General features: G+C 36.7%; 3 protein-coding genes across 3 annotated transcripts; 1 reads left to right on the top strand and 2 right to left on the bottom strand.

Moving 5' to 3' along the window:
* Positions 1-6587: 6587 nt before the first annotated feature.
* LOC132621970 (GRAS family protein RAM1-like) lies at positions 6588-8225 on the bottom strand. Its single transcript, XM_060336475.1, has one exon. It carries the CDS (start codon positions 8048-8050, stop codon positions 6629-6631), a length of 1422 nt encoding a protein of 473 aa, XP_060192458.1. The 5' UTR covers positions 8051-8225; the 3' UTR covers positions 6588-6628.
* A 21789-nt stretch (positions 8226-30014) lies between these two features.
* Positions 30015-34931, top strand: LOC132627111 (FHA domain-containing protein PS1-like). The gene is made up of 6 exons (XM_060342235.1): positions 30015-30875; positions 31776-31984; positions 32103-33383; positions 33764-33896; positions 33997-34379; positions 34461-34931. Exons 1-6 carry the CDS (start codon positions 30599-30601, stop codon positions 34707-34709), a joined length of 2532 nt encoding a protein of 843 aa, XP_060198218.1. The 5' UTR covers positions 30015-30598; the 3' UTR covers positions 34710-34931.
* A 737-nt stretch (positions 34932-35668) lies between these two features.
* LOC132627113 (protein SENSITIVE TO PROTON RHIZOTOXICITY 1-like) lies at positions 35669-40007 on the bottom strand. Its single transcript, XM_060342236.1, has 2 exons — positions 39850-40007; positions 35669-37323 (listed from the first exon to the last, which is right to left on the bottom strand). The coding sequence occupies exon 2, from the start codon at positions 37306-37308 to the stop codon at positions 35767-35769; it is 1542 nt and encodes a 513-aa protein (XP_060198219.1). The 5' UTR covers positions 37309-37323; positions 39850-40007; the 3' UTR covers positions 35669-35766.
* Between the last annotated feature and the right edge of the window lie 32082 nt (positions 40008-72089).

The following is a 72089-nucleotide window of genomic DNA, read 5'->3' on the forward strand; positions in this document are numbered from 1 at the left end:
TTTAATGGAGTCCATGTTGATATCTATACAGACCATAAGGATCTCCAGTATATTTTCAAGCAGAAGGAATTGAATCTGCAGTAAAGGCGATGGATGGAGCTATTAAAATATTACGATGTTAGCATTTTATATCATCCTGGAAAAGCAAATGTGGTAGCTAATGCTCTTAGCCGCAAATCCATGGGTAGTTTATGTGATGTTCATCCAGACAAGAAGGAGTTAGCTCGTGAACTTCAACAGCTAGCCAATCTGGGAGTTCGCTTGATGGTTTCAGGCAATACAAGAGTCGTTATTCAAAATCCAGCTGCCTCATCTTTGGTAGTTGAGGTGAAAAAGCGCTAACATGAAGACCCCAAGTTAAGTTATTATAAAGATACAATTCCTCAGAAAGAAAAGTCGCCATTTGAGATTTCTGCAGATGGAGTTCTCAGGTATCGAAACAGGCTATATGTTCCAGATGTTGCAGGATTACGCCGTCAGATTTTGGAAGAAGCCCACCATTCCGGTTATTCTGTTCATCCAGGAGCGACAAAGATGTACTATGATCTCAAGTTCATATATTGGTGGGACGGAATGAAGAAAGATATAGCAGAGTTTGTAGCTTAGTGTCCTAATCGCCAGCAGGTGAAAATTGAGTATCAAAAGCCCTGAGGATTGTTGCCAGTTATGGAGATTCCACATTGGAAATGGGATGTGATTAATATGAATTTTATTGTAGGCTTGCCTCGTTCTCGGCGTAAGCATGACTCTATATGGGTAGTTGTTGACAGACTTACAAAGTCAGCTCATTTTTTACCAGTCAGGACTACGTACTCAGCAGAAGATTATGCAAAGCTGTATCTCAGAGAGATAGTGCGACTTTATGGTGTCCCAATATCCATTATCACTGATAGGAGAGCACAATTTACAGCTAATTTCTGGAAGTCCTTCCAGGAAGGTTTGGGAACTCAGGTGAGACTTAGCACAACATTTCATCCACAGACTGATGGGCAAGCTGAGCGCACCATTCAGACCCTCGAAGATATGTTGCGAGCATGTGTGTTACTTCGGAGGTAATTGGGATGATCATTTGACACTCATTGAATTTGCATATAACAATAGTTATCACTCTAGCATTCAAATGGCCCCATATGAGGCTTTAGATGGGAAGAAGTGTAGATCGCCAATTGGATGGTTCGAGGTAGGGAAGACAAAGTTAATAGGCCCAGAATTAATCCAGCAAGGGTAGAAAAGATCAAGCTTATTCGAGACCGGTTGTTGACAGCCCAGAGTCGTCAGAAATCTTATGCGGACAATCGTCGACGAGATTTGGAATTCCAAATTAACAATTGGGTATTCTTGAAAGTGTCGTCGATGAAGGGTGTAATAAGATTTGGCAAGACGGGGAAGCTTAGTCCCCGGTATATTGGGCCTTACAAGATTGTGCGCAAGGTGGGCCAAGTGGCTTATGAGTTAGATCTGCCTTTAGACCTGGAGTCAGTCCATCCAGTTTTTCATACGTCAATGTTTCGTAAATGTATTGGAGATCCCTCTAAAATTGTGCCTGTAGATGATATCCAAGTTACTGAGAAATTGTCCTATGAAGAGGTACCTATTGCCATTCTAGATAGGCAAGTTCGGAGACTCAGAACCAAAGATGTAGCCTCAGTTAAGGTTCTATGGAGAAACAATAGTAGAGAAGAGATGACTTGGGAAGCAGAAGAAGATATGAAATCCAGATATCCACATTTATTTCCACCCCAGAAGAAATTCAAGATGAGACGCCATTGTCCCCAGGTATGCAATGCTTCTTTTGATGACTTTGGTAGTGTGTGACCAATATTGTTATTCTTGTTGAGGCATTCTATAATTTGGGTTGTTGTGACAGGCTGGTGGTGGTATAGTTACAAGGGAAACTATGGCAAATTTTTTGTAAAATTCCTAAGAGTTTAACATTCGAGGACGAATGTTTCTAAGGGGGGAAAGATGTTACACCTTGTGAATTTTCGCGTCGTCGTAAGCAAACTAACGTGAGTTCAGAGAGGCCATGATACCCCTATAAGGTCAAGGAAGTCTTTTAATAAGTGTTAGACAAGTATTTAAAGGTTTCGGGATCAAGCGAATCGAAGAAAATAAGTTCGTTGAAAATTTGGAAAAAACTTGACAAAATTTTTGGCCCATATTGCCAGGGGCATATCTCCTAGAATATGAGGAGTTACGGAATCCATAACCTATGTAAATTGAAGTTCAGTGAGTCTTATTTCCAATAAAACTGACAGATTGCATTTCTGTGAAGTACGGAGGAAATTACGGCCCGTACAAACAAGTACGTCCCGTACTTTTTGGGCGTATTTTGCAAAACAATTTCCAGAACTTAAAATTTTTGCCCACCAAAGTACGTGATACTGTTCATCACGTACTTCAAAGTACGTGATGAATAATAACACATACTATTCTCGAGATTTCCAGAAATTAGGGCGGTGGAATTTTTTTCCCCAACTTTTATACACCCATTTCCACGACTTGGGCCTCATTTTTCACCTAAAATCTAACCCTAAATTCTCTATAAGGTCTCCTTAACGCCCATAAACACACCAAATCATTCCTAATCAAATCAAGAGAAGATCAACCTTGAAAACCTAGTTTAATTTATGGAAGTTAGGGTGTTCTTGCTTGCACTGGAGTTGTGGGGATTAAGTATTAGATCAAGTTGTGTGAGTTGAAATTCTTCAAACACAAGGTATGTTCTTCATCTCATCTCTTGTGTTAAGTGAATGTGAAGGTTTAGCAAGTCTTAAAAGTGGAAAGAGTTATGGGAAAAAGTTCAAATATGAATATTGATGATATTTTGAGTGTAGATTAACTTGAGCTATAATTGTTAGCATATTATGAGTATAATCTTGTTATGAGGGGTAGTAATGATGTTGAGAAAATGTTGTATACAAGAGTACAAGGGGATGTATTGAATTTGTTGTTATGGATTGTTTATGAAAAGAAATTTTGGGATGGAATTGAGTATAATTTGAATATAATCTTTTGATTATGGAATTGTTGCTATCGATATTTAGGAGTTGTTTATCATATGGAGGAAGTGGTTGGAACAAAGGAAATGCTGCCCAATTTTCGTTAGGTCTTAGTCATTTTAGTTTAGACTTAAGTATGCTTCCAATTATATAATTTTAGTACAAAATCTCTTGAATATAGAATCGTGAGCTTGGAGGGGGAAACGTTTAGTCGATAAAGTTAAAGAGACGTAAAGGTATGTAAGGCTAGCCCCTTTCTTTCAAAGGCATGGCTCCTATACTATGATTCCTTTATATTTCCGTGAATTCCTCATATCCCAAAGTTGAAGGCTAAAGATTTCTAAGAGCTTCCTATGAAAAAGGGATGAGATATGTTCTATGATAATGACGATGATCATGATGATTTTATCCATCGAGATTCTAAACTTATGAAATGATGCTATAATGAGAGTAATGATCATATTGCATGATTTTCTTGTTATTACTCGTTGTTGATAGTCTCACCTCATAATACTAGTTCCTTCAAGGTGAGACATGGCGATCATGATTATTCCATAATATAATCGGAGGTTACTGACCTTACGTCACTCCGATAGAATTATAGCTTTTAATTGGACTCTCATGCATGCTTATTTTTTTACACCAGGCCTAATTAGCCGGGCAGACACCACTTCGGTGGGCGGTTTATGGATGATGATAGTTACACCGGGCCTAGTTGGCCGGGCAGTCACCACTAGTGGGCGGCGTGAGATGATTACCCCGGACGTGGGCTAGTGATGATATTATGTTATGTATGTATGAAAAATGTTTTCTTAATAGGCTAATCATGCATGGTATTTGCCTTAAGGGGCAGTTTGATATACAGGTTATCTTTTTCCCTCATGTTTCTTATTGCTTTACTACATTATGGTTCATGCCTTACATACTTAGTACATTGTTCGTACTGATGTCCTTCCTTTTGTGGATGCTGCGTTCATGCCTGCAGGTAGACAGGGAGACGGATTGGATACCTAAGAGCTCTATCAGCAGTCGTATATGATCACTCCACTTCTCTGGAGTTGCCGCTTGTTGGTATATTTTTGTGTACATATTTGGGGCATGGCGGGGTCCTGTCCCGTCCTTATGATTCCAGTATTCTAGTAGAGGCTCGTAGATACATGTGTGTGGGTAGCAGATGGCTTATGATCTTATTAGTGCATATTCTGTGCATCATTTTGTAGCCTTGTGGGCCTATGTATATATGTATATATATGTGTGTTTGGGAAGTAAATGAAAGTTGTCTCGTAATGGGTTTTATGATGAGAATGGTGTATGTTCAGATTAAATGTGATGACAAGTGAGTTAGGTGGTGCTCGGTAAGGTAGCTCCGGGTACCCGTCATGGCCCTCTAGTTGGGTCGTGACAATTAAATTTCCATATTTTTGGGTTGGTTATTTATTCTTATGCTTAATTGTTTAATTACTTGATCACTAATTGAACACTATCTGTGGTGCGTGAATTGAACTTGAGAAAGGAAATTCACGTACTTAATAAGAATAAATAGAGTTTGTTCGATATTATCGTTTCGCTACTGAGGACAGAGATACACCCTTTAGCCCTACTTAATTGGTTACGGAGAAATAAATGCGTTCTAGTTACCTCTGGCGACCATAGAGTTATAGGCGTTATAGTAGCATCTACAGTCTTGTGAGTAGTTTGAGAGAATATCATAAAGTTATCATCAACCTATCAGCTAGTAACCCATAGGTAGAACGATTTGAAGACTCAGCTGGATTGTTAGTGGTCACAGCCCTAGATCTTTCTCTACTCCGATAAAAATCCGCTCTTTCTCGGTTGAAGTTCATTATTTGTTTTCTTTTATTTATAAATATAACTTTGGATTTTATTTCTTGTTTAGACAATTAGCATTAGTTTAATTTAGTAAATAGCTAATTATAAGTTCCCGTGGGTACGATATCTGGACTTTAAAATCTTATATTACTTGTACGACCGTGTATACTTACGTGTGCGTTTGGAAGCAATAGTAAGTTATAAAATTGAATACTTTGCTGCCATTCGAGCAGTGGCGGAGCCAGGATTTTCATTAAGGGGGTTCAAAATATAAAAAAAGTAAACATATGAAAAAGACAAAAGGGGTTCAACATATATTATATATACATAAAAAATTATTTTAATCATGTATAAACAGTATTTTTTTTCGTCGAAGGGGGTTCCCCTCGGCCCTATGTGGCTCCGCCCCTGCATACAAGTCTCTAAAGTTCAGGAGTTTGTAACTACTATTCAAGAATAATTGATGTGCAAATGGTTGCCAAAACAAAATATGTTGTGTATGTATATGCGAAGTTGAACTTCTTCTATGAGTTGGATAAATAACATAAAAACTCTAGGATAAGGCAAAATAACCAGTTTAACAACTTTTAAGTTTCAAAACTCATACTGTAATACATATGTGCATTACACATTCTAGTTAGTCTGGCCAATAAAAGTATGTCTGCTTCAACCAAAATCCATATTAGCTGGATTATAAGACAATGATACCACTTATATAGCTTAGAGAGAGTCGGTGATAATGCTGGGTCTTTTAGACTCACAGTTACTACGTATGCGCATGTCAACACGAGGATCCAACTGCAGTTTAGTGATTCCAGCTTCAGATCAGTCCCATCCCCAATAGATATGAGCCAAAGATGGTGGAGGCTGAGAACCTCTAACTCTCTTTGGGCTAATTTTGTCAAAAGTAAATATTGCATTAGAGCTCATGTGGTTGGTAAGAAATGGGCCTCAGGGGACTCTCGTGATTGGAAGCATCTGCTACAAATTAGAGAGGAAGCTGAAAAACCCATGGTTTGGCAGGTGAACTCTAGTTCTTGCTCCTTCTGGTGGGACAATTGAACTTGTAAGGGTCCTCTTGCACACCGACTCCCAGATTCAGCTAAAGAGCTCCAAGCTTTTAGTCAAAAATTTCATCAACCAAGGTAGGTGGGACAGGGAAAAACTTAGAAGGATTATGCCTAACCAAATTTGTGACAATATTCAGAAAATTGACATTGGCAATGCATATAACGAAGATCAAATCTTCTGGGACCTTATTGAGACTGGTAAATACTCTAACAAAATATGTCTGGCAACTGGTAAGGAATAACATTGACATTGAGCATTCCCTTACATGTGAGTGGGAGGCGTTGGAAATAGCTATTGAGTCAGTTTCAGCCATAAAGGGTGCTAATTAGCCCGTTAGTCCATTAGATTTTCTCCTTCTAAACCCTACCTATAAGTATAAATACACCAATATGAATGTAGGAAAATAAGGTATTTCCACAATATGACGGTTAGGATTAGCTATCCAAAAGAATTGCATGCATCTTCTAGGGATTTTTAAGTTGTGGACAAGGGGAATTCATACGCTTCGTGAGAATTTTGGATGACCGGTAACAGGAGTCGTGATTACTCCAGATCCACTTTCACTAAGAAAAACTTGTAATTAAGTCTTCTAAACTAATATTTTCGGTTAAATAATAAAATTTGAATGAAAAGAAAAAGAATCTCTCATTGAAACTTCCAATAACATGTATATATAATATTTCCACAGTGAAGGAAAGGAATTGGAGAATATGTTAGAATAGTTTTTACAATACACAATACCATGCAGATGCTGTGACAATTGACCTATCTTGCCATACTAGAGTAATGGCTCTTGGATCCTCAATTTCAAAAACCCTAAACCCTCCATTTCCTCCATCAAGCTGTATTGGAGAACAAGAATGACTTCTTATTTTCAGAAGCAACTTTGCTTGCATTATATTCTTACAACTCAATGGAATTCCTAAAAATCCATGGCTTTCCATTCTCCCTTTCCATGTCTCCATCTGTTCATATCTTGATGATGAGTAAATATTATTGTTGCCACCTTTATGATCATAGTTCAAAGCATTCTTGATCTCTTTCCCAAGATGGTTTTTTTCAATGCTCAATCTTTCTATACTATCAACAGGTAAACAATCATCCAATGAGTCAAACATGGCTGCAAAATAATGCAATGACTCCACGAATCTTGGCAAGAAGATTTGAGGGCTTTTGCATCCTTCTTGTTCCACTATAGTAACTATAGAAGGGCAAAGATCATGGACTTCTTTCAATGTCTCTGAAATCTTGGAATAAGTGCTTAATGAGTTCAAATGAAAAATCAAATTTACAACTAATGTTTCATTCTTCCTTTTTGTTAGGTTACTAAGTTTAGATCCACTTAAAACCCCGTGAAATTCAAAAGATAAATTTCGAAAACCCTTTGTAAAACTAACAAGCCTTGTCTCGGTTTCTCTCAATTCATCGATTGTTTTTCCATAGCCAGTGATCTTGAGGGAGATTCTATTACATGTGGTTGCATTTTCAGAGAGAGATTGAATAAGAGAAGGCCATTGGAATCCATAGGATATGTCAAAGTCAATAACATGCAAGAATCCATTGTTATATTCTAATTCTTTTTCGAAGGCTTCAAGAATGGCTTGGTTAGCTGTGAAATGAGCAAATTGATAAAAAGGAGAGACCTTGTAAAATTCAGTGAAAGCCAAGAACTCTTCTTCTTGTGTTGGAGGCTTCATTATCATGTCATAAAATGGTGATTTTCGCGTTAATAGCCTCGCTATTAATCCATCAGCAAAATAGGCAGCAACCCTTTGGACAGAATCTCCAACTAAGGAAACATTTTGGTATAGTTCATGAAGGTTTTCAACAGCTAAATCCATGCTATTTTCATCAATTGATGTGGCAGAAATAAGCAATGAGTGGATTAGGTGAAGGCCTTTTCCATCTTCAACCACACCCTTTTTGTTTACATCAATTTTTAGCATGGCTTCTCTCAACTCCAATAGACTAAATATTTTTCCTTCACAACTTTCATTCAAATCCCAAGTATTGATGAAAGCCAATTCCCTCCTCTTCCTCTTCTTGATTTTCTTATTAATATTCTTCCTCTCACAATATGATGAATTTGTGACTATAGCAAGTGTAAGACTCAAGAACTCTTCCTCATTATCAATAATATCTCCCATCTTGTGTTATATTGATGAAGAGATAAATTGAGGAAGATGGAAAATGTAGAGAGTGGTTTTGAGGGGGGAACAAAGGCAGCTTTATATAAGGGAAAAATGTAAGATGGGGATTTAATTATCTCGAAAAATTCTTTCTTGTCATTTTGTGACAAGCGTAGTAGGACAAAGGGGAAGGTATAAAGAGTTTGATTGTGGTATTTGATTAATACGAAGGATTGAGGGTATCTTTTTGTTAGAAAAAAGAAAGTGTTCAATGTCAAGATTGTTAGTTTTCTCTTTTCATTTTATTTTATTTTAGTATTTATTCTTTGTGAGTACTCTTTGAAGAATATGAGTTATATATGGTTCCTTTCTTTTAACTTTTTTCGTTTGGTTTAATTTAATCCCTATTCGAAATGAATTGTTGACTAATACAAGTTCGCATGATATGTAAAACTTATTAGAAAGGGAAACTATTTTTACCAAAAGTTCTTCATTTCCAGAATTCAAACTTGGATCTTTGATTAAGGCAAAATTATTCTATCTATTTCACCATATTTTTGGTGGAGGTGATGTTTTAATTTTTATTTAGTGCTTAATTCTGGTTTTCTTTCTCTTACTTTTGGTTGTTCGGAAAGCAAAAAAGATGCCAACCTGAAACAGACAAAAACAACTGAAAAAATTAGATATCTAACCTACCGTCCTCATAAGGACAAGTCTTTGGTATAACAAAAAAAGAAACATCCCCTCCTTCTAGATGCTTTTCTACCAAATGCCTTCAATTTATTTTCATTTTTATGGACAAAAACTGCTTTTTTGCCTTATCCCACATTAATCTTATCATAAGGCTACCATAGTAGTTGAACTTCACCTTAAAGCTGTCATTATCTGTGAATTTTATTCATATATATTCCTCCTCCTCATCCCACTCCTTTAAATAGATTCTATTTTTATTTGAAACTTTTCCTATTTTAGAATTCTTGAGAAATGCAAAAGGCGACTCTGTTACGCAAAACGATGAGAAATCTACGTATCATTTTTGTTTTTGATGTGTTCTATTCAAATTTTGTTTTTAAGTCAAATTGAAAGTTCATATATGACTAATGAAAGGGGAAAAAAAGCTTTGACAGATTAAATTCATTATGATCCAGTAATGACGTCTTGATGAGGGAGGTGTATTGGTCCATTAGACCATAGAGCTTGATGAGATGAAATATATATGTCCTAATCCACTTATAGATTCTTTGAATAAATATTTTAGCTAGTACGTCTTAATCTAATGTCCACCTCACAGATATCCTATCAACTATATCTACCTTAATTAATGATATTTGAAACATTATTTTTTTTAATATAAAAGGATGTACGCACGTATTTCATGTGAGATAGTGTAGGCAATAATTTATAAATAAGAAAATCATTTAATTTAACTTTTTGAGTAATATAATTTTGTTTGTTTAAACAACTAGCCACTCGAAATGCGAGCTAGAACTTTTGATCTTGGAAATTTTAGAGTTCAAACTCTTCAAAATGTGCGAATAGCATCCAGAGTATTCCCTAGAGTTCTATATATTTCACCATGCAAGGAGCATAGAAAATGATTTAATCAATGACTATATGAATAGCAACACCAAGTAGTAATATCAATACAAACATCAACAAAAACGGCACTAATAATACATGAGGTAGACTTTGCAGTAGCAATTCATATGTAAATTAGTTTTGTAGTTCTTTACAAATTTATTCTCAATTTTTTTTACCTCTTTTTATAAGAAATCTTTTTTTACATACGAGAGATCGTTATAGAGTCATTTTCTACTATTCAAATTGTAAAAGAATATGTTCACCTAAAAATATCGTCGGATTTAAATATCCGTACTCAAATAATTAAACACCTAGGATATATACCCAAATTGCAAGCTATTAATTTGATAGAAGTCGTAGGTTGAAATAGTTGCATAGGGTGGACCATTAATTGTTGTGATTCCTTTTTAAAGAGAAATTCTTGTCTTCTTCTAACAAGTAATAGTATACAGATTCGGTGTTGTTTGGAACTTATTATTTGAAGTTTTGTGTATGGATTCTTTTGGTTAATTTACGTTCATCTACACTTATCACCACACGTGCTTTTGTCCATGCATGCATATTTCAATTTACTTGCGTGCTCATTAAGTTCCTAATTAATTTTGCTAACTATGATCAATCTAATTACCTGCTAATTCGATTTTGAAAAATTCCTTATTTTAAATATGTTAAATATTCCTAAATAAGAGGATACATAAGAGCCTTTTAGACTGATGACCAAACAGATACATAAAATAGCTAGAGGAGAAATAGCTAATTGAGACCGATTACAATTTGAAATAGATGAAAATCATCCTATAAAATCTCCTGTATTATTAATATTTCACCGATCTCTTGTGAAAAGGGTCAGATAACTAAAGAAGTTTTGTAATGAGTCATAAAACCGATCTCTCCATATAAATAGGTGTCACTTCTCACATGTGAATTATCACATGTGAATTAGAAAGTTATGATAAAATTTTGTTATTTGAAAAATAGCATAAAACATTGAAAATATCAGACCATGAGATTGTGTTTTGTTTATACCACTTTACCGAATAAAAATCTTCTAACTTATCTGTGCTTTGCCAGTGAAAACATCAATGTTGATACTAAGAACTTAAACAAGTTTTTCGATACTCACAAGTACTGTTGACGTACGATTGAGTTTTCCTTATTTTTCCTTTTTATTCAATTAATTAAAGTTTGGTTGAAGGTTTTGGGGGGATTGTTCAATGGTTAAGAAGAATAAAAAACCTGATTTTTTTTGTTTTATTCTTTTTGGAAGTATTATGATTCATTTGCCGGAAGAATATAAAAACAGGATAAATTAGGAACGGAATAATTAGTTACAAGATATTCTTCTTAATTACATGCATTGAAATAGGTGTTTGAAAGAATCAATTTTGTTCGGGAAATCTGCAAGAAACATGGAAGCTCTGTTGTCATGGAGTTGAATTTCAAACTTTGGAGCATCTTTTTAATGGAGAACATGTATTGATGGCTAGCTGTATATTCATTCATTTATTTATTTTTATTTGTTTGTTTGTAATATTAATTTATTTACAAATATATTATCAATATGATCATATCTTGCCTTCTAAGAGAGTAGCATAGCTACTTAATTTATGCAAAGCATGTCCCTTCTTCTTTTAATAATCCATGCATTTGACAAATGGCAGAGATTAGTTCACAATTACTCAAACGCAAACTTAGTTAATATGAGTATGTTTTCCAAAGAGAGTTTTGTTGACTTTCAAACTAGAATCGTGCTTATGCCTATAGATATTGTTTTATAGTCAAACTATATATGCCAGTGATCTGTAATTTTAGTGTGAGCTGAAAATTCGGAATAAAATTGCCAAAAAGAACAGTGACAAAATTCGGAATATATATATATAGAGAGAGAGAGAGAGATGCATGGCAAACGGGATTAATGGTGACGAACCTACAAGATATGAGCTTGAAAGTTTTCGCGGTGAAGTTATTTTCTATATACTGCTACAATTGTATTTTGTTGTTGTCAAAAAGTATATATTTGCCCTAGTAACTTCTTGACATGCAATCAAGAGTTTAACTTATCGCATTTGTTTAGGAAACATGGACTCCTTTTCAGACCGCCAATTAGTATTTAGCCACAATTTTAAAACTATTCAAACTTTAGCCACTTTTAATAGGGAAATAAAATTCAGATAAAAATTAGCTAAAATACAAAATGATTTTTTTTATTGGAGTTTGAACTACCATGATTCACACTCTAAGAAAACTTACTGGAGTTTGAACCTTTATTAGTTATGCTTATTTTGTATCAATAAAATCACTCAAGTAAATAAAAATGTAAGAGTAATATTATAAATCACAAGGGGTGTTAGTGTTACGAAACCAAACCTGAAGGGAGGTTTATGAAATTATCCCTTTAATTTTCTAGCTATAATGACTTTGTGGATAACGTAATCTAAGTTGAGTGACTTTGCTGAAACAAAATAAGCGTAAGTAACTTCAGCAGGTAGTTTACTGTCCTCGGATGACTACATATAAAATTTGCTCAAGAAATAAGGTAATTTCATGGTGGTATTTGAGAAATTAATGTGATATATTTCGAACTTATAAAAATGAAACTTCAAGATATTGTTACTGAGTTCGAACTTGTAAAAGTGAAACCCCATGAGAATGTCCTCGAGGTCAAACTTATAAAAATGAAACTTCAGGACAGTCAAACTTATACAACTCATGCTCCATGCCAGTATAATGTACTGGAGTTTTTCTTGTAGAAGTTCGGACTCCAACACGGTAGAATCTTTTCCATTCTTTGGTTATGTCTGGAAAGATTGAAATAAAATAGCTACCAATTTAAGTATTCACTTCATTGCCTGAATCAGATTTTTTGAGGAATATGTCGAGAGAGAACTGAATTTGATTAGATAATGTGTGGTTGATAAATCAGGCTTTTCACATATATGAACGTGTCGAACTCTATTATACCATGCTGGAGTTTCATATTTAAAAGTTTTGAATTACATGACAGTGTCTTGATGTTTGCAAGAAAAGCAGTGGCGATGATGAAGTGTGTGTTTGTCGTTTTCAAATGAAGAAGGGCAAAAAGGTCTTTGTACCTAAAAATTGGCTATTTTTAATTACTCTTCAAATGGTGATTGAACATTAAGTGGTCCGCATACACATTTTATACAATTGTTTAACGATTCACTGTCTAGTATCTACTGACTCGACTAATTCGAATTTGTATTGCGTAAAATACACCAAAGTAGAATATACACTCCCTGTTCAAGAACCTTCATATCCGGTCTTGAATTTCACACCTCTAAATTAGGAATGGAAAGATTTCATCCATATAATAACATTCCTTACTTGTTTTTTTGTAACTATGAAGGCTTTGATTTATTATCCGTAGTGGTAGTAAAAAAACTAAAATAACAGTTCAAGTTTTAGGACGGAAATGCAGAAGCTTAAAATGAAACAAATCTAACATGGTAAGTCTTCAAGACTTTTTCGGCTTTTCCCAATATTTTAATTGGCTTAAAAATTGATCATGGAGAAAACTAATTTAAAATGTTTTCTAGATAAGGTCTAACTAGAATCTTATCAACTTTCAACATAAGAGAAAGATAAAGAGTTTCTATTTATAATTCTTGCTTCTACCTACTATAGGGAATCATTATCCATAATCGAGAAATCGCAATATGTAATGATTGAGCAGTCGCAAAATCTTGGAATAATTCGAAGTCGGAAAATTTAATCTTCAAAAGATTTGCTCATTTCTATTTCTTTGCCTTTCGTCGTTATTCTATTTCAAATCGAATAATGAGGGGAGATCAATTGTAGAGTTGTTATTCCTACTTAAGTTTTAAGCTCTAACATACGACACATGAAGTATCGTGCACAATATACCTATAAAATGTACTTTTCTATGAGTCTTATGTACGCCCGGCAACCGGTTTCATTTAACCGGTTTTAACCGGTAACCGAACCGGTTAACCGGTTCCGGTTAACCGTGTATTGGTTTACCGGTCCGGTTCCAATATTTTGGAAACCGGAACCGGTTAAACCGGAACCGGACCGGTTAAACCGGTGAAAAATTAAAAAAAAAAAAACGTTGGTATATATTATATATAAATATATAACATATATATATTAAGTATATATACTTATATAGTATATATGTATATATAGTATATATATTAAGTTATGCATATATATAAGTATATATAGTATATAAATATATATATATATAGTATATAGTACATATATATACATATATATAGTATATATATTAAGTTATACAAATATATAAGTATATGTAAGTATATATAAGTTATATATATATAAGTATATATAAGTTATATATATAAGTTATACATATATATGTATACGAAAAACACTATTCTGTATTGCTGACTTGCTGTTAGTCTGTTAGTCAGTAAATATTTAAACTTTAATTATAAACTTGTCTAACATATGTAAATATAGCTACAATATACTAATAAATACTATAATATATATATATATATAATACAAAAAAAAAAAAAATAGATTTTAACCACTCCAAACCGGACCGGTTCCGGTTTGGAGTGGAAAACCGGTAAACCGGAACCGGTTACCGGTTTTTTAACCGGAACCGGCCGGTTCCTTAACCGGTTCCATAACCGGTTCCGGTTGGAACCGGTTGCCAGCCTTAGTCTTATGACACAGGTTCCATTACTCGAGGATTTATCAACCTAATGCTCTGTACTTTTCTATGAGTCTTATGACACAGGTTCCATTACTCGAGGATTTATCAACCTAATGCTCCGATATTGAATTTGTCACGATCAAATCCTACAGCTAAGAGTAGGGGTGTACATAGACCGGGTTGGTTCAGATTTTTTAAACACTAAATCAAACCAATTGCGTCGGGTTTTTAAATTTATACACCAAACCAAACCAATAAAATTCGGGTTTTCCAATCACGGATTTTTTCGGATTATTCGGTTTTCTCGAGTTTTTCGGGTTTTAATTTTTTCCGGAATAGTCTTGATACGAAATATATAACTTTTACTTCAAATATGTCTTTAATCCCAGTAAGACACAACTATATAATTAAGGTGTTTCATAAGAAAATAACACAAAATGTGAGAAGAGTGATGACATTGTATTAAAATATTCAACAAAAGTTAATAAAATCAGTTAAAATAAATATTGCTAATTAATAAGCCATAAAGAAAATGACTATAATCTAAAAATACTAAGTCATGCTAAAATAAGTACGATTAATAAGTATTAATTACATGACAAGAAAAAAAAAGCTTAAGTTATGTATTTTCACTCTCTAAACCAATTATGTAAAACAAAGAATAGATATCCAACATTATTGTCATTCCTAGTGGTAAATTGAATTTCTTTTGTTAGTATTGGTGTTGAGTTGGTTTTGGTTTGGACTTTATATGAGTTACTAATATATCCATATGATATAAAACTTATTGACATTCAAAGTTTTAAGTTCAATCTTAAATAATATGATAATAGAAAAAAAAAACTACGAAAAAATTTAAGAAATATTTATAAATTACATTATAAATAAATATTTTTATGTATAAAATATTTTAAAAATTGAATACATGTAATGTCGGGTTGGTTTGGTTCGATTTGACTTTTTTTAGCTAAAACCAAACCAAACCAATTATGGTCGGGTTTTTTTTTTCAACACCAAACCAAGTCAAACCAAACTACTAATCTGGTTTTTTTCTCGGTTTGACTCGGTTTAACGGTTTGGTGCGGTTTATCGGTTTACTTTGTACACCCCTAGCTAAGAGACCGATACCAGATTTAAGAAAGTCTATTAAGCCCCAAAGTACTAAGTTAGACTATTACAATCTAAAATCATGACACCTAATGCGACAGGACTCGTTCCACATGCTAATAATGAGTCTGGAGCCTAAAGGGTATAAAAATACACGGTATAAACCAAAAGGGGATAGCCAAAAATTTACAGACCAAAACAGGTATAACGTGGAGCAGTCCACGTTATACCCCAATTTTTTTTTCCATTGTCAAAACAATCACGAAAAAATAAAATAAAAATAAAAATTAAAAGGTATAACGTGGATCAGTCCACGTTTTACAAATATATGTTGTAAAACGTGGACTAATCCATGTTATACAAAATTATTTGTATAACGTGGATCAGTCCCCATTTTACAATATATATTTGTAAAACGTGGTACCGTCCACGACTCACATTGTTGCCCTAAATTTTCAGCTCTTTCTCCTCCGCTTCTTCCTCCATTTTTGAAGTTACAGAACCTCTCCATCTCCTTCTCCTCCATTTATTTTCTTTTTAAACCCTGCATTACAGTCTAATTTTTGGAGCAACTTCTTCATCTTTATCTTTTAAGGCTATTTAAATTAAGGTATTTTTTCTAACTCATATAATATTATATATTTATAGTAGATGTAGATATCTGTTTGTCTTATATATCTTAATTGTTATTTTTTATTTGTGTTATTTTAATACGTATAAGATATATGTTTGTGTTATTTGTGTTATTTTAATTTGAACTTAAGATATGATTGTTAGAAGCATTATTATATAAAAGGTCCGATTTGTTTAGTAGCACTTTTGAAGAAATTTGTTGTTATGTTACTGTTATTTTTGTGGATTGTTATATAAAAGATCTGAATAACTAATTGTTTTTCATTGTACCTTTAATGTGATATTTATATAGCCAGAAAAGTGAAACTTAATTGATGCCTCAGTAGCCCCAAAAAAAAAGATACTTAAAATGTCATGATAATGCTTTATTATATGGGACCTAAGTCTAAGTGGGTGGACAATTATTTTGTCTATACCTTATAGGTATTAATGTGGTCCACTATCAGTGGTTTCTAAATAAGGCGTATGGAAGTTGGCTTTATCTAGCCAGTGCATATTTGTTCTGCTAAAAGTGGAATAATATATATTTTTTAATAGTAAGTTACTCCAAATAGCTTGATCTGGACTTCATTTTTTTTTTATATAAGGTATGGAGTTTTCACGGGTATGCGTACATTCAGGGCCAGAAGTGTACGATGTGTTAACACTCCAGGAGAAGCATCGATCACGGGCTGTGTGGGATGGTGCCTTGAGAGGACCGACCGGATGCCTGTTTCCTCGCCGCGCAGATACCGAATTTTGGAAGCACGTGAGGCGTCATCCTTTTCATCCTCGCATCCTTGACTACTTTGTCCTGTGTGGATTTAGGGGAGTAGTAGAGGTAGGATGTGTATCATATGATTGGGCAGTCATCACTGCACTTATAGAGAGATGGCGTCCTGAGACGCACACCTTTCATCGGCGTACAGGTGAGGCGACCATCACATTACAAGATATTGAGCTCATGTTTGGCTTGGTTGTTGATGGTAATCCCTTGAATGATCTTAATGCTAGAAATATAAGTATTGTTGGGTGGCAACAATTGATCCATGAGCTTATTGGTTGGGCACCCGGACTGGATTGTTTTAATAGTGTTAGTAGATTAGAAGTAAATAAATTAATTGAATATATTAGAGGCTTAGATGACATTACAGATCAGACCCCAGAAATTGATGTGCAACAGCGGGTTAGGTTGTACTTGCTATGGCTTTGTGGCAGCACGATATTTCCGGATAAGTCCGGTGACTTACTTAATTTAGACTATTTGCTTGACATGCGTGACCTTAGAGTAAGAGTTAATTTATATTGGGGTGGTAAAGTTGTGTACGAAGAAGGTTCAGTGAATTATAACCGTCGTCCGGGACCCGTACAAAGGTTTCCAATTTCCCTCAAATACGATAGTCTACAACGTGTTTTCATAAGCAAAATGGTCATATCTGATCCTAACCTTTCAGAGGTTATCACTGGACTATATCCAACATCAATTACGGCTAGGGTATTTCCCATTTACGAGGAAACTCTTATTTCGGACGATGACTCCTTATCGTTATTTCTTCGAAGTCCTGATATATTTAGCAATCATATCAGTATAGCGACACTTGACATGTATGCAACTGTTGAACGCTCTACTAATGTTGAAGCACCCACTGACGATGAGTTTGATATTCGGGGTACTACGTATCTTCCCGCTATGAATATTGGACTTCAAAGAGGTACACTTCGACAAGAAACAATGGTAGGAGTTGGTAGCCAGTCACTTGGACTATGCAGAGCTGTGATATTCCTGGACCGAGTAGTGCTCCAGATACAAGTGAATTAGGTGGCGGGAGTATAGTTCGATATCGCCCTACTCAAGTGGAGTCATTTACAGAAAGGTAAATATAACGATGTTTTTTTCGCTTAAACTAGGAGACTTCTAACTAATTGTTTCTGAGATTTGAACCCCTTGAATTTTCCTATGTTTGTAGGTGTAACGATTTTGAAGAAAACTCCGTATTAACTCAGCTCACACAAATTGTGAGCAATAATGATGTAGCTAATGATCACTCCGATGAGTCAAATAGTGATATCCCATTAGATCACACAGAAACAGACGATGATCACTCATTTGATGATGATGGTCATTCTTATGAAGACATTACTACTCGAAGTGATGGTAACATTAGTTACCATTCTAATGTGATTCCATATTTGGATAACACAGAAGAAGGCCCAGATGATTTTGCCTTCATGAGAGATGACGGTCCAGTTCGATCTACACTTTGGGATTGTAAAAAACCTGAATTTATCAGATCAGGTTAGTATGGTGGTAATGAATATTCTTTTTATTTGTTGGCCCATTTTTAAGGGGTTGATAATTTTCTTTATATTATGCAATTAGGTATGTTATTTCAGAACAAGCAAGAAATGAAAGGCGCAGTGAGACAATATTGTCTCAAAGAAAAGAAAGAATTCATTTGTGATCAGTCCAAAGGTAAATTTTGGAGGGTTAATTGCAAGCATCATATGTTGGGATGTGAGTGGATGATCCGTTTTAGAGAAATTTCAAGTGGTATGTGGAAGGCAGGCAAAGCGGTTCTCCACCACAGTTGTCTCACGGATGATTACAGAAAGGATCATTCCAATTTGAACAGTCACCTAATTGCTACTACGTTGATACCATATATTATGGTCGATCCATACGTCAGTATTAAGTCAGTTCAGCAAAAAATAAAAGGATTGCATACGTTTACTCCTAGTTATAGAAAAGCACAAAGGGGCGTAAGAAAGCTATTGAAATGGTATTTGGTGATTTTGAAACCTCTTTCAAGACATTGCCCCGATACATGGCTGCCTTAAAATATTTCAATCCGGGGACCGTTGTTGAGTGGGAGCACCAATCAACTACAATGCAAGGTGAACACATCTTCAAGTTTCTGTTCTGGGCTTATAAACCAAGCATCGATGGATTCAAAAGTTGCAGGCCTGTCATCTCAATAGACGGTACTCATCTGTACGGTAAGTATGAGATGAAACTGCTAATTGCTGTTTGAATTGATGCGAACAATAACATTTTTCCACTTGCATATGCTATTGTTGCACGTGAGAGCTTTGAGTCCTAGACGTGGTTTCTTGTGTTGTTGTGGAGACATATTGTTCGTGAGAGACAAGGAATTGAACTTATTTTTTACCGTCATCATGGCATCTTGCAATGTGTCCAAACACATGATTGGTTACAACCACCATCCACACACCATAGGTTTTGCGTTCGGCATTTGAAAAGCAACTTCAATAAAAAGTTCCTCAGCAGTGACCTACAGAGCACCAGAAGAAGAAGTATAAAATGAGGATGGAACAAATCAAAACCATGTCACCTCTAACGCATCTGTGGTTAAAAGCTCTTCCGGAGGAGAAATGGACATTGCATAAGGACAACGGTCATAGGTGGGGGGCTATGACAATGAATGTCTCCGAGTCTTACAACGGTTTATTGAAGAAAGCTCGTGGATTGCCCGTTATTGCCATGGTCCGTTATACGTTTAAAAATCTTGTTGATCGGTTTGTTGAGAGAAGCACCCTTGCTGATTTGTTGATTGCAGATAAAAAGTTTTGGCCGCGCGCTGTTGAAAAGAAGTTTGATGAATACTGGGAGAGGTCCCTAAAGCATACTGACATACAACAATACAATGCAACTGAAGGGGTCTTTGAGATTCTGACATTTGCACACGAAGGTAAGGGCGGAAATATCCATAAAGTCTCTGCCGAAGGGAAAAAGTGTTCGTGTGGGAAGTGGAGAAACTACCATATGCCATGTTCACATGCAATTAAATTTTGTGATATCCGCGGAATTCAACCAAAGACCTATGTTAGCAAGTACTACAGTTGCAGGTTTTACAAGCAAACGTACAGTGAAAATTTTTCACCGTTGGGTGATGAGGCATATTGGCCACCTTCTCCCTTCAGTTTAATTGCAAACACTGAATATGAGCGAACTTCAGGAGCGCGGAATACAACTAGAAGGAGGAATGAAATGGATATAGCTCCTGCTCGCATGGCTAGAAAGTGTAGTACGTGCAAGCAAACAGGTCATAACAAGAATCGCTGCCCCGACATAAATCAGTAGTTGTTGTTGCTTGTTGGTTTTTATGTTTTTTCTTAAGTTGTACGATTGTTGTTTCCTTATGTAATCTTCCAAGAATATATAACATGTCTTGTGCCGTTTAATAGTTAGTATGTAATTTAACATTTACTACTCAGTTAATGTGTGATGTTTATTTAACTTATATTTTATTTTTTATTTCTATTCGCGTATATAACACATATTTAATTGTTGCATGTGTTAAAATATTTATTTGAGTTAATCACTGAAATTAACTATATGCTTTAAAAATTAAAAAATTAATAATTTTTTTTATTAAAAACACAGCCGAATATGATTTAAATAGAGGCAACGTCTTACAAAGTATTTGTAAAATGCCGGGGGAAAAAATTAATGAAAGGTATAACGTGGATTGATCCACGTTATACAAATAATTTTGTATAACGTGGATCAGTCCACATTATACCTTTTTTTTTTTTTAATTTTTCCGTGATTGTTCTGACAATGGAAAAAAAAATTGGGGTATAACGTGGACTGATCCACGTTATACCCGTTTTGGTCTGTAAATTTTTGGTTACCCCTTTTGATTTATACTGTGTATTTTTATACCTTTTAGGCTAGCTGATTGAAATAACATAGAAAGCCACTATAGGAATAGTACAGCCGGCTCACCACTATAGAACTAGGCCAACCGTGTTGTCAGCAAGGCTAGCCTCATGATTAGTTGGTACTAGGATCTTCATTTAAGCAAAAAAGGAAGAAAGGAAAACGTGAGTACAATCGCGGTACTCAGTATGCTTTGCTGACCGTCCCTTAAATGGCGAGACAAGACTTACATACTGAATACAAAGTCGTGAACATAATATCTGAGTCATAATCATAAAACCAATAATAGAAGTTTTATGAATAATCTGGTATATCAGATCTAAAAAATATGCAAGTCTGGTAAGCAATTCAACATGGACACATAGCAATTAAATCAAATAAACTACTTTGGTTCTTGAGCATCTGGCATGCACTTATATTTGGAGTGAGGTGCGAATATGTGACTCATTAGGGATGATCAATCCATACCCAATATATGGGAGTCAAGACTCAAAGTATCCTTTTTATATGTTCTTTTCTACTCTGGAGTCATGAGACTCGAACATAAGTCTGAAATAATTGGTGAAATATGTGAAAGAGAATTCTACCGTGGGATGATTGAAGCGGGCGAAGAGATACCTTCGAATGACTGAGTCACCATACAGACAACCTTCGCTATCGCAAAACTAAGTTTTGGTCGTGTTGAACAAATTGGTTAGGTCCCTAGGCTTTCGCGATCTTGTGGGTATCGTGATCCAAGGCTTTGCCTGACTCCCTCCTCCGCGATTGCGAATTGGTGGGTACGATTGTGATGGATTAGCTGACAACTAAAAATTAGTAACCTAGTTTCTAAGTGATTTGAAACTCAACCTGAGCCCCTCCGGTCCCAACCCAAATCAGCCCAACAAGTCCTAAATGGTAAAAATAATTTGTTCAAAGTTTCAAAACATAAATTTAGGCATAGGTACTCAAAATGAGGGGTTGAATTTTACAATATTTTTTTACAAGAAAGACTTTTCTTATACATTGTTTATTAGTAAAATATCAAAAGGGAAAATAATTTCCTCAATTTCGATCCTAAATCATTTCCTTATAACATCAATATTTTATCCTCATATCACTTGCTTCAACCAACCCTTAATATTGCAATCACGTTTGATCTCAAGAAATTTGAGAAAAGGCCATAAATAGTCCTTTATCTATGGAAGTAGGTCTAAAATGGTTCCTTAACTATACACTTATCGGTTTTAGTCCTTTAACTATCCAAAAACTTATCAAATTTGATCTCTGTCTATTTTTTTATACAAACAATGTACAAACTCATAAACCTTCATTAGATTAATCGTTAAACCATTCCTGAGACCTATATTTCTCTCTCCCTGCTTCTTTTTCCTCAAGTTCCTCTTGTTAAAAAAAAAAAAAAAGAGCATTCTGGCACTGGTGTCCCACTCGAGTCTCTAAAATTTGAAAAGACAAACTCAGGCACAAAATTTCTGTAACCATTCTTCTCAAACACTACTAAAAAACCGGTAAAAACCGACGGAAAAAAATCGATGGAAAAAACTGACGGAAAGACCGACGGATTCCGTCGGTTTCCGTCGATTTTTTCAATAATTTTTTTTAAGAAAGCGTCGGTAATTTTTTGCACAAAAATGTGCGAAAAAATATAATTATTTTTTATATTATTTTCTAAAATAAACCGATGGAGTCCGTCGGTTTTTATTTTTATTTTTTTATAAAAAAAACAGACAGAGACGGACTCCGTTAGTTTTTAGAGCGAAAAAACAGTATAAATTAAATCAATGTAAGTATATGAACAAAAAATATCAGTGGTCTAGTGGTAAAGCCCTTTAATGCCAAGGAACATACCCGGGTTCAATTCCAAGTTCCTACATTTCATTCTTTAATTTTCAAAAAAAAAAAAAAAACCGACGTGAGACCGTCGGTTTTTTTAATTTTTTTTTTAACAAAACCGAAGGAATGGGTCGGTTTTCCGTCGGTTTTAACTGACGCAGTCCGTCGGTTACGAAACGCTAGAGAGAACTTGAGGAAAAAAGTGGAGGTTAAAGAATGAACTTGAGGAAAAAGAAGCATAGAGAGAGAAATATAGGTCTGAGGAATGATTTAACGATTAATCTCACGAAGGTTTATGAGTTTGTACTCTGTTTGTATAAAAAAAATAGATGGAGATTAAATTTGATAAGTTTTTGGATAGTTAAAGGACTAAAACCGATAAGTGTATAGTTGAGGGACCATTTTAGACCTACTCCCATAGATAAGGGACTATTTATGACCTTTTCTCCAAGAAATTTCCTATTCTCACGTTTTAGGTCAATAACTTTTTTCAACATTTATATAACTTTTTATTTCTTATTGGTGTTCTATCATAAAAGTTATTGTAGAAATAATTACACTAAGTATATGAAAATCTCATAAGGTTCAAAAGAGAAAGTACGAAAATTGATTTTAACTACAACCATCCTGCCTCAATTTCAAATAAGTTGGGGTCGGCTATTTAAATTATCATTGTCATGTGGCTTAATATAAGCTCATCTTAATACGATATTAATTTTAAAATAACGTTATACATATATAATAAAATTCAAGTGACCAAATATTTCGCTTAAAACAATAGATTATGATGTCTCAGAAAATCAGTTCCTATCCTTAGATGTACCTATCTCAGCTCCTGTACGGTTAACTTTTAATTTGTTATAATATAATAATACTCCTACGTTTCTTCTGGACCAAAAAAAAAAAAAGGACTATAGCCAAAAAAAAAAAAAAAAAAAGTATTGGGCTTACAGGATGGAATTTCCAATGTGTATAAGCAGAAAGCATATATGGATGAATTTGAAGCGTCGTTTGCTACTTTGCAACTACACTATAGAGCAAATAATTTTTTTAATCTCAAATTAACGTTTTTGTATATGTCAATCAAAGATGATTACAAGTCAACTTATGACACTGGAATAGAAAAAAAACGGATGAACTTCATAATTAATTTTCTCTCAATGATAAAGCTATTAATACTTAAACTCGTGATTAAGCTTCATTTCATTCAATTCTTTGACTGATTATTTTAAAGAATAAAAATAACAAAGTAGCAAATTCTTTTACGAATTTCGGCAGAAATTCTAAGTTTAGTGCTAGCCTCTTTTTTTTTTTTTTTTTTTTTAAAATGGCTCCATTACCAAAGTTAAAAAAGGTATAACATTTCAAGCGAATAACAACATAGCATAAGAAATATTACAAGAGCTGAATAGAGGAAAGTTATTAGAAAAGAATATTTACAATACGTTGCTTTTTCCGTCAAGTAGCCTTTGGCCAAGAAAATAGGTGAGGCATATATACTTTTTTGTATATTTCAAGAAAAATATTGGTCAATGAAATCTAACTGAGAACTATGAAATTGGAGAATCTTGTTGTAAGAAATAATTATACTGTTGCAACAAAGATCTATGATTATTTAATTACAAGCAGCCTTCCCCTATGCCATTTCTACCCACCAAAAGAGTCCATCTTCCAAATAACCTAAGAAAACTTGATCGATAGTCCTTTCATTTGGCTTTGTATATCCACTAATTGCTCTTAACTGCTATTTCTGTGTTATTTTATGTGTTTAATCATGAAATATTAAAAACGTAAAGAAGAATTCTGAATTTGTGATTGTAATGTCTCGTAAAATGTCTTGATTAATATAAGTTATAATTGAACTTAAGAGAGTAATCTAATTGGTCTCGAAGTACGTTGGATCTCATATGAGGGATATAGATTTTAAAAAATCACAAGTCAAGATTAACGAACCAAAAATTTTCAACACCGTACTATAAACCTAATTCCGAGACATAGTGAGAAAACTTAGGTCAGAGGCATCTAATTTAATCTTTTTTATTAAAAGACAAACTGAATTGTGTGATAATTTCCAAAAGAGTATCTATATACATCAACCACTAACTGACAACAAACTCACTAAAAGAATATAAGTCACGGTGTTGGAATTCATTAACTTCATCGTATGCTTAGGTTACCATAGTAGAGACTAAGAAAGTGAATATGCAAGCTGAAATTACAAAGCATTAGGAATTTTGGCGTATACTTTGTCTTTTTCATGCTTTGTATAATTATTATTTCATGACATATTCTCCTTTCTACAGCAAGAGTGAAGGGTCCAATGAACCAAGGGTACTCTTTGAGAAGATAGAGATGCTGAGTTTGACAAAAATAAACAATAATTAATTCATTATAATAAAAACATGCAATCATAGAAATCATGAGAATTGAGAAGCTTCTATGTTTGTTCCTGATTTTTGGTTTGATGTAGACATTAATTTTTGTCTCCAAGTGAAATTTACTTGTAGTGTAGTGACAGTAGTTAAACTTTGATTCCTTAGCCCGCCTGAAAAATCATTACTTTACATAATTATATTTTATTGTTTTAGTCAGCTTTCCTTTAGTCAGCCAGCAAATTCATGAACCAGGGATACTTATTAAAAGATTCCTAACACAACAAATTCTTGAATCGGGAAAGTTAGATGTTACGGGCTATCAAGTGACATCTACCATTGAAGAGGTCGAAAGAAGAATGAGCGACCGATATTGTGTAACAGATGAAATTCCTTCACTTTAAATTAAAACTCTTGAGTACGAGCTAGATCTAAATATGAAGAAACTCTTACTGATAGGAGCGTTTTTTACCCTAATTGATCCTTATGGCACAAATTTAAATTAATCAGATCAATAAATTCATTCACTGAACGATTAATAAAAATCCCAAAGATATCAAATGACACGTCATAGATTGTCTTTAGATTAGACCTTCTTTGCAGCCTTATGCAATATATATTATTTATTTACTTTTAAAAGTCAAATCTTGTGGAAAAAAAGTCCATAGGTAGTTCGGAAGTTTATAAATTTTGCAAATTTAGCTATTTTGAGAATAATTTTCGACATCCGTGCTCGAAGTTGCAAATAATTATGCTGAAGTATTGTTGAAATTTGGGATATTGGTTGTGCAAACTAACTTTGATAATCGCGCATGAAGTTCAGCTTGCAATCGTGCTTGAAATTTGGCTTGTCAAGGCCAAACTTCAAACATGTATATCTGAAGTTTCAGACATATGTGTTCGAAATTATTTTTCTCTAGTCGAACTGTCAATCTTCATCCTATTTCCAAGCTTTTTCAATAACAGACGCTTGATTTAATCTCAACTTTCATATTCAAATTTGAAGAAGAGGCCAAAGGTGGAGGAGGATGAGAAGGAGAATGAAGGAACGGTTTTACTGAAATTTTGCTTATACTGACTATCAGTTAAATATTTTTTAAGAACTAATTATAAATTAAATCGGAGCTTCCGAATATATAGGACGAACCATAAAACTTTTTATGTAAAACTATTCTCTCTCTATATATATATTTAACGGTCGGTGAATATTCATAGTTTCTTTTCTTAAACCTTGTTTTACCCCTTCTTTCCTCCTCCTAACTCAAAAAAAAAAAAAAAAAAAATCTAATTAAAAGTAATATTTTAGGATGAAGCATGGAGGATACTTTTTATTCTTTGACCTTATCCAAAAATCCACCCTTAGCACAAGAAGGATCTCCAAGATCGGGACATTGATTTTTATGTTGCTCTTCTTTTTGATTGTCTTATGTATTTATGTTTATTCTCATTCTCCTGGGGGTGAAAAGCTTAAAGAAATTCCGAGAACAATTCTGATGTTTAAGCTAAGAATATGCTTGTTAGCTTAGTAGAAATTGATTGTAATTATACAAATAATAAAGTGAGGTAGAATTTAGTTAATTACTTTGACGCCAAGTCCAAATTTGAAAGCCAACTAACTAATTAACTAACTTCCAACTCAACTAATTCTAAATTATTTCCAAATTTCCTCATCTATAATTATCTATAATATGATACACCTTACTTTAGCTAATTACACTCGAGAAATTGCATCAACACTATCTCCGTCATATGACCCTCGTCATCCAGGATTTAAAAAATGAGATCTAGACTATAAAGATTTCAAAATGAATACCATGAAAACAGAGTTATTCGAAAAATTTCAAAAATTGAAGGTCATGATAGAGCCTTGGTGTCATTTCCCATCAAGAGAAGTACACCAAATATAGCTTTGTAGAATCTCCACTCATGGACATCATTGTTCTAGTTGAGATTAGCTAAAAAGCATATGTCCTTTTGTTTGCTTGAAAAGTATATATTCCCACACATAAAGCTACACAATGGAATGACATGACAACACAAAGCAAACAAAAGGAACTGTAGGAATTATGCATTTGCAAAGGGTTTCAATCCAAGTAAGTTGGACTAGCCCTTCAGTGTTACATTAACCTTTCTATCAATTTACTGGATCCTTCACGGAGTTAAATAATATTTGTGTGCAACAATTATCAAGTACAAATAGGAAATTGGAGAAGGAGTCCACCACCTATACCAATTATATCAAGGTGCAAGCAGTGTTTTCCGAGGCAATTTAGGGGTGAGTCCCGAGACGCACCCCGGGGCGGGGCGTACCAAAAACGTTTCGGGGCGTAAATGAAACTCGTAGATCCATAGGGCGTATGCCTTAGAATTTGGGAGCGTAACTCCTGGGGGCAAAAGCTGTCACGCCTCGAACCATAGCCTAGGCGTAACACGACACTCGGTGCCTAACTGCATGTGACTGAGCGAACCAGTAGCTGGATGGATCAACATGTGATATCAAAACATGCTATCATTAACACATGCTGATCTACTAAAAAGTCTGTCTGCTATAGATTAAATGCGGAATTATCTTTTGAGTTTAAAACATCTTAAATGAGTGCCAACAAGGCTACATATCAAAAATGTCTGACTGACTGCACTATGTCTATGAAACCTCTAAAGAAATACTGAAAAAGTAATTGTCCAATAAGCTGTAATGACTGGAAAAGCTGACGACGCCCGGAAGGAAACTGGGGCTCACCAATAGCTGATACCAACAAGTCCTAGCTAGCTGAATCCCCCAAGCAAATAAAAGGGACATCAACACATTTGAATTGTATTGGTATGTAAAGCAACTGAAAGAAAGAAATATAAATACTTAAACTGAACTAAGCAGGAAAGCAAGAGTCTGAAATACTCACTGTTCTGAATAAAGAATCACCTGTAAAACTGTAAATATAAACTGTGGCCTAGGGCCCAAATAGTGTGCACAAAAACTGTGGCTTCAGTCTCAAGCAATGTGTATGCATAAACTGTGACCTAGGGTCTAAAAATACAGATACAAGTGTTCAACATTAAACAATTTACAAGATTGAGACTGGTTATAGCTGATAGCATGATAACTGTTTCTGGTTATGAAACTTAAACAAATAACTGATTATATACTGATTGAGACTCGTGTGATGTCAATACACAAGTCTATAATGATTACGTACTGAGTTCATGATATTCAAAGTGATCACCATGAATGAATTATGAAACTATAACCCTAGAAGATAGCAATGAGAATCATAAACATTCCCTAAAGTAGATAGTTAGCCTCACATACCTTAACTGCTTCATAATCCACAATAAAAGTCCGAACTTTGAGGAGAATCCCAAAAGCTTATGTCTCAAACGTTGAATATGGGTTTTCTTGAAAACCCTAGGTTAAGAACAATGATTTCTCATTTAATATTCATGAATATATGTTGGAATTCACTTGGAATAATTAGAATAGACTTACCTTGGTGTATTCTAATGGTAGGGAAAGAAGAACTTCGTATTAGGGCTTGAAGAATGTGAAAAACTGATTTTTAGAAGCTAAGTGTTGTATTTATACAAGTCCTGCCTCGTCCCCAGGCCTTGCTTGGCGAGAATTTAGATGCGCCAGGCCATCTGGGGGTGTCATAAACCAGTAAAGTGAGGCCAAAGGCGAGGATTTTGGCAAGCCTGACTTTCTCGCCTCGTTTGCCTTCCTCGCCTAGCTAGGATTTTGGCGAGCCCGGACTGCTCTCAGTAAAACAGCCATAACTTTTTGTAGAGATATTCAATTGACCTCCATAATATACCGTTGGAAAGGTATTTCAAAAGGCTACAATTTCATGTCTTACGTTTTCTCAAATTATAAACAAATTTTCACTAAATCGGGATGGAAGACAAACCTACCGAAAACTTAGCTGATTCTATCGAATCTGAGCATCCCTCTATTAGCCATTTTGAGATGACCATATCTCCTTGATCTAGACTCCGATTGGTATGATCCTTATATGCTTGAAAATGTATTTCTATGTATTACAACTTTCATTAGGAACCTTTTCCAAATTCCCAACGAATCAAGGTGTTATGGTTGCCCGAAGTAGGGCCCTCAGCCACTTTCGCAGAACGTTCAAACCTTCAAATTTCCTCTGAAACTCTAACGATACGAGTCTAACCTTTAATTTGAGATATGGCGTGTTACAAAAGCGTAAGCCCCGGGTGTAAAGGCGTACGTTCGGGGCGTTAATTTATTTTTTATTTTTTTAAAAGAAGTTTTGATATTGATTATGAATTTTGTTATTGTTGTAATAATATTTATACTTTATGTTATCATGTTTTCATATTGTAGCGATTTTTCTTAAAATATATAAATAAATAAAGCAACTCTCATAGAAAATAACCATAAATAATATTTTTTAGATGATTATGTCTGAAATTGATATGATAGAGATTTCATAGCACTATGTTCCTGAAGCAACTTCATCCATTTTTTGGCATTGCTCTTACACTTTTTGCCCTTCCCCTTCTTTGAATATATAAATAAAAGTCACTGCAAATATTAGTCGAGGGTGGGAAGAACTAATAGAGTTGGAGATCAATGACGAAGTAAATGAAGATTTCATTTTAAAGACTATCTAGGCTATTATCATTTTTTGTGTTGTGACTTTTGTCAAATAATAATTATAATAATTCTTTTATATTATTGATAATTTATTTGAATTTATTTGCATAATTTTAATGAAAAGTTTACATTTGCTTATTTTTCAGTAATAAAATTATAAAATTGAAGATACACAAGACATATGCCCCGTAGATCCATGAGACTTGTGCCTTGTCCCGTGCTGCGTAAAACGCCTCGCCTCGCGCTCCCGCATTTTAAAACACTGGGTGCAAGTTTAATTTTCATATATTTTAATGTTTAAAAGATACTTATAAATACATAATATTATTTTCTAGCCAAAGAAAAGCTCGCAAAAATCTCTTTCCTAGTTATTATGGGGACAACTCATCAAGGTATCCCTGCTGTCATTTACAAATCAACTCCCTCTATCCCACATTAATTTTTCTAAGTCATCTTGAAGATTCTTTTAAGTTTTACTGTAAAATCTTCAAATACTCAGGTATGTGAATGTAAACTTTATTTATGTGTTGATACTTTTATCCTAATTTGAAAATAGAAAATAACTGCCTAAATTTAAAATACTTTTAGATGAAATGCCACTCTTAAAAATGGTCAAGTTTCATTTACCACTAATGGTAAAACGTGAGATTATGTGTGTTCAATTTTGTCAAGCACTAAAAAATAAATAAGAAATTAACTTATTTCCTAAAAAATATTTTCATGAAAAAAAAAAAAATCTTCGTACCAAACTAACCCTATAAGCATTGAAGGAATTATGAATTTTAGCTCCCCCTTATCCTCATTTAGAAAATTTTAAAAAGTGAATCTCAAGTTTTTAAAAGTTAAAATCCTATTTGGTTTACCATAGGGTAATTTTCTCAAAAGAAACGGAATAGGAGGATTAGAGCCAAAACACTCAACAAAAACATCGTAATAACACTGCTAATAAATGAGATAATTAGCCGTTTCACACAAATTATACTCCCTCCTTCCCTAACGGTCACCTTTTTTCAAGATTTCATTCTTCATAAACCTCTTCTCATTTCCACCCAAAACACACACACACAGAGAGTCACTCTCATTCTTGATTTCAATGGAGAACAAGTCTCCAAGAAAAGCCATTGAAGAAGAGAAGAAGAAGAAGATTCCAGTGTTTACAGTGTTAAAGAATGGGGCAATCTTGAAGAACATATTCTTGCTTGACAATCCACCAAGTCAAGAAACAACAGAAAATGAAGAAGAGATATTGGTGGTTGGTAGACATCCAGATTGTAACATAACGTTGGAACATCCAAGCATTAGTAGATTTCACCTCCGTATTCACTCTAAACCATCTGATCACTCCCTCTCTGTTACTGATCTCTCTTCAGGTATGTACTCTGCCTTTTTGAGAATTAATTGTGGGTTTTTTAGTAATGATGGAATACTTTGAGTGTGTTGAAAGGGGTACTATAAGTCATCATATATGGTTCTTGAACATCACGTATGGGTATGGTCTGCTATTTAAAGAAACTAATCTTTTGATCTGTGAGGGTAATTTGAATTACACCATCTTATAATTCTTATATATGATTCTTGAATTCGATGAAACTTATCACAATATATGAGGTCTAAATTCTTGAATTATTTAGGGGTTTCACAGTTTCTCCATTGTGTGATTGATTGTCAATAATGGTGCAACTGTGCTTTTATCAATGCGTCAGTTAAGCTGCTGCTGCATTTTTATTGATCAAGACAATATATGTGATTCAGAGCCTCTTCGTCGTAAAGATTTTTCAATTTTTTTTATCTCTATCTTAATTGTTATGAGCCTGATTTTCAGACTCTTTGCACAGATGGAATTTATTGAGGTTAAATGTTTCTGGTACAATGTGTCCGTTTGTATTTCCTGTAGATTCTTTGTAAAAGTCTTTATATGGTTCTTGGACGGGTGCATGCCTTTGGGGTTGAGCAATTCTGAATGCATATGAGGTTTAAATTCTTGAAAATTTTAGGGGGTGGTGAAGTTCTGTGATTGCATATGAGCTTTTAAACTCTTGAATTCTTTGCTGGGGCTAATTTCTTTTTTTGTGCATCCGATTTCATAATGGTGTAGTTGGTGATGTTATCTTCAACCATTTTTCCTAAAATTGATTAAGACAAGACTTCTGATGTCAATGTCAATTCATTTCTTGTTTGGACTTTTCATCTTGCTTCTTTTATTTTGTGGTTTCTTGCTTCTTTTGGTTAATCAGAAACGTCATTTCCTGTGGGTATATTGTCCTTTGCAGTCCATGGTACATGGATTTCTGGTAAGAAACTTGAATCAGGAGTTAGGGTGGAGTTGAAAGAAGGCGATAGGATGCAACTTGGAGGTTCCAGCAGAGTTTACAGGCTTCACTGGGTTCCAATCAGCCATGCATACGATTTGGAGAATCCGTTTGTACCTCCTCTTGGTGAATCAGAACCAGATGAAAGCACACAAGAGGAAAAACATCAGGTGAGATGAATCAGTATCTAAAAGATAAATAGGTTCTGAATTATGGTTCAGTAACTCAATTTTCTTATTATTTTGTCGTTTGCTCTAACTTTTATCCTGTGACTTATTCATTCTCTAGGATGAGAGTGGCTTTTCTCTCCAGAATGACCAAATTCAGAAGGATGATGATGATGATATGGTGCAAGGTCTAGACTCATCATTTTCTGGTATGAGTTCGTTTCCGCTTGTGAGAAGTTTGACTCCACCAGCTCCTCCAATGCTTAAGCAAATGAGTTCTCCATTTCCTGATAAATATGAGGCAGCAAACCAAAATCTACCTGGTAATATCCATGAAGAAGGTGAAATCAGTTTGCTGCAGTCTGCTTACCAACCTGACAAGGAAAATAGTGCACCAGCAACAGAAACTGCAGATGGTACCCCAGAAAGATCTCAGCAAAGATGTTCAAGTATTTGGTCTAGAAGAGGAAAACATTCCAGTGTTCAGATTCAAACTGGTAGAGATAGGGCAATGAATGAAAAAGTTGACATGGAAACTGAAGTTGAGTCGCTTAATCGTGAAATTGCAGGATTTGAATCAGTTTCTAAAGATCTTTTTGCTAGTGGAAACAAGGATAACGAGGAATATGTCTTTACTCCTGAAAAAGAGAACCATACTCCAAGTTCTCTCTTCCTTGGATCCGTGAAGAAATCGTGTCTTTCTGAGATGACAAATAGATCGGATAGAAAGTCTATTCTTTCTAATATGGATGAGAATGATGAAGAGATTTTCACTCCGGACAAAGAGAATATGACACCAGAGACTCGTCGGCTGAGGTCAATGAAGAAGATGGGAAGCCAGCATCAAATTAAGCATCCAAAACCGTTTAAATCTTCATCTCTGAAACTTGTGGTTGAGCCCAAATTTAATCAAGCTGCAGGTTGTGTATCCCACAAAAAGGAAAAGCTAGGGTCAACTACTAAATCAACAGTGTCAAATATGGAAGAAAATGATGAAGAAATTTTCACTCCGGATAAAGAGAATATGACACCTGGTACTCGTTTGATGAGATCAATGAAGAAAATAGGGAAGTTGGAAGATCTTAAGCATCTAGAAGCATTTAAGTTCTCTCTGGATAATGTAGTTGATCCGATATTTCATCAAACTGGAACTCCGTTCTCCTCTGAGAAAGAAAATCTGACTGACAAACTTCTTGAAGAACAGAAATCAACAAACCTTGCCTCCAGAAATCTAGCAAGATCGGAGGTAAACACGGTGAAGAACAGAATGGATCGGCTGCCTTTTCAGTCACTTCTTGTGAACAGCTCCGAAAAGACCATCTCAATATCTCCACTAGAGGACAATAAGTCGAGTGACAATCCAATCAAGCATCCACAGACTAGTGAAGCATGCCCCTTCTCTGTAAGTTAAATATCAATATTTTATGCTGAAAACTTCTTTTTCCAAATTTAGCATAGGCAGAGTCATGCTTCTAAGCCGTGACCTGTCATTAGCTTGAAAGGTCATAGATTTGGAGAAGTATTCTTGAAATGATTTTTCCTAGGACACAATTCTTCTGCTTGCATAGTTTTACATTCTTTTCCACTCTACTCTTTGAGATAGGTTCTTTCACATAACAAATTAGTTGTTTAAAGGACAACTAGTTTGAATTGTGAATCAACTTGTCTCAAAGAACAAGTTCACCAGAGATTAGCTATATAATACTATTTTTTCCAAATTTGTTGTTCAAATATGAAATAAATGTAGTGAGCTCTAATTTGCGTCTTAAACCTTATTCGCAGAAAAACAGTGTCATGGAACAGAAGAGATGGACCATTGTAGTAGATACTGGTTCATTGTTGAATAAGGAATCAAGGAAAAGTTTGCAACTGCTGCAAGGTCTCAAGGGAACTTACCTGATAATTCCTCGAACTGGTATGAATTTACCCTGAAACTTTTATCGTTTCGAATATGTCCATTTTTGTTATATAAAATACCTGTTTTCCCTTATGATTTACCTGCTCCTTGTTAACAGTCATAAGAGAATTGGATTGCATGAAGAGGCGTACTATTCTGTTTAGAAGGACAACTGAGGAGTGTGCAGCATTAGAATGGATAGAAGACTGCATGGTAAATGCAAAGTCATGGATTCATGTACAGAGTTGTTCGGAGGAAACAAGAGCAGTGGCACCAACTCCTCCTGCTATTGCTCCAATGTCTGTGTTCAGTGAGGAGAATGGCAAGTTTCCTGTTGGCTCACTTCAATTTTCTCCAAATAGTGGTCTAATGGAATTTGCCTCACCCACAGCAGACGATCATATCCTTGAATATGCCCTCTTCTTGAAAAGAACCAACAGAAACGTACAACTTGTCCTCCTTAGCAATGATCTTACCATGAAAATAAAGGCCATGGCAGAAGTAAGACCATAACAAATCCACCCTACCTTAAAAAGTTGTACTTTGATGAATTTTCATTCTAACATTTATTGACACACGCAGGGTTTGAACTGTGAGACAGCAGAAGAGTTTCGCGAGAGCTTAGTGAATCCATTCTCTGAGAGGTTTGTTTGGAAGGACAGCTCTCCCAGGGGAAGGACTTGGTCATGTGTGGATGACTTTGTTCTTAGGGAAACATACTACCACGGCCCTACAACGAAGCCATCAAAGTCAGGAGACGCTGCAAAAGGGTTGAAGCTCATATTGCTCCACAATTCTCATTATAGGCGCCACATCTGTTCAGCCAGCTGAACCACTTAGTCTGCGTACAGCCTTTTCTCTTCATTTGCAACAATCTTGTTCAATTTCTTTCGACAGTGTTAGATTCTGGCACTTTGTAATCAAGGGCAAGAAGGCCCTTTAGAGATTGGGGCGCAAGAAAATGTAAAGATGCGGGAAGCTTTCATGCCATGCTCTGAAATGGAAGTGGCACTCTTTTTGAACCTTTATTGCAATGAAATCGGTTGATCTTTATTTTTTTGTGAAGTACAATATAAAATTTGCTTCGAACTAGGATACTACATGCAATGTGGTTTTGGTAAAGAGAATTGCATCCCCGGTTCTAGTCTTACCACCCCATACCCACCCCACAAAAAAAGATAAAGGAAAAAGGGAAAAAGAAGAAGCATTGTACAAATTGGTGGAAAATTATTTTCATCTTATGCTCAAGGGGATTGTAACTGGCCAAGTGATTATGGACGGATCTGTTGGTGAACGTTATATCTAATTGAGATTCTTGGAAAGATGCATAGAATGTCGCTTGCTGCTGCTGTTGACCATATCTGGAAGGAACGCAATATGAGACATTTCCAACGCAAGGAGCAAACAGCTGATCGAGTGGTGAGGAAGATTATCCAGGAGTTCCATTTCAGGGGAAACTTGAAACTGTGTTGCACAGTGGTTAACAAAGCTGGACTTCTACCCGATATAGAGACTTTGAGATAGGTTTGGTTGATAAATGGTGCTGTTTTGTTAAATAGAAGATAGGTCAGTAGAGGAGAAGTTTGGCTGAAGTTCTGGGGCATATGTCCATTAATCAGTCGTTTTTTTGCTTTGTTTGCTTATCCAGTTTTGGTTATAAAATCTGTTATATACCCAAAAAAAGATATTCTTGGAAAGGTTGAATGAGTTTAATCTCTCTTGTTCTACTTTGTAAAACTGCTTTAGCCAGTTGATGCATTTTCCTTCATAGCAACAATGATACTAAACAATTTAAGGAAAACACAGTTATTCTGAGAAAAATAATGACATAATAATGATAGAATAGACAGCTACAAGGAACCAAAGACAAATTGAATACTGGTTGATGTTACTCCATTTCAGTAGAACTCATATATTTTGCAACCTTTTGAGGAGGAGGGTATTCACATGATCCAGATAGCAGAAACGATAATGAGCTATCGGAATCATCAAATGGTGGTCGAGGGAACTCTTGAAATCCATTAAGATTGCTAGTATCAAAGTTCAAAGGTGAGAAATAACTGTTTGGATTGTATGCACCCTCTTTTACATCCCCGGGATTTTGAAACTCATTGCCATGTGAAGCATTTACCTTAAAGTTTTCTTGTCGAGCTTTCATGGTGACTTCACTGGTTTGGCCCCGATCAGATGTCCCAGCAGATCCTTTAGTTTCATCCGGAGAAACTGCAGGAGTATGACCTTGAAAAAGGGAAATGTGTCCAAAAAGCTTGTCTTTCCTAGAAAATGTTGTTCCGCAGGAACAAAGCCACTTATCCTTACCACAATGCTTTTCATGTGTTTTAAGATCAGCAATTACTGAAAATTTCTTAACATTACATCTACTGCAAGTATAGGCTTTCTCACAGTGGGTTCTCTTGTAATGGTTTTTCACACATAAGATGGTCTTGAGAGGTTGAAACTTTTTATGCTCCTTATTGCGCTTGCATCCAACATAAGGACAGGAATACCTTTTGATGAGTGTTGGCTCAGAGCTGGGTTCTTTATGAGGCTTTGCAAGAGCTGCTGGAGTCTTGTACTCATCACCATGACCTCTCATGTGCATCCGCAAATTGGCATCCCTCTTAAATCCCTTGCCACAAATTGTGCAGAAGTGAGTGTGTGGTGCAAGGATTTCCTCCTTCTCCAACTGCAGAATCTCATAGGAACCAGGAGGAAGGTTCTCTTCTTCCTCAGCTTCATCTTCATCTTTCGATTCATGTTCATCAGCAGCATGATTTTGTTCAATCCCACAATCTCTTAACTGGTCAACGTGATTGGACTGGTCTTCCACCTTCGCAACACCGTCATTATATGTCATCCCACCAGCATTAGTACCTGTTGTAGAAGGAACCGTGACACCACCAGCCTGCCCAAGCTGGCTAGCAGCAGGGATCGCAGAGGAAAGTGTGTGTTTCATAGTTGGAAGAAGACTTCCGGCAGTTGATATCAATTGGACTATAACAGAAGTAAGATCAGCTATGATTAACTGCTGTTGCTGGACTATAAGATCATTTCCCTGAACCCCGTCTTGACCGCTCCGTCCAACTATCAAGTGAACCAGCTCCTGGAGCTGACGAATCTTTTGTTCGAGAAACGAAAGGTTGTTCAGCAGAGCTCTTGGATCCCAGTCATGTATTCTGGTCGAGTCATGATTTTCATTCCCCTGTTGATCCATCTCAGATGTGTGCTGTTTTGGTTTAGTAAATCCAGAAAACTGTTGCTCAATCCTGATCTGTTGATCCAAATAAGAGGAACCTTCCCATTTCTGTGCATACAGATTGAAATTAGTAAATGAATGGTTATTATCTGAGGGCACAATTTTCAGCAATTCATTGCCAGGTGAAGAACATTTTATCCAAGGGTCTTCACATAGACTGTCGTCAGGATCCATATCTGAATCTGCTTCCTGAGATAACAAGAGTGCACAAAGAAAAGATGGAAAGCAAAGAAAATTAAGAGCACTTCAACAAAATCAATCGAACCCATATGAAACAAGCATGAAAACAGTATTCATTCAGTTAACATGCGAATTAATTGATCATACTTTTACAAAATAAAATTATCAGGAGTGTACTTAGACCGCAACTTTAAAAGCATCAAAAAGAAAGGCGGAATACATAGGCGGCCCCCTGAACTTGTCACCATTTTCCATCTAGACACTTCAACTAAGGGTATGACCTATTAAACACCTTATGTATGTGCAAAATGTGATTATTGAGCACCTTACGCCGACCTGGCAAAAGAATGTGTTTCTAACTCTTCTTAGGCGCGTGAAATGGTGCCAACTGCCAAATAATATAATTTTTTCTATCAAATAAATCATTTTTTCCAAAAATCACCATCTCCATTAGACCTTTACCCCTTCACCACCATGTCTCCACCATCATTTCTCTTTTATCTTTTCAATACCAAACATCAGATGCAAATCTAATCAAAAGAAAGAACTCAGTTTCAAAGTATTAATAACATGTGTTTGTTAGTTGGGAGATCGATTTTAATGCAGATAATTTGAGATATTCAGAGGCCCTAGCTTTCATGCTTTGCTAGCACTCTAGCAGCTATGAGCTTTTCACTCATTTTTTAAAAGTTGCTCTTAATTCAATAAATACCACTCGATGTCGATATTGGAACCATGGACGCTCGATCATACTAATAAAGAAGGAAAATTATGTGTTGTGACTTGTGAGTGAAAGTTACAGAAATTGTAGGATTGGGTGGGGAAAATAGAGGAGGTGGATCTCAGAAGCAATCCGTGTCTTTGAAGAAGTAAATAAGTTAAACATCAATTAATGGGGTTGGGAATTAAGAAACTAAGAAGAAGAAAGAGGTACAGGTGTTGTTTCCTTGAAGATGAAGAGGCGGCAGTATTACTTAATGTGGTTTGTGGTGGAACTCCGATAAGTTTGATGGGAAAAATGAAGATAGGAATCGTGGAAATTAAATGTGAAGAAGAAAGAGTAAAAAAGAAGAAAAATAAAATAGCCACGTGCTGCCCGTTCAATGTTTATTTGTTTGTTTGTGACATCAGCAGCATGTTAACTTCGCACGCTTCATTTTTTCTGGACTGCAATAAGGTGCTCAATTGGCGCATTCTAAATATACTATAAGTGTCTAATAGGTCATATTATTAGTTAAAGTGTTCCAATGAAAAATGGTGACAACTTCAAGGGGATGTCTATGTGTTAGCCCAGAAAGAAAAGAAGATCAACGGAAGAGTGTTTATGATATCAGCAGCATGTTAATTTTTTCTGGACTGCAATAAGGTGCTCAATTGGCGCATTCTAAATATACTATAAGTGTCTAATAGGTCATATTATTAGTTAAAGTGTTCCAATGAAAAATGGTGACAACTTCAAGGGGATGTCTATGTGTTAGCCCAGAAAAAAAAGAAGATCAACGGAAGAGTGTTTATGATATGCTATATGATACACAGAGAGTGATGGCACAGGAAGTAGCATATAGGTACAGGTTTCTACTTCACTTTTAATAAGCTCTTTGAATGATATGTTCTAAATACCTATACCACGCCATACCTGTTCGACAGAGCTACATCAAGGCAAACAATAAGTCTACGCGATAGAATACAATTGGACCAAATTCATTCTTTCAAACAAGAAAGTGTTCACACTGTTAAAACTGGTGTATAAATCGTTAAATCTGGTGTACTGATTACATATTTCTACTCATAGTATGTCCTTTATTATCTTGGCCTCTAATTCAATTGCCGTGTAATCCAGCTACTGAGCGTCCACAGAACTAAATTTTCCGCGCTAAAATATTGCCCCTTTTTTTCTTCCTAAAAGTGAATATCCCATAGTAAACTTCCACAAAACACAAGCATCAAACTATTATAGGAAGAAAACATAGCTCTTGAGACAGCTATGCAACAGAAAAGGCAGCAACACATAAACTCTACATGAACGTTTTGATAACTAAAAAACCAATAAAAACCACCAAAAAGAAAAACCCAAATTCCAGTAATTTTCATGTTTGAGGATTAGTAAGTACTTTGGTTCAACTCCCCCCCCCCCCCCCCCCCTCTTCCTTTACCATATACAAGTCAGTCCATCCCCACAAAAAATAAAGAAAATAAACCAAAATTTCATTTTGAGAGTCTTTTTTGACCAACCACACCCTTCACCATCCACCCAAAAAGAAGCTTAACCACAAAAAAAATAAAAAAAAATAAAAAAAATAAATAATAATATTGAAATCTCATCAAAATCAAGAATCATTTCTAACAAAACACCAATACAACTTATTCAGGTGGACATAAAAAAAATTCAATCTTTCAGGCATCAACTCATCAAAGACTTCAAAAAAAAAAAAAAAAAAAAAAAAGGACTAAACTTTTCATCAAGAAATCATAACAGGATCCACCAAATACTGAAAAAGTGGGTTAAAACCCCTTTTGGAAATAATGAAAACTCACCAGATTGAAAGGTTAGCCAATAGTTGTTCTTTGTGTTGGGAACTGTAGGAAAAGGAAAGAGAGAAGTTGTTGAGCCCAGTTCATATATATAATACTACTAACTAGTAAGCAATATTTTGATTCTCCTTTGTGATGTTACACCCAAACACAGTCAAATTGTCTAAAGATGGGACCCACTGCTCTCTAAACATATCCTCACCCCACTCTTGAAAAAAAAAAAAGGGGTCCCAATGTTTAATAAATGTGATTCTCACCGGGAAGTTTCACGTTAAAAATAAAATGTTTCTAATAATGACAATTTCAGACTTGCTATTTTACCTCAACCCTTGTTGGTCTAGAAAAAATTGACTTACACTTGGCGCTTAATAGAATACCTACATGTTTATATGCGCACTTAACGTAGAGCAACTTAGAATCAGATATTTATTGAGTTAGGCTCCTTAAAATCATTATTAGTGCAAATACTACGGAGCAGTCTTGATTTTTTCCCTGTGGGGTGTAACTATGCTTTCAGTGATAACATGATTTTTAAAATAATGAAAGGCTGTTGCATTTTCCGGGCAAGCGATATATGAAATTTATTTAAGCTTAACCCCAATATGAGGTCATTAATAATGCATGAGCTTCGAAAGAGAAAGTTTTACTTTTTACCATGTTTAATCCACGCGAATTGGATTTATGCACATTAATTTTAATATAACATTCAATTATTATATCCAATCTAATTCTAATGAAATTGTACCTTAGTTACCTTTGTTAATAAAATTTGTGGACTTAAAATAAACATTTAGGGGTCGTTTGGTGCATGGTATAAGCTTGGATATCCCAACACTAATTTTTTGTATCACGTTTGGTAGAAGGTATAAATGTAGTCGGGGATAAATTTATACCTTCTACCCAACAGAGTTTAAAATGAAGCACAATCTTAAGCATGAGATATCTCACCTTATCCCACTAACCTTGGGATTATTTTATCCCATCTCTCAAATGGGATAAATTAGTCTCGGAATTGTAATCCTGAGATTATAATCCCGAAATAATTTAGTCCGCGTACCAAACGATCGCTTATTTTGATATAAAATGAAATGTCTAGAAGTGAATATTTTTGTTGGAGCCCACTAAAAGTCACCAACCAAGATGATTCTCCCACTTTTCATTCCAGTCCACTTGCACACATTGACCATACTTCGAAAAATTAATGCATGTATTCTGACACGTTAAAGTTACTTATCAGATCATATTGGAAGTTGAAACTTTCCAAAGAAAATGTTTAGACTTTTCCATTAGGACCACTAATCCATTCAGTGAAAATCTGGCATTATATACGCGAGTTGGACGGCACTAGTGATTCAATAACAAATCTCTATGTGTATATGTGTACAATAAAAATAAAAATTTAATTCAGAACAACTTTTAAAATCTCAATTCGTCACTGATTACGTAAGAAATTAGTGAGAATCAAATTCATAATTTCATCACAACTAATGTAGTGAGAGATTTTCAAGAATATCGCAAGCTATGAACTTCGGTGGTTTATGAGAAATAATTTCAATCAAATAAACAAGAAAGTACATAATTTTTTAGTGAAGAAGGTTATTTGAGGGTAGGTAAAAAGGAAAAAAAAAGAGGTTAATTAGGCACATGGTGACAAACTGGCAGAAGTGAGAAATACTTTCAATCAAATAAACAAGAAAGTACATCATTTTTTAATGAAGAAGGTTATTTGAGGGTGGGTAAAAAAAATGAGGTTAATTAGGCACATGGTGACAAACTGGCGGAAGTGATGGTGATTTTGAAGGAGGAGACAAAATTAAATTATGCACGTATTATATGAGCACAATTGAATCATACGAATAATGTAAGCCTACATTTGACTCATTTTGGTTTAATTAAAAACATGTAGTATATAATTTGGGCTTAAAAATAATAAATAGAAATAGAAAATACAGAAAATGAGATCTATTGTTTAAAAGGGCTATTTGAGCCATTGGTAATCACAGGGAAGGACTCGGGACCAATTTTTAATGGAGGCTAAAATTGTTTCATTTCACATAGTTCAGAGACAATTTTGTTCCTTTTCGTAAGTGAAATAATACTTATTTCTCTTTTGTTGTCTAATGAAAAAGCTAATTTACATTACGGAAAAGGGTCAAATATACCCCTGAACTATTAGAAAAGGGTTAAATATCCCCTCGTTATACTTTGGGTCTAAATATACCCTTCTCATTATACTTTGGGTTCAAATATACCCCTCCGTTATACTTTGGGTCCAAATATACCCCTCTTCCGTTAAAATTGTCCATGGTGAGCATGAGATATGATGTGGCATTAACAACTCGGTGAGGTGGACACCACATGGCATGCCACCTCACCACCCCAACTCATTTACCCCTCTCTTCCCTTTCTTCTTCCACCACTACCATCTCCTCCCCTCCACAACCCTTGCCACCATTGTTTACCCCGAATTTAGGTAACCAATTGAATTTATAAGTGAGGTATAAGATATGTAGATAAACTTTAATCTATTTTGGGTTGATGTGGAATAGGTATGGATTCGTATGCAATAATGGGAATATGTAAATATATGTGTTAATGCCTTGACTAAATACGTAGATATTGATATTAAGTTAATTGTATTGAATGAACAAACAAAGCCAAACACCGCTGATTCGGACCAAAAAAGTAAAAGAGAGAGAGAGCGCTTCAATATATGTTTTCTATTACAATGTTTTAGATCTCAAAAAGCCAACCCCTAGAAGTAGGGAAATGTCCTCTATTTATAGTTTTGCCTCATGGGCCTTACATATAACACAAAGCCTTTTTAGAATAAAGAAACCCTAAAAGGATAAGATAGGACCGTACGATCTGACACCCGTACGGTTGTCAGTACAAAATGATAGAACGGTCTTGACGCGTGGTGATTCCGCTACTGGTTAACCGGACCAACGGCCACGATCAATTCGGACATGGAGAAAACGGACTAACGGCCATGAGAACTTGACTTGGAGAAAACGGACTAACTGCAATGCCGAGTTTGGTCCGGAGACACCGGAGCAACAGATTTACTTATCTTTTCTCGGATCATAAACATCTAGTGCAATCCCCCGGTCTGAAGAAAAGACTGATCATACTCATGCTCATTTGATCTTACCCTCGGCTCTAGTGTCACCGGTCTTGCATATATCCGATTTTTACAGTATACAGATAGTCCCCACACTTTCCGGACCGTAGTTTTACCGGAGTAACGGGAAGTGGATAAGTCACAAAACCGGCGGTTTCATAAGCTCGTCCTTATCTTTTAGTTTTGGCGGGAACAGTTATGTCACGTCCCTCTGACATCGGCCACGTGTCTCGCCCTGAATGCCCGACCTCGGGAACCGCCGTATCGCACGCCGCTTCATATCACGTCTCATTAAAGGTGGGACACATGGCGCCCCCCGGTTGGCTGACCTCTGTAACCGCTACAGTTACCATGCCTATATAAGACCCTTAACCCCTTCATTTCACCATTTTCACTTCTTTACTTCTGATCGTGTTCATCTCATATTTTCTTGCTTGTCTCGATCGTTTTCATCGCTTAACTTCTTGCTTGTATTGATCGTAAGAAAATCAACTTTGCTAACTTCTTCATTTGGCATTCTTTGATTGAAAGTGCTCATTTGCTTCTTCTTTCACTTCGTCGTTTTGAAATTTTCAACTGCCTTTTCAATCTTTTCTTATATATCCTCCAACTGTTTCGTCTCCTACTTCGAATTCACCAATCTTCTTTTTCACATTTTCTAAATGTCTGCCAACACCGAAACTACCTCCCAGGACATTCCTTCTGTTTCTTCTCAGGGAGCCGAGCCAACCTCACAACCCAAGGGAAAAACCTTCGTTGAACCTACCGTTTTGGACATAGTGCCGTCCAAACCCAACTACAACAAAGAATTTGAAGTCGAGAAGCCTTCTCCGATAGCGGATAGAGGTTTCGATATAAGGCAATATCCTTCGTCTATTACTGAGGATAAACTTAACCAGGTCCGGGCCGACTGCAGATGGGATAACCGTCAGGTGCAAGTGTTCGCCCCCGGGCCCAATGAATCTATCACCGATCACAGAGAAGGCTTCTTGTATGTTTATACCTATCCATTTACGCTCAAGCTCGTCCCTGCAATTGATCCGGTTATTTTGGAGATATGTCGGACGTATAATGTGACCCTGGCCCAAATTGGTCCGATTATCTGAAGGACCGTGGCCTGCCTCCAGTTATTAGCCAACAAAGTCAATGAGGAATTCAAGATGACGCATTTCATCCGGTTATATTCCCTGAGGCTATTCCGAGGGGGTGTGATAAAGCTCACCAAGCGAGGTCGGAACCCGATCTTTTCCAAGATGGACGAAGACAGAGATCGAGGTTGGTTAGAATGCTATGTTCGGGTGAAGACTGCAGACATTATTCCGGCTGATTACATGCCTTTTCCGGAGAGGTGGAACGATAGACGTAAGTTTCTCAGTTCTCCCTTCAGTAATTATTCTTCCATGCTTTGTCAACACTTGCTCCCCTTGTATTCACACAATTTCTCCCCTTCTCTCTTTTTACCAGCTGTGGCATGGATACCTTCGGCCGTCCGGAACATGACTGAATGGGTTGGAGCAATCATTGGTCAACACACCCATGAAAAACGGACATGGGGGGGGGGGGGGGGGCAAATTCTGAGTCGGTGGAAACCGGCTCTAGAACCTTATAAAAAGGGATTTACCCCTCATTTTTCATCCAACCCACCCCTAATACTCTCCCTAATCCTTTGGAAAGTTCCCCCACCTTCCGTCCACTAACGTTATCGCGAATCAAGTGAAATCTCGGGATTTAGGTCCAGATAGCGTATAGTTACGATTATAGTATCGTTTTGTAGTGGATTTTGGCTTGGATTCAAAGTAGATTATGAAGATATTGCGGTTCTAGCCAGAATAAGGTATGGATATCTCTTTATTGATATTGATTTCGATTTATTTACGGAAATAGAGTTATTAAATCATTGTATAATGGATTAGTTGGTTGAGAAATGGAATAAATATCGTGTGGGATGCTTTATGGAGTATTTTGGTGTTGATGATGATGTTGTTGATGTTAGTAATGTTGTTGTTGTTATGGTTGTTGGTATTGCGATTTCGGGCTAGGGATATAAACAGGGGAGATGCTGCCTGATGTGCCATGAATTTCGGCACATTTGATGCCTTTTCACTTGAAGTTTTACTTGTTTTTAAGTGTTTTTATATTTTTTCTTATGTTATTTTGATGTTTTGTAGGGTTGGTTGACTAAGGAACGAAAATGATGAGAATTGCTGAAAAATGGACAACTTAGAGCTAAAGGACGGTCCGTAACTCGAGTTACGGACCATAACGTGATCCGTAACCTAAGAGGAAATCTAGATACATGCTGGCTCAAAAGGACGGTCCGTAACTCATGTTACGGGCCGTAACGTGTATCGTAATCTGAAGGGAAATTCCAGTAAAATGCCTAAGTATTGTCAATGTTACGACCAGAAGGACGGTCCGTAACACAAGTTACGGGGCGTAACATGAGGGCGTAATGCATTGTCCACTGAAGACTGAAGTCGTGATCCGCTGGAAGATACGGACCGTAACTTGTGTTACGGTCCGTCGAAAGAAGCTGTAACATTAGGAAGTCTCTAGCCCGAAACATACCATTAGAAGTATATCACATTGAAACCTGAAGCATAATATCTAATCAAAGCGGGGAACACAACCTTAGTCTCTCTCTCGCATTAATTACAACTCAAGTCAAAGTATTAGTTTATGTTACAAAACAAATATTCCAAACTATTCGGAATAGGATTAAAGCCTTTAAAGACCAGTATCACATACAATTAGTACCCTTTTCTATCCATATTCCCTGTGGGATTCGACCCCAACATTGTTTGGGTTACTATATTTGACAACGTCCGCTTTACGCCACTAATATGTGTAATTTGAGCGTATCACTGCCCGAATTTCGACAGATTCTAAAAGGATTTAATTTGAAGGCCTGAGATAAGCATATAATGATGGGTCTAACAATAGTATGAATCCTCTTGAATGTAGATTTACGAGCTTGAGAGGATAGGCGTTAAGTAGTTGGAGACCAAAAAGGTAGAAGTTCTTCCTAAAGGCATGATTCGTTTCTTATGAACCCTATATGATTTCCATGATTTCCTTATTCCCAAAAAGCTAGAAGTTCATGATTCTCAAAGTTCTTATGATAATTGTTCCTTCTTTTCTTGACATGATTCCATATAAGGTAAGAGCATAATAACCATGTGACCAGAAATTGTCCAAGTAGAGCTTGACATATTGTTGCATGATTTCTGAGTGTTCTATTATTCTTTCTGAGGGGCCATATCTGCTTCCTATGTCCTGGAGTTCATAGATAGACAGAAGAGACATGTTATAGAGTCGATATTTTTCAGCACATGCATGATATACATATATTTACATTTTATTTAGCCTGGTCACTTGGTCAGTGAGATAGAATGCTTCGCCTACGGGTTATGGAGTTGTTGCCTGGCCTACGGGTCATGGAGTTGTTGCCTGGCCAACGGGTCACGGAGTTGCACATACTTGACCTACGGGTCATGAAGTTGATTATACCTGGCCTATGAGCCATGGAGTTATCTATACCTGACCTACGGGTCATGGAGTTGATTATACCTGGCCTATGAGCCATGGAGTTATCTATGCCTGACCCTCGGGTCACGAAGTTATATCTATAGAGTTATGTTATCTTGTCTCAGGTGAAAGGCAACCCAGGTAGATTACCTCCAGATGCTTTCTTGAAATATCCAGAGTATAGCTCGTTATTTCATTTCAGTTGTTATCTTGCATTACATATTCAGTACATTATTCGTACTGACGTCCCTTTGTCTGGGGGCGCTGCGTTCATGCCCGTAGGTTCAGGTAGTCGGACAGCCGATCCAGCTCAGTAGGCCTTCCATTCATCCGCAGTCAGTGCGCTCCACTTGATCCAGAGCTGCAGTCCCTGTGTGGTATGCTATTTTGACATGTATGGGTATGACGGGGCCATGTCCTGTCCTTTCTACAGCTCGTGTTTCCTAGAGGTTTGTGGACAGTTGTACGTTGTTGGGGATGTTATGTAGCCTTGTCGGCTCTCATTTTGTTGTACAACATACATGGCAGCCTCATCGGCTTGCTCAGTTGTGTATTTATATTTTGGGTGTGTGTGCTCAGTTCAGACGAGATGGTCATATACATATATCCTCGCTGGCTTGTTGGTATTGTTTGTGTGCACGTTGGCCTTATTGGTTTAAGTTGGGGGCTACTCCCTGAGTTTCAGATTTAGAGTGGTTCGCTCGGGCCTAGGTTGGCATCGAGTGCTGGTCACGCCACTCCAGATTTGGGGCGTGACAAAATGTCTCTCTCGTTGGACGTGGTCAAGCTCTAAAGCTTTTTGACGTGTTGTATATATAAGAGTTGTCACCACCTTCTTCTTGTCCAAATTCATCCACGTCTTAGTTTTACAATATGTCCGAAAACCAATCCTTATTTGATAGGGATTTCTTTCTTTCCTTGTTTGCATGTATAGTTTTCTTCTCTGCAACATCCCATAAATTTGAGGTAGGTGTGAATGTGTAAAAACTAGCATTAAGATGATATTTTAGCTATATGAATCCATTCGGGATGAATTCGGGTGATAAACAGTCGTTTTGAAGTTAAACCAAAAAGTGCAGTTCTTAAGGGCTTCTAAATTCGTCTAAGTCTGGCGAACTTCTTACTATTTCCCATTTTTCGGATAGTTTCTTTGAGAAACAAAGAAAACTCAAAACATGAAAGTTTTAGGTCTTTAACATACGTTTCCAACGGTAGTTCGCCCAGCTCAAACAGAGATATGTAAGAAAATTTATGACCGTTTTACGGAGCAAAGGTTGCAGTCGCGTCGCAAAGGTGCCGTTTTTGCCTTGTACGGCACCACTGCATCTTAGGGGTGCTGCAGGTGGTCTCATCCGTGATGGGTCCATAATGCAAGGGTGCCGCGGCCCATTATTTTTCTGGTTTCGAATTTTATAAGTATCCCACTTTGTTTTGGCCGACTTTTTGAGAGGAAACAACCCTAAAACTTTCCTAAAGAATCTAAGGTAAGTTCTTGATCAATTCCTATCATTACTACATCAATATCACATCAAATTGACCCTAGCTTATCTCTCTAAACCTTTGATTCTTGAAAACTGAAGAAAGAGAAGATGAAGGAGACTTTGGGAAACTTCTTGAAGGTATGTTCTTTGAACTTTACGGAGATTATTTAGATGATTTAGATTACTTTAGGGTATAATAAACAATAATAGTCAATGTGTGATTCATGGGGGATTCAAGAACACGTGTTGGGCACGAAAAAACCGCAGTTTTTTTATAAGGATAGGAACTCTTAGAATTTGATTAAAGTTCTAAACTTTATCATTAATAATCATTGTAGAATGATTGTTGAACTTGGAGGAATACGTTTGCTAGCTTTTAGCGGGATTTGAGGTATGTCTACTTTTCAAAAACCTTCTTTTTGAAGTATGTTATCTTGTTTGAAACGTGTAGATGATTGTTCGTGACTTGAAATCTTTCTTTGGAATATGAACATGATTGAAACTCTTGTTTGGTGGAAGTTCCTTCGGAATTAAAGATGATTTCTTTTAGAAAAAGTCATGCGTGTGTAGGGTCAAGCCCGCATCGAACCTTATATGAACTATACTACTTTGTGAAACTCATTTTTTCCATTATTGGATGATTGAACTCAATTTTTTTCTAAAGGTTGGACCTTAAACTTGTTTTGCTGATTGAATGGATTTCTCTTGAACTTGAAATTGAATAAGAGATTTGAATTAGATTTCTAAATCGGTTATTACTTGAGATGCCTCTATTTTGAGATGATGACTTAAGAAGTGAGATTCGAATCTACGCTGATAACGTCCAAATCCACCCTATTAATTAGAATGGGCACGGTCGTATGCAAATATAATTTACCCAACTATGAGTCGGGGTCGAATCCCACAGAGAACAATATGTAGGTGATTTAAGCAGATTAGGAATTATCACTAACAATAGCTATGCCCGAACGCATCAATGGTGGTTTTTTATAAGGTTTTAATAAAATACGGAAATATAAATTCTAATCTAGAAAGCAAGTAAATTGATCAATGGCAACAAGAATGGAAGGAGGGAAACTACTTCTCAAGTAACGATCCAATCTATTTCACGAATTGTAAATAATAGCAAGTTTATGTTATTTAGCCTCGGATAATGACTCTAAATTAACTTCTTCCGAAGATTAACTAGACTACCCAATTGAAGATCCCTCAAGCAATTAGGAGCATTAAGAACACCCGAATATGGCTACAAGTGGTATTGTCTATTCCTAGGTCAACTTCCATTAGATGAGGGTTAACGCCCCAAATTCATGTTAATTATCCTATCCCAACTCCGTTTTTCCTCTTCCGAGTTTCAAACAAAGTAAATGGGCGAGTTCAAAGGTTAGCTAATCCCTTGAAAACATTCATGAACAAGAATAATTAAAATAGCAAAAACTTACTTGATTAAGAACAATGCAAATGAATAAATAAGCACAACAAGAGTATCAATCTTAATTGTCACCAAGAGATTTCCATCAACAAGGATTAAAAAGAAGAGAGAACATTTTTGTAGGAACCCTAGCCTCCAACTTGTGGGAGCTGCCAAAGATGATCTGATATTTTGCCTTAGTTTTCTATTTATATGAACTGGGATGGAAGAAATCGTCAAAATCCGAGTTCTGGTCGAAATTGCCGAAAATCCTTCATCGCGATCGCGCCATGTGTCTGCGCGATCGCGTGGATGACGTCAGCTTCCACTGCTCCCTTCATCGCGATCGCGTGTCGATCCTGCACGACCGCGTGGAATTAACAACGCGCGTAGGCGCGATCGCGTTACATTCCAGCGCGATCGCGTGGAGTACAATTCCCGCGTGGGCGCGATCGCGTGGGTACTCTGCGCGATCGCGTAGAGTATTTTTCCACGGCTCTTTTCCAGAACTTCCAGTTGATTCCAGTTTTGCAACTTTTTTTGCTTGTTTTCCACACTTAGGCTCTAGGGACCTCGTATTGCCTGAAACATGACAAAAACTACGTAAAATGACATAGACTTGCTTAAAAACAAGTAAAACTTATAGTTAAAAAGCATCGATTGTGGTGTAAAATCACGCCACATCAACACCCCCAACTTAAAGTATTTGCTTGTCCTCAAGCAAGCCATACAAAACCATGACTCAATCTAACACCTAGATATTATAGAATAACAATGTCTACATTGGTTTTGACTCTGAACTACCGGCATGCATGTTTTCCTTTAAACGACCACCCCAACTTTCTACTTTAAAACAATATGCATAACTCTAGAACACTACGACTAACCATGAAGCTTCAATGAATGACATCATATTATCGAACATATTATGGTGCACACAAACGCTACTTTAGGCGGTCACTTTATTTTGTTCAATTTTCATCCTTATGCCCTCACATAGACCAAAGAATGTCCCAACACACATATATACGACAAGAATGGGACGAAGACGAAAGAGAAGAGAAAAACACTCACACTCACAAAGAAAATTCATATTTACACATGCAAATACCATAGGCTTGCCCTTATTTTCTATGTTCTCATCCTAGGATTGTTCGGTTGTGATCTCATTAGGACTTGTTTCGGCTTGTAATGTAGGTTTAGGGACGGGTCGGATACTTTTTGGATATTAGTGACTCACCCTCCTTGAACACTACAACATCTTTTCACCTTAGTTCGCCTCTTTTCTTTCCACCCCTTTATTTTCTTTCAGTTTTCAACCTCGATGTGGTTTTACTTCTAACCAACCTAGAATTCTTTTTGCGTTACAGTTTTCTGATTTTTTTTTTTTTTTATATATATATATATGCAGCTACCACATCGAATCTTCACTAGCAAACTCCACCACCCCCAACTTATGTTTTGAACATGTACTCCACATTTAATTCACCCCCAACTTAGGCATTTTGCCTCCTCTAACTAGTAGCATCAAGGAGGGAACGAGTGCGAAGATGGATTAATTTCACAAAGGGTAAGGTTTCATAATTTGCTAGCCAAGAAAAAGGTCAAAAAGGCTCAAAAGGGAAACTAAGGGTATTTAACACTTTTGGTAAGGCTTATTTAGGCAAAGTGACTATTTCAACAAAGAAAGCCTAAGATCATTTCACAACCAAACTAACTTTCGCATTTCAAACAAGACCAACCGGGCAGGTTCTAGATTATACATGCATAAACAGAATCAAACTAATACTTCACACACACATCGGCATAAGGACAATAATTTTTTGCACTTGTGACTTCCTAAGTAGTAATTCATCACACACAACACCCCAATAATCACAATGTCATATAAAGAATCAATCATGTCAGACAATAACTGTTCTAAGTATGCATTTTTGAAAATTTCGAGGGGTCCAAAAATTTCAACAAAACACAATACATGCCATTAGTTGCCAAGTAGTACCAAATAAAACAAAATTACTCTATTCAACCTAAGTAAACATCCTAAACATGCCAGTTTCAACAAAATAAAACTCTCCTCAGGAAAAGAACTCTGGCAAAGAAAAGCCGAGGAGGTTCCTACCCCTAACCAAAAAACTTGCAGTGTCCTCACTGCAGTACATCAACACAGAAAAAACTTTTTTTTTTTCATACCTCCTAGCACTGCGTGCTATGGTTATCTCTGCTCACTCTCTGAACTGGAGCTGCTAGGCTCTGGCAGGACAAAATCGTCCTCATTTTCCTCCTCGTCGTGCTGTGCTCCGCATACACTCCTCAGAATGCTCATCATTTTGTTCAGGAATTTGCTTTGCTTCTTGGCATGCTCCCTTGCCTTTTTCTGCCTCCTCTCTATTTTTCCTTGCTTTTCTTTGATATGTTTCATGTCCTCCACCACACCTGCTAATGTCGGACCAATAGGAACAGAGGGAGCTATAGATGTGCCTTCGCCATGTGGGCCAGCAGGGAGACTAGCTACTAGCTGCTGGATCCGATTGTCCACCCCATGGACCTGGGTGGAGATATATTGGAAAGGCCTGGCGGCTTCTTGCAGTGGTGGCAAGATTGGTATAGCCATGGGAGGGGCTGATGCCCCACCAATAGAATCTGATGCAGTAGATGTGAACTGCTCAAATGATGATGTTGCTATATCAATCTTCCTCTTCTTCTGTACATTACCAGGCCCTCTCTTTTTCAACGGATAAATCGGTCCAGCAGGCCCTTTTTCTCTGTCGTCTGGTCTCGTGGGCACTCCATCAGTGGAGCACAAGTAAGTGATCAATGATGGGAAGAATAAGCTCTTGGTCCGTTCAAGCACCACCTCCCGGATTTCCTGCATAATGAGTCTCCCCACGTCAACAGGCAATCCTTCCATCACAGCACAAATTACTTTAGCCCTCTCAAGCGGCACCTCTGAATCATGTTTTGAAGGCAGCACCCTGGATGTGACAATATCAAGCCAAGTTTTGGCTTCAGCGGTGAACTCTGCAGAGTCAATCCTTTTCTGCATTGTGTTTAGCCACTTTGGTTGTTCCCCACCGTGAAGGTGGGTCACAAACCATTGTTGCCGCAGGTTTTCGTACATCTGTGCCATCTCGCTGTTGTCACCATCCTGCAGATTATAATAGGCATTGATTCTTGAGGCATTGCACAGGACATCCACACCTCTGACTTTGGCAATTGCCCTATGTGTAATGTCTGCCTCTGCAACATTTGCGTAGAATTCCCGCACCAGGGTATGATTTGCCCTGATTGGTTCATCTGCAAAGCGTATCCAGCCGCTTGTCACCAACCTTCCATAGAACTCGGGCATCCTTTCTTCCAAACTTTCTGTTACAAAGCCCCTCTCTTCAATGAAGCTCTTTCCCAGCAGTCTATCATATAGCTTTGAACATTTTGCTGACTGGAAGGTGGTGGTGTCATAATATTCAATCAATGGTACTTGGGCAGCACTGGATGATGAAGCCATTTTTTGAGTTTAAGTACCTACAAAGCAAACACAATGCATATGAACACCTATAATGATGTATAATGAGGAGTTGGGTTAAGGACATTTGGGCACCCAAGTTTGGAACAGCTCTGTGCGAGCATTCTGTCTGTGAACTGGGACTTTTCCTTCAACGCGATCGCGTGATGAACTGGCGCGATCGCGACATTTTTATTGTCTCATTAACCGCGATCGCGGTTCAACATTACGCGTTCGCGTCAGTTTTGGTCATTTACTCAGCGCGATCGCGCCAGTACAGGCCGCGATCGCGCTGAATCGTTTCAGATTCAGCGAAGCATTTTCACAAACAGGTTATGGGCATCAATTTTGTGCCTTCAATTCAACGATTTTAAGCTTGTATTTTGCTCCATTTTTTTCTTCATATCAACACCCATCTCTCAACTCACATTACTCACAACAAACAACACTTCACATGACAAGAAATTCAGCAATTTCATCACATTTTCATGCTTAAACAAGTGGAAGAAAATTTTTCTTTCACAATTTCTAACATGGAAAGATGATAAAAACAACCCTAGGATCAAGACAATGAAAGAATCACATACCTTGTGGTTGCAAGTTGAAGAATTCTTCTTAAAAATTGAAGTTGAATTTGAGAGAAAATTGAGAGAATTTTTGAGAAAAAGTGAAGGAAATGATGGGTTTCTACCGTTTTGCGTTTCTTTACTCTGTTTTGAAAACTGAAAACGCGCCTCTGCGCGATCGCGTGGTGATGTGGCGCGATCGCGTAGAGTAATTTCTCTTCTTTTTTTTTACCGCGATCGCGTGGGTTCTTTGCGCGATCGCGAAGAGTAAAATTCGCCCAAATTTTTCCAGATTCAGAAAATAAGTACAGAAACCAGTCTAACAAATTACAGAAACCAGCAGCTACTGATTTGTGGCTGTTCTGAAAACTCCACCTATTCAAAACAACTCCAAAAATTGTGTAATTTTGCAGATTAGTCACAAATCATAAACTAAACAATTCTAAAAAATCAAATTTCAAAAATGATTAAAAAATTTAAAAACGATGGGTTGCCTCCCACCAAGCGCTTAAGTTAACGTCGCGGCACGACGGATACCAACTTTACCGCTTTTCTCGCCATTTGGAGCTTATGAATTGGGCACCTAACTTGGAATCAAGTTTGTGACCACGAGCAGTGGGGGGTGGTAAATATCTGATCACGCCAAGTAAAATATTGTTCATTCTACGCTTCTTGGCTTTCAAGTGAGTAATTTCATTTTGCCTTGTTGAATTTTCAAATTGCAGAATATAAGGCTCTTGAACTTTTTGAACTATGACATCCTCTTTTTCCCCCGGATTGGGGTCAACACCAACCATATTGTTCAGAACAATGGTTGACTCCCATTCATTTTTTTCTTTGGCATTCCCAATAAACTCATCTTCATGATTTACCCTTTTATCTTGAGCATTGGGTAGTTCATAATGATTTGCCCGTGGAGGATTTTCTTCTTCTTTCATCAAACCAAGTTGGAGACTAGTTTCCAAGTACTCTTCAAAAGCTTTTTGGTTTTCATTACCCTCACCTAGTAGACACTCCATCATGAATTTGAACTCACCAATTTGGCCATGCTCACAATAAAATGACTAAACAAGTTTTCATGGAAAGATGCCATTTTTTTTTATATATAAAATAAAACACAGAAAACAACTACACAAATATTTACGGGTTCGGATCAAAGCAAGTTAGCTTATTTCCTAGATTAGCCCAAATACGCCAAATTGTTCCCCGGCAGCGGCGCCATTTTTTGATAACGTCCAAATCCACCCTATTAATTAGAATGAGCACGGTCGTATGCAAATATAATTTACCCAACTATGAGTCGGGGTCGAATCTCACAGAGAACAATATGTAGGTGATTTAAGCAGATTAGGAATTATCACTAACAATAGCTATGCCCGAACGCATCAATGGTGGTTTTTTATAAGGTTTTAATAAAATACGGAAATATAAATTCTAATCTAGAAAGCAAGTAAATTGATCAATGGCAACAAGAATGGAAGGAGGGAAACTACTTCTCAAGTAACGATCCAATCTATTTCACGAATTGTAAATAATAGCAAGTTTATGTTATTTAGCCTCGGATAATGACTCTAAATTAACTTCTTCCGAAGATTAACTAGACTACCCAATTGAAGATCCCTCAAGCAATTAGGAGCATTAAGAACACCCGAATATGGCTACAAGTGGTATTGTCTATTCCTAGGTCAACTTCCATTAGATGAGGGTTAACGCCCCAAATTCATGTTAATTATCCTATCCCAACTCCGTTTTTCCTCTTCCGAGTTTCAAACAAAGTAAATGGGCGAGTTCAAAGGTTAGCTAATCCCTTGAAAACATTCATGAACAAGAATAATTAAAATAGCAAAAACTTACTTGATTAAGAACAATGCAAATGAATAAATAAGCACAACAAGAGTATCAATCTTAATTGTCACCAAGAGATTTCCATCAACAAGGATTAAAAAGAAGAGAGAACATTTTTGTAGGAACCCTAGCCTCCAACTTGTGGGAGCTGCCAAAGATGATCTGATATTTTGCCTTAGTTTTCTATTTATATGAACTGGGATGGAAGAAATCGTCAAAATCCGAGTTCTGGTCGAAATTGCCGAAAATCCTTCATCGCGATCGCGCCATGTGTCTGCGCGATCGCGTGGATGACGTCAGCTTCCACTGCTCCCTTCATCGCGATCGCGTGTCGATCCTGCACGACCGCGTGGAATTAACAACGCGCGTAGGCGCGATCGCGTTACATTCCAGCGCGATCGTGTGGAGTACAATTCCCGCGTGGGCGCGATCGCGTGGGTACTCTGCGCGATCGCGTAGAGTATTTTTCCACGGCTCTTTTCCAGAACTTCCAGTTGATTCCAGTTTTGCAACTTTTTTTGCTTGTTTTCCACACTTAGGCTCTAGGGACCTCGTATTGCCTGAAACATGACAAAAACTACGTAAAATGACATAGACTTGCTTAAAAACAAGTAAAACTTATAGTTAAAAAGCATCGATTGTGGTGTAAAATCACGCCACATCATACGCCATGATTGATGATTCGATTAATATGCCATGATTGTATTTTGTTTTTGTTTGGGCCTGTATTGGCAAGCTGTGCTAGTCCAGAGGAATATTAGCCGTTATGGATCCTAACGTATCGATACGAGTATTGTTGTGTCAATCCAGAGGAAGATTGGCCTCCGAGGCATATATCCCGGTGCATCTATTGCTGTGTCAGTCCAGAGCGTAATTGACCTCTGAGACATATATCCCGGTGCATCTATTGCTGTGCTAGTCCAGAGGACGATTAGCCTCTGTGGTTTCCTAGCTCGGAGTATCGATTGATTGATTTGCCTGTGAGTGGCTTGTTTTGGGATCTTGGTTACCTGTGAGTCGCTTGTTTTGGTATCTTGGTTTCCTGTGAGTGTCTTGTGGTATTCTTGAGTTCGTAAGTGACATACTTGATATGGTAAACGGTAACGAGTTAAACTTGATGCATTCTTCAGTATTGGATTCTCTGATTATTTCTCTGAGTTAATGGCTTACCACATTTTCGGGTTTTCGAATTATTTCATTTAATATTGTTTTACTGATTATTATTCGTTTTATGACTACTTTGATTTCGTTAACTATTGCCCCTTAGACACTCACTGAGTACCCAGTAATCAGGCATACCATTGTTGTTTTTTATGGTATGTTAGGCAATGAAGAAGAGCGGGTACAGGAAGATCTCACGGATTAGGAGTACTTGCTGCTTTCCAGCTTGTTGGTGAGCCCACACACTTGTTGGTGGATTTTCATTGAGTCATTTATTTGTTCTTAGTAGTTTCAGGTTGTGTCCTGAGTTAGTTTATTTTCTTAGAAGCTCATATGCAAGTCTCATACTGTGGGTAGTCGCGAAGTCCTTTCTTGACTCATTAAGTGTTGTTACTTTTGATGACAACTTATCTGTATTAGACTTCCGCTGATTTTACTTCATAATTGTGATCACGATTTTATTTAGTTATTTATAACTTGTTTAATTAAGTAATGGAAGATTAATAAAAAGGGACTTGTTGTTATTAATTCATAAGGTGTTTCCGGTGTTGTTCATAACATCGGATGCCTGTTACGTCCAGGGTGGGTTTTGGGGTGTGACATTCTCCTACTCCAATTTTAATTCCATGTGTTAAGTTTATGGTAATATTTTCATCACTTGAAATTCAACTTCTCATCGAATAGGAATGATTCAATAATTTTAATTCTCCGAGTTGGCACGAAACAACTTCTCTTGGACGGTCTCTAATCTTCCTTCTGTGGACCAGTTCTTCTCTTGTTGTGACAACTTTACTAGTTCCTTTGGAGATCTGTTTTGACTTCTGGTTCTTCAATGTCTTCCTTGTAACCCCCTCGTACTTGATTGTCTCTGGATAGATAGTTTGTCAATCATCAAAACATTATTTTAAGCTTAGCACTATTATTGAGACAATATCTCAACAAGAACAGAACTTCATCTTGATGTTGTATTATATATATATATATATATATATATATATATATATTTACATGTACTCAGTTCCTTTTGATGGGGGAGCTGCATTTTTTTAATGATGCAGGTACGGACTCTCAGGGCAGCATGATTCCTCGCTAGGCACTCCGTTCCTTCAATTGGTTTTTGGTGAGCCCCATTTGACACTCGGGGCACTTTTGTTACGTTACATCATTTTGTACGTATTTGGGTTTAGTCGGGGTCTTGTCTAGACAATTCTCTTTATTATGTACATCTTAGAGACTTCTTAAACAACATACTCATGGCATGTTTATATTTCTGTAAAACTACAATGTAGTATCGTATGACGTTCGTGACTGTGCCTATTTTTGGATCTAAACATTCCACTTAATGAAATGTACTCTAATTATTTTATGAAAGGCTTCCCATTCCGCTTTTATGTATTTTTCATGTTTATGGTTGTATGTAGTGTTGGTCCGTTCGGTCGAGTTAAGGCACAACAGGAGCTCGCACTGCAGAAGCACGACACATAGGCCTACAGATAGCACACCTGGAATGACGCCTGCAAGATGCATGACCCATCGCTTGGCCAAGCATACAGTGCACATCCTGCATTTTTTCAAAAAATTTCAAAGTGTTCCAAAAGTGATGAAATTCACCCGAGCCCCTCGGGTACTAACCCATCCCAATAAGTCTAAAAACTAAATATCAACTTATTTAATGTCTCAGAACATGAAATGGGATGAAAATACTAAAAATGAGGGGTTGGGTTGTTACATTCTTCCCTACTTAAACAAGCGTTCATCCTCAAAAGGTTACAAAGTGTACCCCACATCTAAGATAGATGTGGTATCTTCTCTACATGTATGTCTCAGAATCCCATGTTGCCTCCTCAATCAGGTGGTTCTTCCTACGCACTTTCACCGAAGTTATCTCCTCCGATCTCAAAATTCTAACATGCCTATCCAAAATTTCTAATGACACCTTCTTATAGGACAATTTAAATCCAACTCGACTACATCCAACTTGATGATGTGAGGATCATATCTAGTTATGGAGCCTGGATACATAAAATATGGGATGAAGTATAGACAAGGCTATTGGTAAGGCCAAGCTGTAAGCTATCGCCCAAATCTTCTTCAAAATTTCAAACAGCCCTAAATACCTCTGGCTCAACTTTCCCTTCTTATAAGAAGGCATCACCCTTTTCATGGTTGAAACCTTCAATAGGACTGATTCCCCTTCCTTGAACTCCAAGTCACAAACTCTCCGGTCCACGTAACACTTTTTAATAGTTTGAGTTTTCGAAATCATTCTTGTATTAATTTGACCTTCTCCAAGGCCTTTTGAACTAGGCTTGGTTCTAATAGTTTGCTCTCTAGGTCCAAACAACCCAACTAGAGAACAACACAATCTCACATACAAAGCTATTTGTATACTAGACTAGTAACTATTATTATAAGCAAACTCCGCCAATATCAGATGTTCGTCCCAATTACATGTAAAGGCACATGACCCAAAAATGTCATCCAAGATCTGAATAGTCAGATCGGACTAACCATCAGTCTACATATGGCAAATAGTTCTGGTTCTACTTGTATACCCATTTCCTTTTGCACAGATTGCCAAAAATGACTCATATACTGCGTTCATCTTTCTGAAATACTGGAAACAAGCACCTCATGCATTCTCACTATCTCACGAATGTAAATATTTGCCAGTTTCTCTGAAGGAGTAAGTTGTCTACAACAACAACAACAAAGCCAGTGTAATCCCACAGGTAGGGTCTGAGAAGGGTAGGATGTACGCAAACTTTACCCCTACCTCTATAGGGTAGAGGGGTTGTTTTTGATAGACTCTCAACTCAATAACATAGTACCAAAAAAATGTTAAACGAAAAAAATATCAACAACAAAGTGGCAAGAGAAACACAACAAATAAAGCACCAAGTAAAAAATAGAAATAAAGTAAAAGATACTACACAAGTACTAACTATTAATAATACAACACATGAAGTTGCTATAACACTCAACTACCTACTAACCTTCTACCTTAATCTTCAACTTCCAAACCTTTCTTTTTATGGTCATGCTCTCAGTAATTTGGAGATGGTCCATGCCCTGCCGAATCACCTCGCCCCAATTATTCTTCGGCCTACGTCTGCCTCTTCTAATACCCCCTATAGCCAACCTCTCACACTTCCTCACTGGAGCATCTGCACATCTCCTCTTCATATGCTCGAACCATCTCAGTCGTGCCCCCCTCAAATTTTTCTCTATGCAGGCCACTCCCACGTTGAACCGTATGACTTCGTTCCTAATCATAACCCGTATGACTTCATTCCTAATCATATCTCTCCTAGTATAGCCATACATCAATCTGAGCATCCTCATCTCTGCCACTTTCATCTTATGAACATGTGCTTTCTTGACTGGTCAACACTTTTCCCCATACAACAAAATAGATCTAACCATCGCTCTATAAAACTTACCCTTAATCCTTGGTGACACATTCTCATTAGAAAACCCCAGAAGCAAGCCTCTATTTCACCCACCCCGCTCGAATATGATTTACGACATTTTTATTTATCTCATTGTTACCGTGTATGATGGACCCAAGGTACTTGAAACTTCCCTTCCTAGATATATCTTGTGCATAAATCTTTACTTCCACCTCCGCCTCATGCGCTATGTCACTGAACTTGCTCCCCAGGTCTTCCGGCTTAGTTCTGCTTAACCTAAAACCTTTAGAATCAAAAGTATGTTTCCAAACTTCCAGCCTCTTATTAACGGCCCTGCGCGTCTCATCAATCAATACTATTTCATCTGTGAATAACATACACCATGGAAACTCCTACTAGATATGCCGTATCAATTTATTTATCACTAGGGCAAACAAAAATGGGTTATAGGCTGAACCCTGGTGCAACCTCATCACTATCGAAAAGTTTCTCAGTCTCATCAAAATATTCTTACCAGAGCCTTGGAGTAATTGTGCATGTACTTAGTTGCCTAGATGTAAGCCACAGGTAAACCTCTGGACTCCAAACATCTTCATAGAGCCTCCCTAGGGACTTTGTCGTAGGACTTTCTAGGTTAATAAGCACCATATGGAAGTTTCTCTTCCTCTCCCTGTACTGATCTACCAGGCTCCTTACAAAATGAATGGCTTCAGTAGTTGACCGTCCCAACATGAATTTTGATTGGTTATCAAATATGACCACTCTCCCCCTCATCCCCATCTCTACCACCCTCTGCTAAACTTTCATAGTGTGGCTTGTAGCTTGATATCCCTAAAATTGTTACAATTTTAGATATCGCCCTTGTTCTTGTACAACAGATCATAGTACTCCACCTCAATTCCTCTGGAATTCTAGACGTCCTAAAGACACATTGAACAACCCAGTCAGCCACTTCATATCAACTTCTCCTGCATTCTTCCAAAATGCCACCGAGATCTCATTTGGCGGGGCCGCTCTTCCCCTCTCCCATCTTACGAATAGGCCCCTCAACCTTCGTAGACTTTATGCACCTACAATACCCAAAATATTTATGACTCTCAGAGTGTTCTAACTCTCCCAACAATAACCCTGTCCCCCTCATCTTATGAAAATATATCTGTCATCTCTAAGTGAGAGCAAAAGGTGATCCTCGAACTAGTGAGCTTTAATTTGCTCAAATAGTGAAGAAGGTGTAGTCATGCATACGATAACTCTACCTGGATCTAATACATCCATTCTAACTAGTCGGTTAGCGAAGGGTTTAACCTCCAAAGCAAATATGCATTCCTTAACTGAGATATGAGTCAAACCTCCCATGAGCTTTCTACTTAGCACATCTGCTACTATATATTGGTCTTTTAGGATGATATAAAATAGTAACGTCATAGGATTTAAGTAACTCTAGCCATCGATGTTGTCTCAAATTAAGATATTTTTGCTTCAAAATGTTACACACTTTTATAATTAGTATAAATATCACATGGCTCACCATAGAGGAGTGCCACCAGATCTTAAGTGCAAACACCACTGCAGATAACTCCAAGTCATGAGTCAGGTAATTATTATGATTCTTTATCTATTGAGAAGCAACCACTTTTCCTTTCTGCATGAAAACACATCCCAATTTGGCTTGTGACACGTCAAAATATACTGTAACACCTCTCATATCCTTATTGGAGTCGATGTCAATGCAGTCTTTAATTTCTAAAAACTATCTTCGCACTCCTCTGACCACTGGTATGTAACACCTTTATGTGTTAACCGTGTCAACGAGGCTTCTATCATCAAAAAGCCTTGAACAAATAGTCTGTAATTCCTGGCTAATCCAAAGAAAATATGTATCTCTGTAAGAGTAGTAGGCCAAGTCCAATATCGAACCCCTCTACCTTCTATGGATTAACAAAGATCCCAGGCGGACTTAACATGTCCCAAAGGAAGCTAACTTAACCCAAACTCACACTTTGAGAATTTGGCATAAAGTTTTCGCTCCCTCAGTGTCTGTAATACGACTCTTAAGTGTTGTTCATGGTCCGCCTCACTTTGAGAATATACCAGTATGTCGTTAATAAATACTATCACAAAGCAGTCTAGGTATTGCTTGAACACTCTACCTGCGAGGTCCATAAATATCTAGGGTGCATTAGTAAGCCTGAATGATATCACCAAAAATTGGAAATGCTCGTATCTTGTCCGAAAAGCAATCTTGGAGATATCCTTTATTCCATTATCAGCTGGTAACCCAATCGCAAGTCAATTTTGGAGAAATGGGTGACACCTTATAGCTGATCGAATAAATCATCATTACGAGGAAATAGATATTTTTTCTTGATCATTGCCTTATTCAACTGCCTGTAGTCAATGCACATTCGTGTCACACTATATTTATTCTTCATAGATAACACATGCGTATCCTATGACGATACACTAGGCCTGATGAACCCCTTATCAAGATGCTCTTGAAGTTGACCTTTCAATTCTTCCAATTTAGATGGAGCAATACGGTATTGAGGAATAGAAATAGGCTAAGTTCCCGACACTAAGTAAATTTTGAACTAGATTTCTCTCCTTAGAGGAAACTCAAGCAAGTCTTCTGGAAACACGTTAAAAGTTCCCGAATAATTGGAACATTATCAATAGTAAGATCTTCCCCTCATGTATCATAGATGGTAGCACTACAACCTAGACATCCATGACTAATTATTCAAGGTATTTTTGCATAAGATATAATCTTTTCTTGAGTCACAGGAGTTATACCTTTCCATACTAGACTCGATTCTCCAAGAATATCAGAATGTATGAGCTTGGCATGGAAATAATGCAAAGCATAAGAACAATCCATACCCATAATAACATCAAAGTCGGCGATCGACCACACTAGTAGATCAACTATGGCGTCCTTAACTTGAACAAATAAAATAGAAGCTCTATATACACGACTAACAAATATAGTCTCCCCTACTAGGGTCGTGGCCACGTATGGAACATCAAGATACTCGACTACCCATACTAGACATATAACAAATAATGGGACACATATGAATACGTAGAATTAGGATTAATGAGAGCATAAGACCGATGAGAACCAATAATAATACCTATGACTACTGCATTAGATGTCTTAACTTCTTTTATGGACATAGCAAAAAATCTCGGTGGCCCACACCCGCCATGAGTACCATGCACACCTTAGAAACATTGTCCATGAGGACCTTGTGAAACGACTCTAGTTGGCTGAGTTTTCGCTTGTGTAATTGTAGAAGCTCCTTGCGATTGAGTAGTAGTATCAACAGTACCCAATAACCCTTAGGACAATGTTTAGAAATATGTCCCTTCAATCCACAATTAAATAAATGGTTCGACAATACCAAAACATCGACAACTATGATTTCTGCCAAATCTAAAACAACTCAACTTTGATTGAGTAGGCCTGAAGTGACCACGATTATGAGTGCCTTTACTCGTAGATGGAGCACCACTAAACCCTCATATATTATGAGCCTTCTTACTTTCCCCCATATTTTCTACCTTTCCTCATAAGACTCGTAACATAAAATGGTTTCAACAACCTCTGCGTAAGTACCATCTCACACATCACGCGCCACTAGACCATGGTAATGATGTTCAAGTCTATCCACCAACGTCCTTACCTTCTCTATCTTGTCAACGACCAAAAAGTGTGTGTCCTGGCTAAATCAGTAAACTTAGCCTCATATTCCATAATTGTCATTGTTTCTCGATGTAGTTATTCAAACTGACATCTCAAGTCACCACGTCTTCTCGCCGAAATAAACCTACTCACAAACATGGTTGCAAATTCTTACCAAGTGATGGGTGTTGACACCTAATTTTTCCCTCCAATAATTTTATTTAATTATTCAAAGTTCTTGAGCCATAAACGGAGTGAAATATACATTTTTACAAGTCAAAATGATTTTACAAAATTATTTCGTTAACATTTTTCCATTTCATTTGGCAAAATATCATCAAGTACATTATTGAACGCACTTATATATTTTCTATAACTTTGAAACATATTTATCAAGAGTTTAATTCAAAATAGCGAAAACAATTATTTAATTAATTGTTTAAACTATTTATAATTAATTGATAAGTATTTTGCTCTGTTAAACCATGAAATTTGATTAAATAAATATTTAATCAATTACATCTCAATATTATAATTTATTTGGCTTTAATTGCAATTATTTTCAAAACGGCTAAAATTAAATTGATGAATTTATTTTATGTGGTAAACATGGTCATAATTTAATGCATGACCCGGCCCACTACCTTTATATTTCAACGGATTATACAAACACACCCCACACACTTCATTTTGGTGGAAAGGGTTTCTACGAAACCCTAGCCGCCGCAAAACACTCCCTCTTTCTTCGGCCATCATAGACCAAAAATGGCAAAATTGCAGGCCAAATTGCTTTTTCACAGTTGTGTTCATCTGTTTTGGTAAGAGCATCAATTTCTCTTACCCTCTCTCTCTATCGGTACAACACAACAAGGTAAAACCCTTTGCCTTTTATTTTTTTGCTTTTCTGCTCCATCAAGGGAGAAACCATAATCATTTTGTCCATTTGTTCTCAATTCCTATTGGCTTTCAATGAATCAAAAGGATTCAAGAGGAATCCTTGCAAAACTCATTTTTCCCACATCGGTTTGCAACAAGAAATTGGGGCTTTTAAGAACCCCATATCCCACTGTTTAAACAACACACAACTCTCGAATAGAGCAAAAATAACTAATTTCTAATTTAACTAGGGATTTAGCTTTTGCTAAAACCTTTAACTAATTGAGAAAAATAGGTTTTTAGTCTAATGTTTTTTTTCCGGCTGAGCTGGGTTTGAGGAGCAAAAAGGATCTCAAATTTCATTCTCGATCAAGGTTGCGCAAAAGAAAGGTAAATGTTCCTCCTTTTATTTTAGTATTTAGTGATTTTTAGTGTGTTTCTGCTATGTATGTGTTTTATGTGCTCATATGCTTTATATGTTAATTAGCTGTTAAATTAAGTATAGTGGTAGTCAATGCTTGTTTCTTGTGTAGGTAGATTAAGCTTTATGTCAGTTAGTTTAGCTTTAGTATATTAACATATGAATTAGATTTGTCCTATGAATTTGTGTTAACATCAGTTAGTTAATCTAGCTTTAAGGCATTAACACATAAATTAGTTTGTTTAACTTATGAAAAAAATGTCTTAACATGTTGTCTTGACTGTTGACAAGTATGTATTGAATGGTTAATAGATCAACTTGAGCATAATAGGAGAGTGCTTAAATATATGATTTAAGCCTGGTAGCTAGTCTAAATCATGTTAGGATGTCAACCTATGTCTGTAAAGCCAAAATTAAACCAGGAAGGGTATGTATTTGCTAGATTTAGCTGAATTGAAGAGGGTTTGTCTTAAGCATATGTATTTTCTCATTTAAGTATATGATTAGTTGGTCCAAATCTAGTCTAACAAGGGGGCTCCAGTTGTTATCATGTTCATAAATTTGCTAGCTAAGTTTAGTTCACATAATTGGCGGTTTAGTGTGTGTGAATGATTGCATATGTCTTGCTTATCTTATTTTAATTCATGTGTCTGCATATGTGTTATGTATTGGCTTCGGTGAATAAAATTTCATGTGTTTAATATCAAGATAATCATCATAAACATGTTGTAAACCAAGTGTTAGATAGTTTGTTTGAGTGGTTTTGTTTCAGTTGTTCTAGGTAGTGAAGAATCTGCATGATTATGAGTTAACCTTAACATGAAATAATGTGGTTATATAGTTAATGTATGATTGAGTGTTTAGTATTCATTTTGTGCTATCAAGAAACATATAAAAAGTTCGTTATTGAGATTGTTTGTCAGCTAGAAACATAGGTTTAAAATTGTAACTAGCTAAGTAGATTTAAGGAGTACAAATCATGTCTCAAATGATTACTTTTGATAATCTTGTATGATTTTGTTGTTACTTAGTGATTTTGATAGCTAAATTGGTTTCAACGTGCATACATAGGCTACTTATACCAAGAAATCTGGCTAAAATGATTCATGGTGGTACTGTCCAGTGCCGATTAAGTAGAAATTAAGGTTTAGGATAGTTGGGGAATTATAAAGTGTTTGTCATTGTCATGATAATTTGAATCAATATAAGTCATTAGAGGTAAAGAATGGACTGTTTATGATCATGCTAAGTCAAAGAGAAACCTAGGAGGATGTCACTTAGTTGCGAGGAGATGTAGAGTGATGTCCTAGGGTTAAGATGGGATGAGGAAAGACTTTGAGTACTCACTCAGCCTAGTACGGCCTACTCTATACTACTGGGGTTCCTCTCCATTGAATCACAAGTCCATAGGACACCCAAGGTCCCAATATGTATAAAAGATGGAACTTATGTGAGGTTACATGTTAAAGGTGAGTTCTGAAGCTTGTGTGTGAATCAACAGGTGTTTTCTGTGCATTTTGACCTTTTCTCTTTGTGTTTGGTATTTGTACCATTATCCTGATGCTGCATAACTATATGAATATGATCAGTATAATTTGCATCGCCACTAGGCCCTACTTCAAGTATAAAATGACAAAAGATGTGTGATCAAACTAATAGGAGTTTTGGACTGTTAATGTGCTTAATGTGTGCTTAAGCTGAAACAAAAAAGGGTACTTGTATGAATGCTTGAGAGGAACTTGTCTGATTTAACTGATTCATAATCTAGACTATATAAGCATGTGGACAACTGACAAATGAACATGATCCCCCATATACCTTTCCTTCATTTACTTGTGAAACTGTTGAGTGTCAATTGAGATAACCTTATTTCAGAAAAATGTTTGTCATGCCATGTATTTGCCTGAGTGTTGAGTTTCTGCTTTGTGTAAGAGTTTGTGTTGGTTCTCTTAATCTTAAGGTGTCTTATTTAAGGGTCTCACTTCTCTTTTTAAACCCTGTTGGAAGACTGAATCTTGTGAACACCTTCATTTATTGTTAAGATGAGCATCAAATCTGTAGAACCATCTGTGCAACTCTTCCCCTTTTTCGGAAAAACCAATTCAATCTCCATTAGTTAAAAATTAGTTTAATACAAATGGATGACAAAAGATTGCATGCTTGAGTTCATGATACTCCCACGTCTTTTTCCCTTCGAGATAACTTTGTCACTTATACTACGTGCATAATAAATTTGAGTTCCCATGTCTGATCCTCCATGAGTTTATGTTAGAAAATTTGAACTTATTTAAGTGCCACTCGTTCTGTTTTGGATTCTCATGCTTATCATTTTTGTTACACCTTGGAAATTTCATGTCGTCGTGTGGTGAATGAACCACTGCGAGCTTAAGGGTAACATGAAGTTCTTAAGACTATAAGACAAATATCTGGTGGTCTTAGAATGCGTACGTTAAGATCTTGAAAGTTATATGAATTGATAAAATAAGAATTGATAAGGCCAAGCGGAGTATAAGTGGGGTTTAGGAAAGGTTTCATAAATTATTGCGTTAAGAATTGTTTGGCAAGGCCTTGAGGGCGAGTTATAGGGATGTTCAGATCATTAATGAAGTATTAAACAAGTGTCAAGAAGGTTCCATAAGGATTGGAGATCAAACGAGTCGACGAGAACGAAATCGGAACAGCTGGGCATTATACGGCCCAACATATTGGCCGTATGTTAGGCCGTATATTTAGCCAAGAGGGGCAACATGCACTGGACCAAACATATGGCCATACATACAACCCGTATAAAATGTACGGACCGTATGTTGGTCCGTATATTGTGGTCGGGACAGATTTCAAGATTTAATATAAAGACCCCTCTCTTATTTTATTTCATTTCATTTTTCCACTCTCCACTCTTCAAGAAACCTCTAGAACTTTCTCCATTATTCATCCACAAGAAACCAAGGGAAATCCATGATCAACTACATCAAAACCATGAAATCAAGTGTATGAAACCTATCAAAGTTCATCTAAGCCAAGAAATCTCAAAGGAAGTGAGTTAGGGTTTTTGTGCAAGAAGAGAATTCCCACTCAAGGGTTGTGTTATGTCCCGTGTTTTCGTGTAAGTAAAAATCGAGAAACAACCAAGACTTGTGTGTTGCGAGGAAATATTTTGATTCTAAGTGATATGACAATGTCGATTACGGAATCATTGGTGTTAAGACCTCGGGGAAGGCCGAGGGTAAATTTGGAATTTCGGAAATTTGTTTCGGGAATTACAAAACGGGACTTTTAATGGATTGGGCCAAGAATTGGACAACAAAAATTGAGGCCCAAATTTTGTGGGGTGGCCGGCCACTTGGTTGGCCCAAACCCATTTTTAAATGTCATGTGCTATGCACATGACACTTAGTAATGGATATATATCAATGTGCTTTGGTAATTATCAAGAAAATAAATCACATTTCAACTTTGAGCACAAACAAGGCTCTCGGCCGAATGGGAATAAGAGAAAGAAAACAATTTGGAAAGCTTGATTCCAGCCTTAAAAATCTTAGTTTCTACATAATTGTGAAGTGCTCAAGACGCTCTCCGTTGTAGTACAATTAGTTTGACGAAAGGGCGACGTTTGCGGCAAATCGGGATTTCAAGAAAAAGGTGAGATTTCTATGCTTTTATGTTATGGAATGGACATATATGTGGTAGTAATTGGAGTAACGTGAGGATTATGGAATTGTGTTGTGGGTGAAGTAGCCGTGCATGTGTGAAAAGTTGTGTGTGGCCGTGTTCAATATAAGGTGGGGAAAGAGTCGTCTAAAGTTTATTTAAATTGGTTAGTTGTATTGTGGTGATCCCTTGTGATGCAAATGAATGTTTGATGAATTGATTTGGTGTTAGAAAATGATTTCGGATATTATCGGAAAGCGTATACCTTTGGTATCATTATGTATATCATTGTATATTTAGGGTGCTAGAGACTTTAAATATGAATTTATAATGATGTTAATGAATTCGGAATGAAACGACGTGAGTTAGAATGTTCGTCGTGAAATTTTGATGTTTTGAAGAATTATGGAAAGTAATGGATTTTGGGGCAATTTCGTGTTTGGCTTGGATTGTAGTTAGGATGTGATTGTATAAGTTTGAATGAGGAAATGAATACAATTATGTAGAGATAGAATTGGAATTTTGGAAGTATGAATGAAAGTTGCCAACTTAAGTAATACAGTTGAATTTTGAACCTAGAGTGGTTTGATTATTGTTTGTGTGGTTTGTTGATGTGTGGGATGTTGTTATTGATATATTTTGAGCCGAGCTAAGTCTCGGGGATGTTAGATTTATAGGGGAAGTGCTGCCGAAATTTCGGTAGGCAAAAATGGAGTTAAAGGCATTTTTAAGCCTAAGAATCTCAATTGGTAACTTTGACCATTTGCAGATTTTAGACGAAACGGGACTAGACTTTTGGGAGAGCATGCGACGTCTGAAAGGTATGTAAAGTTCCCTACTCCTTCATTTGGCATGTCCTAGTATCCTAGGTGAATATTGGAACTTCCGGAGCATTTCTGCTCCTCGAAACCCGATCCACATAAAAGTTACTATTCATTCAATTCAATTGAAGCCTAAGGGCTCTATTTTGGCTAGAATGCCACCACTCGTCCGAAACCTATCGAAATGTGGTCGGGTAACCTAGAAACGATTATGTATGACCTTTGGCATATAACTGTTTGTAAAAATATGTTCGCCACCTCACTCTGACTCGAGGTGGGCCCGCTACCCCGAAACGCCCTATTTCTCTCATTGGGCTATCTTTGTGAATAGAGTTGGATATACTACTTCTGATTTTTGGAACTTCCTCCTACGGGGTATGTTTTGAACATTACGATGTGCCAAGTTATGTTTTGAACTATACGTACTATTTTGGAAACGTTTTGTGAAATGAAATCCTATATCGACTAAGTATTCAATTATTTTGCACTATGGAACGATTTGTGAAACTATTATGTTTTGAAAGACTATTTTGAAGTATGATTTGCATTTGTTTGCTCACGACTCCGCTCGTGCCTTATTATGACTTCGTTCACCGGTTCCCGGGCCGGTTTTGATTCGTGCGCCTTATGATAATTCGGCCGTATGCTGTGTTACGGTTCCCGAGGCTTCGCCATAGGGCCGGGTTCCGTTTGGAGTTATGCTGTGATATGGCTCGTGATGCGATACGCTCACCTATGATTATGTTTGTGTTCGGGGATGTACGGAGATTTGAAACCTTCTGGTGTTATGCTGTGTGTGGCGCCAGCGTCGGTGTGGCGACCACGTTCCTGAGCTTTGCATGATTTTGTCTGTATTATGTATATGTATATGATTTGATACGGATTTTTGACACACCGGTTTGTACTCCACTTTGTTATCTGATTTGTTTTCAGTTTGGTCCATACATCTGTACTCCGTGCTTTACATACTCAGTACATATTTCGTACTGACCCCTCTCTTCGGGGGGCTGCGTTCCATGCCCGCAGGTACAGAAGCTCGTTTGGGGAGATCCTCCGGTTTAGGCTACTCATTCTGCTGTGTTGAAGAGCTCCCCTTGATCTGGAGCCTAACTTTTGGTACATACCCCTTGTTGTGTGTGCATTCTGTACATTTGACTATTTGGGTACGGCGGGGCCCTGTCTCGCCATCTGTCTTTGTTTTGAGTTCGTAGAGGCCTGTAGTCATATATGTGGGGCGAGGGTCCTATGTATGTTTGTTCGATTTTGTTTTCTGGTCTTAAAGCGGTCCGTTTGTTATGATGGCCCTAAATGGCCCTTATGCTTATATTTGCACTTTTGACCGGCGATGGCTATTCCGCCGCTCAGTTTGTATTTGATATGACACTCTGATTTGTGCGACCGCTTAAGACATATTTCGATATAAGTTATGTTTTATATGATTTTGAAATAAGTTTGGATTTGATAATGAATATGCGATTTGGTCTGGGCACCCATGTAGAGTGCCAGTCGCGGCCCACAGGGCTGGGTCGTGACAGGTTGTTCATCCATTATCTAAGTTGAGTTTTATGATCATTCCTTGTTGTTTAAGATGTTGAAATTTAAAAACACATGGATTGTAGAAAGATATAGAAAATGGGTCATAAATGTGAGAATAGTGACATTTTTGGGTAAAGGTTTGGATTAAGTCATGATTATCAATATGTTGTGGTTGTAAATATGTTATGGATGACATTTAGAACATGAAATAAGTATTATATGTGCGAAAATGCGATAATGGAATATGACCATGATCATGGAGGAATCGGAGTGAAATGGTGAAATGTGGGTAATATAGATGGATGATGATTGTTGTCTATTATATTGTGAATGTTGTTATGAATGTTTGGGAGTTGATATAGAATATGGGAAAAGTTGTATAAACAAAGGAAATGCTGCCCAATTTTCTTTAGCTTTAGTAAGCACGCTTAAGTAATCGATTAGCTAATGTTCATGCGACTTCTCTTGAAGGTAGAAATGTGGGCATTGAAGGAGAACAAGCAGGCGATAGATTAGTTAAACGAAGAAGGTATGTGAGGCTAGTCCTTTCTTTCTATGGCATGAATCTGATAGCATGATTTCTCCTTCCTCTCCATGAATTCTCTATATCCTGGAAAGCCAAGAGTCTATGTTCATGAATAGCTATATGAGATAAGAGATATATTACGAGCCTAATAATGATGATGATGAGATTGAGTTTATGATATGATGTTACTATAAAGTTAATGATGTCGTTTATTGTATACACTCATCTTATATACTATTTCCTTCAAGGTGAGGCAGAATACTTATAGATGTCCATAATGGAATCGGGGGTTCACGACCTTACGGCCACCTCAATAAAGTATAGATGTCTTTGAGTTTTTATGCATGCATTATGATGAGTACATGTTGATGATATTACACCACACCTATATGGCCGGGCAGACACCGCTAAGGCGGGCAGCGTATACACCACTAGTGGGCGGCATGAGATGGTACCCCGGACGCGGGAGGCCTGGACGCAGGCTAATGATTATCACACCGTACCTATATGGACGGGCAACTTATACATTTATGCATATATGATATGATGATGGTTATGAAGTAAGCCAGCATGCATTATTTCTTTTATACTTGACAATCAGATACAGTTGTTCCTTATTGATGCTTCCTTTATCTCATTGCCATGTTATTATTGTTTATGCCTCTCATACTCTGTACAATGTTCGTACTGACGTCC

This window comes from Lycium barbarum, chromosome 2 (genome assembly GCF_019175385.1).
Source record: "Lycium barbarum isolate Lr01 chromosome 2, ASM1917538v2, whole genome shotgun sequence".
Taxonomy (NCBI): domain Eukaryota; kingdom Viridiplantae; phylum Streptophyta; class Magnoliopsida; order Solanales; family Solanaceae; genus Lycium; species Lycium barbarum.

What these genes read in the sequence shown, in the direction of transcription:
- LOC132627113 (XM_060342236.1), bottom strand. Translation starts at nt 37,308, where the DNA reads ATGGATCCTGACGACAGTCTATGTGAAGACCCTTGGATAAAATGTTCT.
- LOC132627111 (XM_060342235.1), top strand. Translation starts at nt 30,599, where the DNA reads ATGGAGAACAAGTCTCCAAGAAAAGCCATTGAAGAAGAGAAGAAGAAG. An exon ending in TGTTACTGATCTCTCTTCAG is followed by an intron (nt 30,876 to 31,775) that starts GTATGTACTCTG and finishes TGTCCTTTGCAG; the next exon opens with TCCATGGTACATGGATTTCT. An exon ending in GTGAAGCATGCCCCTTCTCT is followed by an intron (nt 33,384 to 33,763) that starts GTAAGTTAAATA and finishes CCTTATTCGCAG; the next exon opens with AAAAACAGTGTCATGGAACA.
- LOC132621970 (XM_060336475.1), bottom strand. Translation starts at nt 8,050, where the DNA reads ATGGGAGATATTATTGATAATGAGGAAGAGTTCTTGAGTCTTACACTT.